Source organism: Dromiciops gliroides, chromosome 2 (assembly GCF_019393635.1).
Source record: "Dromiciops gliroides isolate mDroGli1 chromosome 2, mDroGli1.pri, whole genome shotgun sequence".
NCBI lineage: Eukaryota > Metazoa > Chordata > Mammalia > Microbiotheria > Microbiotheriidae > Dromiciops > Dromiciops gliroides.
In genome coordinates this window covers 449,758,120-449,830,208 of record NC_057862.1, presented here as the reverse complement: position 1 = coordinate 449,830,208, position 72,089 = coordinate 449,758,120, and the positions used below count along the sequence as shown (strand labels likewise).

Here is a 72,089-nt window from a genome sequence, read left to right as displayed (position 1 = left end):
TGTCTGGTAAGCTGAATTTCCCATCTTTAATAATTCTCTTTGGCCCAGCATTCTCTCCCCTAGTAACTTTTGGTAATAGGCCTTGTCTTAGGTTTTATCTTGTATCCCCCTTTGTAACTTAAAAGTCCTGTATTTCTGTTGTCCCAATGGCTGTTTGCAGGATGAGAAGTGGAGTGGATTCGTTTGTCCTGTGTACTTCTCTGTTACAAAGAACAAATCAACTTACATTAAATCTTCTTCAGGATCTTTCCCATGTGCCACCCTGAACCACAGAGCAACTAGGTGACACAGTGAATGGAGGACTTGGCCTAGGGTTAGGAAGACCTGAGTTCAAATCCAGCCTCAGATACTTACTAGCTTTGTGACCCTGAGCAAGTCACTCAACTTCTGTCTGCCTCAGTTTCCTCATCTTTTTGTTGTTGTTGTTTTGTTTTGTTTTGTTTTATTTGGTGAGACAATTGGGGTTAAGTGACTTGCCCAGGGTCACGCAGCTAGTAAGTGTTAAGTGTCTGAGGTCGGATTTGAACTCAGGTCCTCCTGAATCCAGGGCCGGTGCTCTATCCACTGTGCCACCTAGCTGCCCCAGTTTCCTCATCTTTAAAATGGGGATAATAATAGCACCTACTTCCCAGGGTTGTTGTGAGAATCAAATGACATAATATGTGTAAAGTGGTTAGTGGCTGGCATATAGTAGGCATTATATAAATGCTAGCTGGGATTAAATGCTAGTAATGATGATCATGATGTTATCTGAGGATAAGCCTAAGTTTGGAGAAACTCATCACCAGTTTGGCTTCAGCTGGTGCTGATTTTTTTCTTTTTGCTTTTTTTGAGGGATGGGGGCACGTTTTGGAGGTCACAGCAATTCTGAAAGACCAGTAATACATTGGAGAGGGCCTGAGATCTTTACTGGTGGGAGGATCAGCCAGACCAACAACATTGGAGAGTCTTAAAATTCTGAAATAAGGCTCAGCACCGTGACTGCCCATATATACTCTTTCTGCATTGATAAGACCCTATGAGTTCCTATCACATACTTTAGAAGAAAGAGCACTATCACAAATCGGAAAAAATATAAAAGTGGGGGAGACATTTGAACTAGAGAGAAGTCAGGCTGCACCATCATCAAAGCAGTCCCGGGCATTGATGGATTGTGTGATCCTCAAAGCTACTAGTTTTAGAAGGAGGTTGTGGCACAATGGAAAGAGAACAAATGCTGGAGTCATGGGGCCTGGGTGTAATCTTAGGCAAATCACCACCTCCCTGGGTCTCAGTTTTCTCAATTACATTTTTTTAGGGGTAATGAGGGTTAAGTGACTTACCCAGGGTCACACAGCTAATAAGTATCAAGTGTCTGAAGCTGGATTTGAACTCAGGTCCTCCTGAATCCAAGGCCAGTGCTTTATCCACTGTGCCACCTAGCCACCCTCAGTTTTCTCAAATGAAAAATGAGGGGGTTGGACTAGATGTCCTTTGAGATCCCTTCTAGCCCTAGAAATGTGATCCTATGACCTGGTGAAGGTTAAGTCCCTGCCCTTCGGAAGCCAGTGATGATGATCCCATCTTTCCTTCCATTGTTTTTTTTCTTCAAAACATGCTCATATTTTATATTCCCATCTCATCCCGCCTTCTCCAGATGCATTGGGTTCTTTTGTGACAGGCTTCATGAGAGTTTGTTGAAATCTTCCTTCCAGGCTTGGCTCTGGCTTCACCTTCTCCATGAAGCCTCTCCAGATTCCCCAGCTAAATGTGATCTCCCCCTCCTCAGCTTCCCCTGGAGCTCTCTGTCTGGACCTCTCCTTTCCCTCCATCACATCTGACCTCATAGCATCACACTTATCTGTAGACAGGCTGTACTTTCCCCTGTGAGACTGCAGGCTTATTGAGGGCAAGTCTGGGTCCCTTTTTCATCTCTGGTTCTCCAGTGTCTTGAGCCTTTTATATACTTAATAAATGTTTATTTTTAGGTTCCTAGGATCTAGAGCTGGGAGGAATCTTTGAGGTCCATTGATACACTTTCCTCATGTTATGGACAAGGAAACTGAGCCCCAGACAGGTGGGCTGATTCTCTTAAGATTAAGCAGACATGGGGCAGCTAGGTGGCGCAGTGGATAGAGCACCGGCCCTGGAGTCAAGAGTTCCTGAGTTCAAATCTGGCCTCAGACACTTAACAGTTACTAGCTGTGTGACCCTGACCAAGTCACTTAACCCCAATTGCCTCACTTAAAAAAAAAAAAAAGATTAAGCAGACATTACAAAGCAGTTATTTGAGTTGAACTAAAATGTTTGCTTCTGTGAAGCAGGGAGAAAAGGCATGAAATCTGCATTTTACATATGTGAGAGTCAGCATGGTGAGCTGCAGAAAGAGCTGGCCTTCCGATCCAGAAGACCTGACTTCCAGTCACATCTCTGACTCATACCAGCCTGTATGTGTGACCCTGGGCAAGTCTCAACCTCTTAGTGCTATAGGAAAGTCTCTCAGACTATAAGTTGCAAAGAAGGCTCTCACCTGAGTCACCTCACCTGAGTTTCTTCTCCTGGGAGTTCTCCATAAGCAGTGACATCACTAGTCTGGTCAGCATTCCTTTTCAGATGTGGAAACTGAGGCAGAGATAACTGAAATGACTTCTCCTAGGTCACAAAATGAGGTAGTCCTTGGGACTAGCACCCAGGACTCTTTCCATAACACTACAGTCTGGTTTCATAAGCCACACTTCTCAAACCCATACCTTGGCCGGTCTGTTCAGCCACAGTGGTTCCTCACAATGGTTAACTCCATAGAAGACACATTCCTGCCAGGAAAATGAATGTGAAAAAAGTGATGCATCCCATTTCTGTGGGTTGATGCTCATATTTTTTCTCAATTTATCAACAAAACAAGCTTTTTAAAATGGAATGCAAGGCCCTGTTCTTACATCTTTACCCATCATAAACAAGAAAGAACTTGGATTCCCAACTTGGATGACAATCCAGTGGATCACACAGGAGATGGAATAGAAGCCGACTTTTCTCATCAACAGCTCCCCTGGAGAACTAGTTGCTGGCTTGTGGCACGGTATTCAGCAAGAGGGAGCATGGTGAGTGTAATGGGAAAAGCACTTGATTTAGGGCCAGAGAACTTCAGTTTTAATCCTGGCTCTTTTACTTACTAGTGTCAAAAGAGTGTCTCATACTCCCAATCCCAAATAATGTATCTACCATGATACTTTATGTTCAGATATGTTGTTGTTGTTCAGTCATGTTCAACCCCATTTGGGGTTTTCTTGGTAGAGATATTGGAGGGGTTTGCTGTTTCCTTCTCTAGATCATTTTGTAGATGAAGAACTAAGGCCAACAGGGTTAAGTGACTCACCTACGGTCACACAGCCAGCAAGTGTCTGAGGCCAGATTTGAACTCAGGAGCATGAGTCTTCCTGACTCCAGCCCTGTTACTCTAACCGCTGTGCCACCTAACTTCCCCTATGATATCTTCATCAGATCAAAATCTTGTGTGATTGAGTTAGAGAATAAACTATCCCATCTCTGGTTAGAGAATCAATCAAAAGTACAAAACAGGTGTGAACAATTTCTAGAAACCCCTATTCAATCAATCAAAGTGATAAGGGTAGGTGTGAACACCCTAAGTCAACAATTCTGGGAATGAGTGAGGTGCTCTCAGTCATTGGATGAAATCAGATGATGCAATGGATTAGTATTGGTTGACAGAATTAACCACACTGGGGCTTACATATTATCAGAGAAGGAGATTCCAGCAATAGTATTTCAGCTACTACTTTGAAAGTCAAGCTTTGGGAAGGCTTTGAGGAGCCAGGCAAGGGTGGGCAAGGGGGAGGAGGGCCAAGGGCAATGAGCCCAGAGGGAAGTGTCACACTCCTCTCTCCCCTTCCCCTGTCCCCTTGACTATGCCACTGGAGAGCCTGGACCAGTAATAAACAGGGCAACAGGCTGGGAGCTGACAAACTGGACACACGAGGAAGTCAGCTTTAGTGGACATAACCTCTTTGGGAGAGGGAGAAATATAGTTTGAGGTCTCTATTTGGTCCCTACCCATTGGGCCTAGCAGAGAGCTTTACACACCTCAGGGGAATTCAAGAGGACTCCAGGATTGAATGAATAAAAGGACTTCTTCTGTCCAACCAGGAGGATAAATTCCTCTTTTGCTACACAGACTCCCTAAGCTTGAGCTCACTTTCCCTTGGCTCTGTGTGCACTTGTGGAAGCATGTGTCCCAGACTTCTGAGGGGAGGGGGTTGCCATATTTTTGTACCATTTGTTCTTACTATAGCATCTCAGGAAATATCCCTTTTCTTAAAAAGCTAATTAATTCTTTCTGGTTAATTGTTATTGGAGAGCACACCAGATTGGGATTTGTGAGCCACTGTAATAGAAACCTCCGCCCTCTGGCTCAGCTCTATAACCCTCAGAGAAGCTATCAAGCACTCTGTGGGAACCTGACCCACCAATGGGGAGTGAAGGTGGGAGTGCTGGGCTAGCTCTGAGTTAACCCACGGCTCACTTAATGTCTCTGGATCTCAGATCTTCCATCTCTCAGCTGGGTGTGTTAATGTTCACACTACCTACTTCACAGGGTTGCCCCAAGGAAAGCGCATGGAGGACCCGAGGGATAAGAACAAATACAGAAGACTTCTGTGTGGCCTTTACTACCACTTTACTACCACTTTACAAGCTGCTTCTACCCTTCTCTTTCCCAGGGTGACTTCTCATCACTCTTCCTCATGTCCGCTTTGCTCTAGACAAACCAGATATTCTCTCTGTGTGACGAGCTACCTTTCTCCTCTGTGCCACAGGCACAGACTGTAGCCCTAGCCAGGAATGCCATCCCTCCTCACAGCTTTCTTGTAGAACCTCTCACTTCCTTTAAGGCTCTGCTTCAGCTCCACCTCCTCCAAGAGACTGTTCCTGGTTCTCCCAGTTTGTAGCTGAGCTCCCTGGAAAGAATACAAACCACAAAGGCCAACAGCTTTGTAATTATTGTGCATTTACTTCAATGTGTGTATGCTGTTTCCCCCCAGTAGAAGATAAGCCCCCTGAAGGCAGGTAGGTACTGGTTTCATTTTTGTCTTTGGGCACAACACTAGGCACATGTTATTGTTAGTCATTTTTCAGTCATGCCTGACTCTTCATGACCCAATTTGGGTTTTTTTTTGGGCAGAGATAATGGAGTGGTTTGTCATTTTCCTTATCCTGTTTTTGTTTTGTTTTGTTGGTTTTTTTACAGATGAGGAAACTGAGGTCAACAGGGTTAAATGACTTTCCCAGGGTCACACAGATAGTAACTAAGGCTGGATTTGAACTAATGAAGATGAGTCTTCCTGACTCCAGGCCTGGTACTCTATCTACTGTGGCACCCAGCTGCCTTCCAGGCACATGATAGGTATTCAATTAATGCTTGTTTAAGTCCATTGAATAGAAAAAATGAGAGCTAGTCACTAATTTGGGGAGGAAATTCAGTAGATGTAACTTGTCTAACATAGCTGAGCTGAGGACAAGGAAGAGAAAAGATGCCATTTTTGACCTTTCCCAGCTAGATGAATAATTCTGAAGTGAAAAAAAAAAAAAGGTGACTGAAAACCAAACAAGCACCAAGCTGTTCTCTCCAGCTGGTTGGAAGCTGAAGGTATTTCCACTGTAAGGTTACTGGAGTCATTCTGCGTATGTTCCCTTGGGTTTTATAGAGCTGGAATTAGTGACAGCAATCATGATAAATCGGTGAGGCGAGCAGGGCTGACGTAGTGGAGTCCTCTGAAGTGTCGTCCTGTTGAGGCGCTCCTCCCGCAGAGGATGCCTGTTTGGCCCAGACAGATGTCTTACTATCTGTTTATTTTTATGAATCAAAAATGAATCAGCCATTTCAGCCAAGAACATTCTGTCGCTTTATTCACTGGCCTGAGCCCCCACTCCTGAGTTGGCATTGAGAGCAGACAACCTCAGGCAAACATGGGTGCAGACACCCAGTGAGAAAAGGCACCATGACTGGGTGCGGGTCTTCACAGCACCTGGCAGCCTAGAGGCAGTGGAATGGACTTAATGACTTCTAGGGGGCCTTTCTATCCAGGAAATACTGTGTATCCGGGATGAAGGCAGTAATGGAAAGAATTCAACCCAGAAGTTTGGAGACTTGGGTTCAGTTTCAGTTTAGCTGCTTATCACCTATGTGACCTTGGGTAAAGTAATTTTCCTTCTTCAGGCCTCAGTTTCTCAAATTGTAAAGTAAAGTTGAGTGTATTAAATAATCTCAGAGGTCTCTTATAGTTCTTAAATTCTGAGTTAGAGATTGCCCCTGGAATGTCTCAGTCAAATGGCTGTGAATTTCCCAAATATGGATGGAAGTGGTGAGAATAGCAGGAACTTGGCCTCATGCAGGAACTCAAAGCCAGAATCCATTATGCAAATTTGCTGAACAAAAAAAACCCAGATGCAACTATTAATTTTTCACTGAACTGTATATCAGACCAAAGGTGTTTTTGGTTTTGTTTTGTTTTCTAAGTTGTTTAAGCCAGTATGAATTGGAACACAATACACATTTTCTAAAACTATTGCCCTGGAGTATCCTAATATTCCTCAGACTGAGCTTGAACCCAATCAGTGTCTCCTTCAGCTTGAGACTCCAGAGGGAACTCCCTACTTCATTTCTGAAGATGCAGGAGCCTGCTAGGCCAGGCCTGGGAAATTTAATGGAGAAGAAAACAAGGGCCCAGACTAAATGGAAATCATCATTCTGGGACCAGGTGGGGGCAGTTTGTATTTCTGTTTCGGGTAGAAAATGGTTCTCTCTTCATCAGTGTGACACTAAGCTTCATATACCAAATCATAGACTCTTGACAAAAATATTCTCCTCCCCCTTTCTTCTACCTACCCCTCTGCCTTTCTCATTCTCAAATGCTCAGGCTTTGAGTAGCTCCTCTGTGACCTCCAGTGGGACCCCTAACCTTCTCCTTGGTGGTAACTGTTACATTCAGCTTCCATCCAAGAGAGTGATAACTTCAGAGAGAGAAAAATGGTTCAACAGAGTCCAAAAGTCATAAGAATTGCAATTCAGACACCACCACTAGATTAGTTCATTTACAGAGTCATCAAGTCAGTTCAACTCATTTATTCAATCCACATGTATAAAGGACCTCAGGGGAGATACTAAATTGGGATAAGACCTAGGTCTCTGCCTTCATGGAGTTTACAGTCTGGTAGTGAGAGATTTTTTTGTTGTTGTTCAGTCATTTTTCAACTGTGTCTGACTCTTCGTAACCCCTTTTGGGGTTTTCTTGGCAAAGATACTGGACTGGTTTGCCATTTCCTTCTCCAGCTCATTTTATAGATGAGGAAACTGAGGTCAGCAGGTTAAGTGACTTGCCCAGGGTTACACAGACAGTAAGTGTCTGAGGCCAGATTAGAACTCACCAAGAGGAGTCTTCTTGACTCCAAGGCTGACTCTCTAGGCGCGGTGCCACCTAGGAGATAAAATTCCAACACATAATAATCATAAAACCCAATGTGACTTGATAGATATATTCAGAATTGTAGTTAGTGATTTTGTTGCTTGGTGTCACTCATTTGAGGATTGGAGAGCAGGGGGAAAAGTCATAGGCATACTCATTAAAAAGCATTATTGGGGAGCTAAGTGGCACAGTGGATAGTGCACCAGCCCTGGATTCAGAAGGACCTGAGTTCAAAACTAGCCTCAGATATTTACTAGCTATCTGGCCCTGGGCAAGTCATTTAACCCCCAATTGCCTTCCTTCCCACACAAAAAAGTATTATTCAGGGGGAAAGAGCATTGGACTCAGGCTCTAAGGTTTTGGGTTCAAAGCCCACCTGTGTGACCTTGGGTAAGTCACTTCAACTCTGTCAGTCTCAAATTCCTCATCTGTAAAATGAAAAGGTTGTAGTAGATGGCCTCTAAGGGCCTTTCCAGCTAAAAATCTATGATCCTATCAGCTTGGGAGGCAGCTGACCCTAAACAGGGCATCTGGTACCTTCCTCTTTTAATTAATTCTTCTTACTAACTAGCTATTAATCTCAGCCGTTTGTACTTTTCAGAAGGTAATGCATGTGCTGTCAGTGCCCCCTAAATTCCAGCACCCTGAGGCCAAGCCTTCAGTGCCTCACCCTAATTAAATACTCTGAGAGTATTTGAGAAAGCTATGAAGTCAAATTCTATGTGAGGTCCAAAGGGCGAGGTCATTACGGGGTACAGGGGTGGGGGAAGGGAAGCATCCCTCCAGCCCACCCAAAGGAAGGGAGACTTTCATTGACACCGCTCTCCAGCCTAACCAGGACACAGGGGAGAGGCAGGGCAAAGAAGGGCCTTCACTTGGACTTGGATGGACAGCAAACTGGTAGCCGGCATACTATAGCCTCTGCACAGGTTGTACCCTAGAGGAAAATGCTCAGAACATCACATCCACATGTCTCTTTGGCTTCCTGGCAAGATAGCTCTCTGGGTGGTGGTTTTATTGCTGTTTTCCTCGTACAAGGGTCTCTGCTCCATGGAGTTCTCAATAGCATTTTGTTTTAAGGAGATATTGTTCTCTTCTAGCAGACGCTCTGTCTCCAAAAGAAAAATAAAAAATGAAAGGAAAGGGCCGAGAAGAATGCCGCCTTTCTAAGTGTTCTTGGCGGCTCTGAATCCTAGAGTACACCGCACATTTTTGTGCTCGGCCTCTAAAGAACTTGCAAATCCGGGTGGGCAAGGAGAGCCAAGATCCGCTTCTGTCTGCTCCACCTCCCTGCCCTCTCCCTCTGCCCAGGGCCTGACTTCCCTGAGTGTCTACAACCTTACTTCAGTGAAAAGTCTGGTCACTGTGACCCTGAGGGGAAGGGGAGAAGGGGGACCGGTAGAAAAAGCAACAGCAACTAATAAACAACTTTGGACTGAGCTCTATTCTTTCCCAATGGTTTGTAAAATGAAGCCATCAATGATAATTACTGGAGGCCAAATGAAATCAGGTCCCTGGCAATGGGGAAAAATCATCAGTATTCATATTTCTATATGGCATTCCAAGATTCACCATGTTCTCATGACAAGTACTTATGGTGGATAAAGACAAATATTATCCCCCTTTGGATGGATGAGGACATTGAGACTGAGCAGAAGAGACTTATCTAAGATCACACAGACAGTGTTTGATCTGGTATTTATAGCCAGTTCTTCAGAGCAGTTCAGTGCAGTGGATAGAGAACTAAGCTTTAGATAGGGAGGTCTTGTTCAAATCCAGTCCTAGACATTTATGAGCTGGGAAATTTGTAAATTGGGAATAATAATAATAATAGCACTTACCACCCCTGGTTGTTGTGAACATCAAATAAGATAATATAATTCCTCTGCTCTGGCCCATTGGCTTTACACACACACACACACACACACACACACACACACACACACACACACACGATCAGAAGTATGTGTCATTTCTTATAGCACAATAATATTCCATTATAATCATATACCACAGCTTGTTTAGTCATTCCCCATTTGATGGACATTCCTTCGATTTCCAATTCTTAGCTACCACAAAGAGTTGCTATCAGCATTTTTATACAATTTTCCCCCTTTTCTCCACAATCAGAAGTATGGATGCAAAGGAGAGTATCTATTTGACACCTTTGGTGGACCCAGCACTGACTGGTTGAGGGACAAAAGAATTAGTCAATAAGCACTTATTAAACTCCTACTACGTGCCAGGCATTGTGCTAAGAGCTGGGGATACAAAGAAAGGCAAAAGACAGTGCCTGCCCTCAAGGGGTTCCCAGTCTAATGGGGAAAACAACATGCAAATAACTATGTACAAACAAAATATATTATAGGAAAAATTGGAAGATAATCAACAGAGGAACAAAAGCAGAATAATTGAATGGTAGAGCTGAAAGAAGTAACTTAAACAACTGGACAGGAGGAGAATTGCATTTGGCTTGTGGTTTAGACATTTTTCAGTTGAGTCTGACTCTTCATGATCCCTTTTGGTGTTTTCTTGGCAAAGATACTGGACCGGTTTGCCATTTTCTTCTCCAGCTTATTTTTTTACAGATGAGGAAACTGAGGCAAATGGAGGTAAGTCACTTGCCCAGGGTCACACAGCTAGTAAGTACCTGAGGACAAATTTGAACTCAGGTCTTCTTGACTCTAGGCTGGTACTCTAATCCACTGCACCATCTAGCTGCCCTTGGCCCCTATTGCTACTTATATATGTTGCCTTGGACACCTTGGACAAGTCATTCTCTAGGCCTGTTTCCTTTTCTTTAAAATACATACATACATACATATACATATACATATACCCTCTCCCTACCTCCCAGGTATGGTGTGAGGATTAATTAGATTAATTTTTTAAAACGCTGTAAAGCTACAGTGCTCTAGGCACTAAATAAGCATAAAGTATTATTAAAATATTATATAGAGTATGCTATAATTATTATTTCACCTCTGTGAAATCCCCAACAGTTTTAATCTTCCTGCCCTGCAGTAACCTAGGCCAAAAGCAGTTGAATATTAGCAATAAGAACAATCCCTTCTTCCTGGGGAAGTTTTTTTTTTCAGACTGAACAGGTATTTGTCAAACACCCTCTTCTTGCAGAATCTCTCTAATTCCCCATTTTCTGAGCACCTCCTATTTGCTTGGTCCTGTGAGGGGAGTGGTGGTAGAACCCTTTGAGGTCTATTTTTCATCTCTCTCAAGTAGCATAGTAGACAAGGCTAATTTTATAGATCTAGGCCAACCAAGAACCTCAGAGTCCATCATGTGCAACCCCCTCAGTTTACAAATATGGAAACTGAGGCCCTCAGAGATCAGGTGACTTGTCCAAGGTCACAGAGGTAGTAAATCTCAGAGCTGGGATTTGATCCCAGGGCTTCTGGCTCTAGAACTTGTTGTGCTCCTTCCACTGTACACATCAGACAGAATTCAAACCTAGGTCCTTCAATAGGTTTAGGACTAGAAAGGAGGCTAAAGGTGATCTAATCTCATACCACATTTTACAGAGGAAACTGAGGCTCAGAAACAGAATACTTTGCTCAAAGTCTCATAGCAATTAAATAGCAAAGCCTGGATTTATTTGCCCCTACTTCCTCTGAAGGCAGCTAAGGTGCAAAAGTGGATAGAATACAGGGCCTGGAATCAGGAAGACTCATGTTCCTGAGTCCAAATCTAGCCTCAGACACTTACTAGCTTTGTGACCCTGGGCAAGTCACTTAACCCTGTTGACCTCAGTTTCCTCACCTATAAAAAATAAGCTGGAGAAGAAAATGGCAAACCATTCCAGGATCTTTGTCTAGAAAACACCAAAGGGGCCATGAAGAGTAAGACATGACTGATATAACTCAAAAACAACAAAATGGGGATGATAATAACACCTGAAGTATCCGGTACAAAGGGTTGTTTTGAAGATCAGATGGTACAATTCACATAGAGCTCTTTCTCAAACTTAAATCTGTTCTGTCCATTTCAACTGCCTTTGTTATTCTAGCTTGGCTATTTGCTACTTGTGTGACCTTGGAAAAGTCCCTAAATCTCGGTTTCCATCTCCTCATTTGTAAAATTTGGGGTTTGGATTAGGCTAGCTAGATCAACTTTAAATCCTGTGATCTCTGCTGGATTCTCTCCAACAGAGAAATCTTCCATTTTCTTAGGAAAAGGTGGCTTAGCTTCAAGCCTTTCCCCCAATGCCTTACTCCTTACGCCTTGCTGAATTTTCTCTGGGGATTTTCCTGAACTTGCTGAGACAAACCCAGGGAAACTTGTGATGTGGTGCCCAATCTGACTCTCTTTTGCTGGCGGTCCCACAAGGAATAGTTAACTGGGAGCACTGTGTGGGAGGCAGACCTGTAGGGTGGCAAGAGCCCTGGGGGAAGAATTAGGACAGACACCAGGGTTCTGGCCTGACTCTGTCACTGGTTCTCTCTGTGATCTTGGACAAATCCCACCCCTAATAACCTCCTGAGGTCAATATGGGTGAAGATCAAATGACATCACAATGAAAGGCCCTCATAGGAACCCAGGCTTTAGTCCAACATCCTCATTTCATTTCATTATTTACTGCTTTTTTAAAACTTATATTTACTTTTTCAACTAACAACAATCTATTTTCTCTTCCTCTCCCCCTTTGAAAAAGAAAGAAAAACAAAACTCTTGTAACAAATATTCATAGTCAAGCAAAAAAAAAATCCTGCTTTGACCATGTCCAAAAAATCTGTCTCATTCTGCACTCTGAATCCATCGCTCCTGTGTCAGGAGGTGAGCAATGTATTTCATAAAGCGTCCTCTGGGATCATCGTGGCTCATTGTGTTGATCAGAGTTCTTAAGTTCTTCAAAGTTCCAGACCTTTCTTTTTACAAATGAAAAACCTGAGGCTCTAATTATGGAAGCAACTCGCCCAGGGTAATAGCTAGTAAGCAGTTCTGACTCTGGACTGAGGAAATTGAGGGGATTAGGAGATCAAGTGGTTAATTGTGGGAACCGAGTGACCTACACTGACTCCATCTCATGATTCAATTCTGGAGCTAGCTCAGTTCCCTTTCTATTCAATTATGGGTCTAGTCCAACTTCTGTCTTGTGAGAAAACTTGATTCAATTGTGGGAATTGGGAGAAAATTTTATTGAATCATTTGAACCTAGCCCTGCATAGCTGGGAAACTAGAACACCACTACCTGCTGTTTAGAGACCTGTAACTAAGGATCAGGGGCAGCTAGGTGGTACAGTGGATAGAGTGATAGACCTGAAGTCAGGAAGACTCTTCATGAATTCAAATCTGGCCTCAGACAGTTACTAGCTGTGTGACTCTGGGCAAGTCACTTAACCCTGTTGGCCTCAGTTCCCATCTGTAAAATGAGCTGGAGCAGGAAATGGTAAAACACTCCACTATCTCTGACAAGAAAACCCCAAATGGGGTCATGAAAAGTTGGACCCAACTGAAAAGCTACCGAACTACCACAAGGACCTAGGTTATGCTGACCAGAAACTCAGTCAGATCCAAAGATTGATACATAGAGGTTTCTCCCAATTGTACATCTCAAGAAACCACTATGTCTTATCTGAAAACTGGTCCCATATTAATCAGTCAATTATTGTTTCCATGTTCCTTTGATTGTTCACACTTGGGCGGAGTGGGACATCTCTTTTTCTGAATTTGGGGAATTGTACCTGTTCACTCTCCCCCTTCCAACTTGGAAATCTTTCATCCAATTAGAAATCAGATTGCCTACTATTGTATTGTTTCCTTTTAATTAATTGGCCTTAATTGATTAATTATTTGATTACTGTATACAAGCCTGTCTCTCCCTATATTAAGGGTCCAGCCCTAAGCTGAGGAGGGGGCCTGGTACTGGTTTGTTGGGCAATTGCCAAGTGTTACTTAATAAATTGATATGCTTGGAAGAGCAAACCTTTGTTTCCTCAGTCATTTCATCTTTTACCTGCCACGGGACTCAGTGCAGTATGAAAGAAGGCAAAAATGTCACAAGTTTTACAGAAGTAGGATTTGAAAGGATGTTTAGTTTGGAGAAGAAGAGGGCTTGTCATGGAGAAGAGGGAGTAGACTTCATTCTTTGTGACTCCATAGGAATATGGAGGCAGAATCACTGGGTTTGAAGGTATTAGAATGTGGGTTTGAATCCACATTCTCTGCTGTTTCCCAGCTAACTGTATGACCTTGAGCAAGCTACACAAACTCTGTGACCTTCAGTTTTCCTAATCTGTGAAATGAGACAGTTGGTACAGAAGGTTTCTTTCCATTTGAAATCCTAAGGTCCTAACTAGAATCAATAGGTAGAAGTCATGTCAAGGTAGAGAACCCCGTCTCTCCTACCCTGCCCACATAAGTGTGCTGGTAAATATTTAATGATTGACTCTCCAAAAAATAAAAAAAGTACCTGTGATGCACTTTTTTTTTTTTTTTTTGGTAAGGCAATTGGGGTTAAGTGACTTGCCCAGGGTCACACAGCTAGTAAGTGTTAAATGTCTGAGGCTGGATTTGAACTCAGGTACTCCTGAATCCAGGGCCGGTGCTTTATCCACTGCGCCACCTAGCTGCCCCTGTGATGCACTTTTAAGTTGAATCTGCGTCATTAACATTTTCTCCATCACTTTCTTAAGTCCAGCCAATCAGCAAAACAGTAAGTCAAACCCTGCTTTGTATCATTTGCCAATTTCCAAGTTGCAAATGCCACCACTGAAAATTTAACACTTGGTACTTAAGAGCCGAATTGAGCCAGCTCTCATATACCCCTGCTCTTAAATATTAAAAAAATAAATTTAAAAACTTTCAATTAACTATTTTCTCTTCCTTGAATTTGCCTCAACACCATCCCTTCATTGAATAAAAAGCAAAACAAAACCCTTATAATAAGTATTCGTGGTCAAAAAATAAATTCCCACATTGACCATGTCCAAACAACTGATGTCTCATTTGGTACCTTGAATCTATCATCAAGGATAGTCAGGAGGAAGGTAATATGATTGGTTCTCTGGAATTGTGTTGAGTTCTTGAGTCTCTCAAGTTGCTTGTTTTTATGATGTTTTTGCTATGGCTAAAATGTTCTCCTAGTTCTGTTCACTTCATATAAATCTTCCCAGGCTTTTCTGAAATTATCCTATTCATCATTTCTTATAGCACAATAGCATCCCATTATATTATTGTACTACTATTAACCCATCCCCCAGCTGTTAGGTGCTCCTTTAGTTTCCAGTTTTTGGCCACTACAAAGAGCTACTATGAATAATTTTGTACATATGGGTCTTCCTAAATTTCTTCTCTTCCTCCCTTTCTTCTCCCCACCCCTTCCATTCCTTTCCTCCTTAGGAGGGATCTATCCAGTTCAACTAACTACCTTATTTTCTTTTTGGTTTAGGTTTTCGCTTCCATAAGTGTTGGGAACTTCCAATGTAGAAAACACAATTTCCCTTCAGTAACCCCTCTATAATTTACAGTTCTAGAAAGCCATCTTGGGCACTGGGGGTTAAAGCGATTTGCCCTCAGTCACCTAGTCACTATGTGCTAGAACTAGGATCTGAATAGATATGAATCTATCCCCTGTATATGCTGCTTCCCACACCCCCTAACAGATGAGAAAACTAAGGCTGAGGAGAGAAGTATCTTGCCCATCTAGGGTGCAAAGTGCATCATATACTCTGTTTGGCCCCTTTGCTGGGGCCCTGCTCCCTGGAAAGGTAGCAATCCCCCACCCCACCCCCATATCTAGGGTGGGAGCAGGAGGAAGGCCATCCAGTGACAAATAGGTCTGGCTAAAGAGAGCCTCTGGAGGAGAGGACTTGTTTCCCTGTGCAGAATGAGAGAGGAGAAGACCCAGCCTCACACAGAGCCATAGGAAAAGGGCCTACAGCCATGTATTGGGGTGGGGGTAAGGGATGGAATGGTGGTGAATCAACCCATCTTTCTCAGTCAAGGGAGGGAGCCACTAATGAGGGGATGATTATGCTGTGGGAGGAGCAGCTCCTTTTGTGTAAAGGATCTGGAGGGCTTTAATTCCAGGGCTTTGGGGTTAAATAGCCATGTTGGTATCCAGTCGTGTGCCAAGAGGGGCCATACCTGGGGCTCCCCTGGCCCTGACAATTGGTCTCTTTTCCCTCCCAGAAGGAGGTGGGGGGGCTACAATTCCAGCCTGAGGGCTGGGGGAGAATAAAGGTCCCCTTTGCCCAGACTGGGCAATTGTGGCAGGCAATGGGAATCCCACCCCCATGCTGTCCCTCAGCTTTGTGAATCATCCCTTCTTCCTCTTTTCAATTTCCCGGGGCAGTGTGCATCCCAGCTCAGGCATAAAACACTATCTGGCCAGCCTATAGGCTGGGATTAAAGGCAGCCCTCCTGCAGGTCTTCTTGACTAGGATAATCCTGCTGCACTCTTTGTCCAGGCCCCAGGCAAGGCAGGTAGCTAGACCGCCCACCAACCGGTCCCTCCTCTTTCACCTCCAACGACTTGAATGGGATGAGCTAATGATGTGCCCACATAATACTGTATTCCAGTCCTGGAAGTCAAGCTGAGTGTGAAAGCCCAGACTGGGTCAAATGGTCATAGCTTCCCTTTCATAGGCCCTACCAAATAGCTTCCAGGCCTCAGGCTGCCCAGCCCGATGGATTAGAGGCAAGCATCAATGAGAGAGAGAGAGAGAGAGAGAGAGAGGCCTGTAGTCTTCTCAGAGGAGGTATTTTCTCTACACGTGCAGGTTGCAGCCCTTCCTTGTCTTTTCATCCCATAAGATCCCAGTCAGTCAGTATCACTAGATCTATCAGCAAGAATTTACTAATTCATAGTGCTAAGTGATGGCAGCTGCAAAGACAAAAATGAAACAGCCCCTGCCCTGAGGCAGCTTAGATCCAATAGAGGAAATAACATGGACATATAGAGAAAATATACATAAATCTTTGTGGACTATCTATGTATGTGATTTGGCACAGGGCATTCCCACCAGAGCAGGCCTGTACCTGTTCTGCAATTTATAGTCTTAGAGAATTGTCTGATGCACCTTAAGAGCAAGGGACTTGCTTATGATCACAGGCAGGATTTAAACCCAAGTCAAACTGATTCCAAGGCCAGATTTCTACCCACTATACAACACTGCCTGCCATGAAAAATATATGCAAGTACACACAATATTGGGGCAGCTAATGATGCAGTGGATAGAATGCTAGGTTTGGAGTCAGGAAGACTCATCTTCTGGAGTTCAAATCTGGCCTCAGACACTTACTATCTGTGTGACCCTGGGCAAGTCACTTAACCCTGTTTACGGAAACTACCTCAGTTTCCCCATTTGTTAAATGAGCTGGAGAAGGAAATGGCATACTACTCCAGTATCCTTGCTAAGAAAACCAGAATGGTGTCAAGAGGATTCAATTGAAAAAATGAATGAATGGGGGGCAGTTAGGTGGCACAGTGGATAAAGCACTGGCCCTGGATTCAGAAGGACCTGAGTTCAAATCCAGTTTCAGAGGCTTAATAGCTGTGTGACCCTGGGAAAAGTCATTTAACCTCTGCCTGCCTCAGTTTCCTCATCTATAAAATGGGGCTATTAACAGCCCAGGTATTGTGAGGATCAAATGCTTACTGTTATTACAGTGACTCCTCCAGAGAGGTTTTAGTTGTCAGCTTCTAGTTCTTGTAACACCTCAAGGGACCAAGGGAGTGTTGACATTCTCCTTCTCTCCTAGCTCTTCAGACTACATGACTAGTTTTCTACTCCTTTTTCTGATCATCTAGTGCTTCAGTACATCAATGGATCTGTAATCTAATTGACCTGGATATTTCTTCCAGTGATAACCATCTAGCCCATACAACTCTTGTCCATGCTTTGATGCTCCAAGAGAGCTGTGATCTTTCTGATGTGGTTATTTTCTACCATCATGCCAATTGTAAATAAGCAGTGAGTCAAGTCAAGTCAATAAGCATTTATGAAGCACCTACAATGTACCAGGCACTGTGCTAAGTGTTCAGAAAGAAAGGCAAAAACCAGGACCTGATCTAATGGGGGAAATAACATGCAAACAACTATGTAAAAACCAGACATACAGGAAACATTGGAGATCATTTTTAAAGGGAAAGCACTAGCATTAAAGGGAAATGGAAAAGGCTTCTTTTTAAAATAAAAGTATTTTTATTATTTTTCAGTTACATGTAAGGATAGTTTTCAACATTTGTTTTCATAGGATTTTTAGTTTCAAATTTTTCTCCCACCCTTCCTTCCCTCCCTCCTCCCCAAGACAGAAAGCAATCTGATATAAGTTATATATGTACAATCACATTAAACATATTTCTGCATTAGTCATATTATGAAAGAAGAATCAGAACACAAGGGAAACCTCAAAAAGGAAGGGAAAAAACAGCCCCAAAGTAGAAACAGTATGGCTCAATCTGTATTCATAATCCACAGTTCTTTTTTCTGGATGTTGAGAACATTTTCTATCATGTGTTCTTTGAAATTGTTTCAGATCATTCCACTGCTGAGCAGAGCCAAGTCTATCACCATTGTTCATCACACAATGTTGCTGTTACTGTGTACAATGTTCTTCTGGTTCTGCTCCTCTCAGTCAGCATCAGTTCATGTAAGTCCTTCCAGGTGTCTCTGAACTCCTCCTGCTCATCGTTTCTTACAGCGCAGTAGTATTCCATTACATTCATATATCACACTTGTTTAACCATTTCCCAATTAATGGGCTTTTCCTCGATTTCCAATTCTTTGCCACCACAAAGAGAGCTGCTATAAATATTTTTGTACATGTAGGTTTTTTTCCCCTCTTCTATGATCTCTTTGGGATACAGACCTAGCAGTGGTACCACTGGGTCAAAGGGTATGAACAGAACCATAGCCCTTTGTGCATAAATATGAAAAAGGCTTCTTACAGAAGGTGGAATTTTTAGGCAAGACTCGAAGGAAGCCAAGGCATCCAGGAGGCAAGGTGAGAAGACCAAGCCAACTAGAGAATTAACCCATAAAATGGTGCTATACTTGAGCCATGGCTTAGCGATCTCATCGGAGTCTCTCTGGCATATGAATGAGGTCCTCTCTAATGCACAAATATGAACCAGACAACTCCAAATGGCTGAGCAAGAAACCTTTTAGAATGAGTTCTGACTTCTAGTTGAGGGAGTGACATAAAACACTCTTCAAAAATACAAAGATTAGAGAAATCTCTATGATTGCACATCTGCTCCACACAGGGGCAATCTCTTAGCTCAATCTCAATTCAACATATTGATTTTACATAGGCAATCAACTTTCCATAGCCATACAATGTTTCTAACATTGAAAATACAAGATGACCATTTCAGTGTGCCTTCACATGTGTTCTAAGTAACCAGATCTCTGAACCTCCTTCTGAAGATGCAAGCAAGGGAAAGGAAATGGGGCGGGGGTGGCAGCGAGGAAAGGGCTTAATCCTGCTGTCCAGTACCCAGCTCCGGGTCTTTGACTTCTGGGGGACAAAACCTTTGCTCACTCCTCCCTCTGTTTATCTATTATAGAAGTTTCAAATCGGGTCTACTCCCCCCTTCCCAATCTTTTTCGTTTTTTTTTTACTTGTTTAGATTTCAGGGGAGGCAGGGGCAGGATTGAGAGACATTTTTCATTTTTTTTCTCACAGTATTTTCTTTCATTGTGTTTTGACCTCTTCTGAATTTCTCTCTTTTTTTCTTTCTTTCTTTCTTTTTTTTTGGAGGGCAGTGAGGGTTAAGTGACTTGCCCAGGGTCACACAGCTAGTGTCAAATGTCTGAGGCAGGCCAGATTTGAACTCAGGTCCTTCTGAATCCAGGGCCAGTGCTTTATCCACTGCGCCACCTAGCTGCCCCTTCTTCTGAGTTTGGTACTTATTTTCCCCTTTATTTGTGAGTCTTTGTGCTCCTTTTTCTGCTTGGGAGTTAAACTTCTGAACAACTTTTCTCTGCCAATGTTCTTGACATCAGTCTTTTCCCTTTAGATCAAGTAGTATTGTATCAGGCCTCTGCACTGTTTGGACCCTTCTATGGTCACTACTGTGGTATTTCCTTATGCCCACACTGCCAGGGAAGGATGTTTTCAGAGCTACCATTCCTCCAGTGTAGAGAGGTAGGAGCATCCTTCCCCTGGGAGCCATAAGACTTGATTAAATCTTTATACACACATGTATATATATCTATATCTATCTATCTATCTATCTATCTATCTATCTATCTATCTATCTATCTATCTATCTATCATCTATCTATCTATCTATATGTGTATGTATATATGTGTGTATGTATACACAGGCATGCATGCATACATAGACACATACATACACATACATATATCCCTTCCCTCAGCATGGAACATCAGCTCTACATTTCTGGCTCTTCTCCCACTTGTTCACCATCTCTAGTCACAGGGCTAGATGGGTATAATGTCCTCTCTCTCATTAAGAAGTGGGTAAGGGGGTAGCTAGGTGGCGCAGTGGATAGAGCACCGGCCCTGGATTCAGGAAGACCTGAGTTCAAATCTGGCCTCAGACACTTGACAATTACTAGCTGTGTGACCCTGGGCAAGTCACTTAACCCCAACTGCCTCACCAAAAAAAAAAGAAAGAAAGAAAGGAAGGAAGGAAGGAAGGAAGAAAGAAAGAAAGAAAGAAAGAAAGAAAGAAAGAAAAGAAGTGGGTAAGGGGGTATTCAGTGTATATTGTTGCTGAGAAGGGAGTAAAAGAAGCCACCATTGCAAAAGTTCAAGATGGGAGACTTATATGGTTGGTTGTATAGGTGTGCTATGACCTGGTAGAGGTGGGAGATTGGACTTTTCAGTTAGCCTTCCACTATTATTTCTTTTTTGTTTGTTTGTTTGTTTTTTGCAGGGCCATGAGGGTTAAGTGACTTGCCCAGGGTTACACAGCTATTAAGTGTCAAGTGTCTGAGGTCAGATTTGAACTCAGGTCCTCCTGAATTCAGGGCTGGCACTTTATCCACTGTGCCACCTAGCTGCCCCCTCCACTATTATTTCTTCTTGTAGAGGGTTATTGAGGGCAGTACTTTATCAATTCAATAAGGTATAGGGAGGTGAGCCATTATTTAGCATTTTGATTATATCTTTCAGTGGAGAATGTGGACATGCCCATTAACACGTCACTGACATGTTTGGGGACACCTCTTGGGTTTGGGTACTTGTCAACCCACTGATACCTGGATAAATGATTGAGTGAGCATCTTGGTGAGGGATGCCTCCCAAGAAGCAGATCAATTGCCCTCCACTACTACCTACCATGAGTTATTTGGATGGTTTAGATTCAATGCAGGGGGGAGGGGAAGGGCTGCCCATAGCAATCCCAAATTTGTTTCCCTTTTGGCAGAATCTAAATGCTTTTAGGTAATGCTATAAGGCTTGAGTTCTATCAACTTGGGTTGAAAGTGGGATTTACTGGAATGTCAGAGGGATTATTCTTTCTTTCTTTCTTTTTTTTTTTTTTTTTTTTTTTGCGGGGCAATGAGGGTTAAGTGACTTGCCCACGGTCACACAGCTTGTGTCAAGTGTCTGAGGCTGGCTTTGAACTCAGGTCCTCCTGAATCCAGGGCCGGTGCTTTATCCACTGCATCACCTAGCCACCCGGGATTATTCTTTAGGCAGCCTCTAATTCATCTCTCTTCTGAATGGGGTCTAAGTCCCAAAGTGATACTATTAGCCTGGAAATCTATGTAAGTCTCTGGGATGGGAGAACTGTATTAATTGTTCACAAATTTCCTGTAAGTCCCTTATGATGTTATATTTTATGCAAGATTAAAGTCTGTCCTAGACCTTCTATGTGTTTTTAGATTAATTGCTTACATGAGACCTAGGGATCCTTTAAACTACATCTCTGGAGAGATGTATCCTGGATGTATCTCTGGAGATGTATATCCTAGCTATATCCTAAGATTTTCAGAAGAAATGATGAGTTAGGGTAAATGGTCCAAAGAGATATGGTTTGGGGTCAGCTCTCAAGATCAAAGCTGATCTATGTCAGCCTAGAGTTTTGGGGTTCTGGGATATGATTTTCTTTTCTTTTTGCAACTAGAATTACTATAATCTGGTATGCCATTTGATTAGAAGTGGTGGGGTTTGGGAGTTAAGCAGAGAACTGGCTTCCCCTTCTATCCTCCAAGTATTTCAAGAGGAGACTATGGAGACAAAAGAAGACTGGCATTCAGAGGAATCTCTAAGGGTGAAAGGAGTCTTTGGTGGCAAGAGGAGAGTCTTACATTGAAGACAAAAAGAGGAGATCACCCATGTATAACTGCTAAGTCAGATACAGTTAGGAGTATCAGGTTCAATATACAAAGAGAAATACAATAAGGAGGATCAGTAGTTCACAGAAGAGAATACCTAAGAAATGAGCCAGTAATAAAAGTCCCATGGTCTCAGATGTCTATGCACAAATGCATAGTGTGGGCAATAAACAAGGTGAACTAAAGATCCTAATTCAGAGATAAATTTGACCTCATCACTGAGATCTAGCAATATGGAACTCATAATGAAAATATGGGTCTGAAAGAGTATGCCTTATTTAAATGGAGCAGAATTTATAAAAGGGGGAGGAAGAATAGCTTGATGTAGTATGAATATGTGTTCATGTGAGGAAATTAATAAACCAAAAGGGAGAAATATGGTGGAAAGCATTTGGGTGAGTATCAATAGAGGGAGAATCAGAAGTGATATTGTTATAAGAATATATTACAGACTACCTTGTCATAGGGAGGAAATAGGAGTTCAGAAAAAAACGATTAGAAACCTGGCATGGGGGATTGATATTTTAGTGATGGGAGACTTCAAATATCTGAACATAGGCTGGAGCTTCTTTCCTTCCTTCCCTTCCCTTCCTCCTTTCCTTCCTTCCTTCCTTCCTTCCTTCCTTCCTTCCTTCCTTCCTTCCTTCCTTCCTTCCTTCCTTCCTTCCTTCCTTCCTTCCTTCCTTCCTTCCTTCCTTCCTTCTTTCCTTCCTTCCTTCCTTCCTTCCTTCCTTCCTTCCTTCCTTCCTTCCTTCCTTCCTTCCTTCCTTCCTTCCTTCCTTCCTTCCTTCCTTCCTTCCTTCCTTCCTTCCTTCCCTCCCTCCCTCCCTCCCTCCCTCTGCCCCTCTCAATCAGAGAAGCTGATAAGTTGCCTTAATAATAATTTCATTCTTCAAGAGGTAGAGGAAATGATAAGCAGGATTGCTATTCTGGACCTGATTACAGAACACTGAGGAAATATTCTTGTGGGATTAAAGAGCTTTTTTCCCCTCCCAAACCTGTGATCATAAAAAAGGAACTAGTCACTGAAATAGAAATGTTGGGAATTATGGAGGAAATGACCACTCCATCTTAGAATTTGTGATTGAGGAGATGTTTGACATGCTTCCTGGATTTGGGGAGAGCATATTTCAAAGAGGTTGGAGAAAGGGTAGATAGGAGTTGATAGCTTAAAACTCTATAGGGGAAGTCAGTCTGATATGGCTATGAAGCTTTCAAAAAATGAAATTCTAACAATAAAAAAACCAAGCAATTCCAGGCAGGAAGAAAAGGTGGAACCTTTCCAAAAGACCAAAGTAGATGCACAGTAAATCCATTGAACAACTAACATTTTAGACATTAGAAGATGAAATCAGTGGCAGATAACTCAGGCTGAATAAAAAAGTGTGGCAAGTTTCTGTTAGCTTAGTGTCCGGAGTACTAAAGCTCAGCAATTGCCCGGGTTGTCAATGAAGGCAAAGGACAAAACAAAAGTGTTTTGTTTTGTTTCCCTTTGTTCTTAAAGCTATTTTGAGGACAACAGGAAGATAAAGGGAGGCTAAGACTGCTTCGTTTTGTGCACAGGTCAATGATAAGGGGTGCTAGAGAGAACATGGAACTACTCAACCTTCAGTTTGCTTTTGTTTTATCTGAGAAGGATGACGTTGATCTTTGGACTAAGAAGAATAGATAAAAATGATTTACAAGGAGTTAAATCTCAAGGCAAATGAGAAGATACTCACAGAGCACCAGGCTCCCTCACTGAGTTCAAATCTCCAGGCTCAGATGATCTGCATCCCAAAGTTTTGAAATAATTGGGGGACATTATTGCCAACTTGCTGTCAGTGATCTCTGAAAAATCCTGGTGAATAGGAGAGGTATCCCCAAGGGACTAAAGACAGACAGATATCCTGAATTTCCAAAAAAGAAGATGTTAGGTATGGTCTTCAAACTCTAGCGCCCCAGGGATCTGTGTTGGGCCTTGGGCAGTTCTACCATTTTTCATATTAAATCTCAAGAGGCTTGAATAAAAGCATAGCTGGCACACATCAAATTTACAGATGAGATGAAGTTGGGAGGGATAGAGAACACATTGAATGACAATCAGGATCAAAAAAACCTGCCAACTAGAACAAGGGGCTAAATGTAATAAGATAACATTGAATAGAGGCAGGTTTAAATTCAAGAAATTAACTACAAAGATATGAGGATACAGGGCTGGACAACAATTCATGTAAAAAAGACCTGGTTGGGGGGAGGGGGGATCAGAGGACCATAAGCTTGATGTGAATTAACAGTATATATAACATGGGGGTGAAAAAAGCAAATGTTCAATCTCAGGGATTGGAGAGTTCAGCTCTACTCTGATTGGGGCAGAAGACATCTGAGGTGTTATGGTCGGTGCTGAGAGGCAGAGGTAGGGAAGGACATTAACATGCTGGGGAGCATTCAGAAGAGGGTGACTAGCATTGTGAGGAAACTGGAAAACATGTAATAAAAGGATGGGTAAAAGGAATCGGCACACATTCCATGGAGAAGAGAAGGTTTGGGGGGGGGAAGGGAGAGCTAGGTACCCATCTTGTGAGAAAGGGATGAGACTGTTTTGACTTGGCTCCAGAGTGCAGAGGATGGAAGTTGCAGAAAGACAGATTTAGGTTTTTGATATGGCAAGATATCTTAATGGTTAAAAATTTCAAAAGTAGAGTTAGGTGCTTGAGGAGGTAGTGGATTCTCCTTTGCTGAGAGTTTCCAAGTGAAGGTTGAGTGATCACTTGGAGAAGAGGTTGTAAAGGCAATTTCTTCTCAGGTATGGGCTAGACTAGAGGATTTCTTAGGACCCTTCCAAAGTTCAGATTCTGTGTACCTGTAACAGAAGACTTTGGGGGTGGGACCAGGTTCACAACCTCAGACTGAGCCTTGACTCTTCACAACTTGATCACTCATACCTAATCAGTCACCATGTCTTATAGTGGGATCTATGAACTTAAAAAAAATGTTGATCACTGTATTTTAATATAATTAGTTTCCTTTGCAATTATATGGATTTTATTTTATGTACTAAAAATATTATTCTGGGGGGCGGCTAGGTGGCGCAGGGGATAAAGCACCAGCCCTGGATTCAGGAGTACCTGAGTTCAAATCCGGCCTCAGACACTTGACACTTACTAGCTGTGTGACCCTGGGCAAGTCACTTAACCCCCATTGCACTGCAAAAAAAAAAAAAATTATTCTGAAAAGGGTTTCATAGGTTTCACCTGACTGTCAAAGAAATCCATGACATAAAAAATGTTAGGAACCTCTGATTCGAAATGATACCTAATGATTTTTGGACCTCCAGATCCTAAGTAGGTATGTGTTAGGAAAATACTTTTCTCTCTTCTTTCTTTCCACTGTCTATCAAAAGGGCACCTACCTACAGATCAGGTCTGCAGGCTATAGAGTCCTGGGCAGCTGTAGGCAAAAATATCTTTGGCCAAAGACTGGAGGCAACCCCACACCACACAGGCCCACACAGCGATCATCGTCAGGGAAACAGCTGTTCATTGTGCAGATCAGTCTCCTGAAGGAAATACCTAAATTAAATCAAACACATGAAGACAACAAAGGGATAAGTGCATCTTGGCAAGAGCAAGGCTGAGCAGTTGGGAAGGAAGTGTATTGCAGTTCAGGGTTCAGGACTACAGCCAAGTGGATCAGAGCCAAGAAGAGGGTTATTCATCTTGGATGTCCTTGCATTATTGAGAGCCCCTTTCCCATGAAAACAAGCCCAGAAACGTTTGAGCTCTCCCTTCCTTCCTTCCTTCCTTCCTTCCTTCCTTCCTTCCTTCCTTCCTTCCTTCCTTCCTTCCTTCCTTCCTTCCTTCCTTCCTTCCTTCCTTCCTTCCTTCCTTCCTCCCTCCCTCCCTCCCTCCCTCCCTCCCTCCCTCCCTCCCTCCCTTCCTTCCTTCCTTCCTTCCTTCCTTCCTTCCTTCCTTCCTTCCTTCCTTCCTTCCTTCCTTCCTTCCTTCCTTCCTTCCTTCCCTCCTCCTTCCTTATTTTCTTCCCTCTTTCTTTTGTTATTTTCTTTCTTCCTTTCTTCCCTCCTCCTTCCTTCCCTCCCTCTTTCCTTATGTCCTTCCCTCCTTCTCTCCATCCATCCTTCTTTCCTTCCTTCTCCACCCATAACCTACTCTTCCCATCTACTTCCATCCTGACTCTTGCCTATTTATCTCTCTATTAGTTACCCATGATAGGCAGCTTAGTGTCATGATGGAGGGCCAGTCAGAGTCAGGAAGACCTGTTTTGACTATGTGGTTGTGGGCAAATAATCTGGTTTCTGAGTGCTACAGGCAGCTTTCTAGACTGAAAATTACAGATGAGCTGCTGATACTCATCAAAATAGGAGAACTTTCAATATTAAGAATTTCATGCACTGATGAAATCTTAGGTCTGGACCAAGTCAGTGGAAAGAATACTGAATTCAGAGTCAGAGTTTCTGCATTTGATCCTGGCTCTGCTATTTGTTACTTTTGTGATCCTGGGCAAATCTCTTCATTTCTGAGTCTCCCCCTCAATGATGGAGTTTGGCCAGATGGATCCCAAGACCCTTTTCCAGTCTCAGATTCCATGATCCCATGTTACTATGAATAACTATACTAGGGATGATGATGCACTGAGACTTTAAAAAGTAAATAGACTGAAATGCTTATATTAAAATATATGGTGTCCTTCGAGGCAGATACCATAGGATGCCTTATATTCATTCTGATGATGTTATTCTCACTCTGGAAGTTTCTAGAATTTCTCTGAGGGCAATGATTTCTAAGCTAGGGTAGAAGCCACCAGAGAAAACTAGATGATTCTTTTCAGGATTATTTTACATCAGCATGATATAGTAGAAAGATCATTGGACCAGGAGAGAAGGCTCTGTGTTCATGTACTAGCTTTGTCTATTGCTAGTGTGTGGGGGAGTTAATTATAATAATAGCTAACATTCATATAGCTCTTTAAGGTTTGCAAAGCACTTTACAAATATTATCTAATTTTACCTTCACAACAACCCTGACAGATAGGTGTTATTATCCCCTTTTTACACATGAAGAAATTGAGGCAGACAGAGGTTAAGTGACTTGCCCGGGATCGCATAGCTATAAGTACCCACAGCAAGATTTGAACTCAGATCTTCTTGACTCCAAGTCTAGTGGTCTACCCACCATGCTACCTCACTGCTTAAGCAAGTTTGGGCCTCAGATTCTCATCTATAAAAAAAAATGGGTATTGCAATAATTCACTTATGGGCACTGCAATACTTCACTTACCTACCTCACAGATTGCTGTGAGGAAAACACTCTGCAAATTCTAAAGTACTAAATAAATATGAGTTCCTCTTATCATATTAGGCAGACAAAAATATGTTTTGTTTTGTATCCTGAATTCATAATCTTGCCACTGAGAGGTGAGTAGCATGCTTCATTATCAGTCCTCCAGAATTATGACTAGTCATTTAACTGATCAGAATTTTTATGTCTTTTTCAAAGTTGTCCTTGCCATGTTGTTATTATTGTATTAATTATTCTCTTGGTTCTACTTACTTCACTCTATATCAGTCCATACAACTCTGCCAAAGTTTCTCTTACATGCATATACACATGCATACATATAACATTTTCATGTAGTTGTTTGCATGTTTTAACCCTCATTAGACTGTGAATTCCTTGAGAGAAGGCCTAAGTCATTGGGTTTTTTTTTTTTTTGCATTTTTTGCTTTTCTTTGTATCCTCATTGCTTAGCATAGTGCCTTATACATTAATCAATGCAAGTTGGCTTGACTCCACTGCCTCTCATGGGCTTTTAATAGTCCTCTGACCCAATGTAGGGGTTTCCTATATTTTAGGTTGAACTGTGCTAAGTGGTCTTCAGAGGAACCCTTTCTGCACTTGAATTGGAAGCTATGGCTTCATCTTAGTTTTGCTCTTCAGATTGTACTGGAGTCTTGATGATGTGCTGATTAGGACCATTCAATAATGGGAGGAGAAAAGTTTCCTAGGAAAGTAGAGTTGCATTCCCCACAAGGACCCATCACCAGAAGTGTCAAGAGGGATTCTTAGAATCTGTTGACCAAGTTCCCTCTGCTTTGCTCCTCAGTACCACATGTCTGCTCCCAGAATCCTATCTGTACTTCAAACTCAATGTTCCAAACGGAAGGATAATTTTCACAAAAGTTCCTGGCAAGGCAAGCCTTGCAATTTATTACCCAGAGCAAGCAAGAGAGAATTTGGCATGTCATTTTCCAAATTCATTTATCTACCCATTTCCTTTCTAAAATGAATCTGAACTCAATCTAACTATTTCCATACAAATCCACAAGGCTGTGGATTTAGAAACCAGCTGGAATATGGAAGAGGATGCATGGCCTGTACACAGGATCCTAGGAGAAGGTACCATGGTTCTCTGACCTTAACTTCTGGGTTTTCTGGAGTTCTGTATTTCTCCTTGGCAGGCACCAAATCCCCAGCTACCTTTCTGGAGTCTCTCTGTTTCCCTTTCCCTGACCCCAAGTTGGTAATGACCTTCCCCCCCTCCCCGCCCCCGCTTTCCTTGACACCTCACATAGCACTTGGCTTATGCCCTTCTGATGTCATACTATTGGATAATTGTCTGCGTTGGTGTATTACTCCTCTACTAGACTGTGAGTTCAGAGTGTGTGTGTGTGTGTGTGTGTGTGTGTGTGTGTGTGAAGTGCAGAAGGTACCCTGCAAAAAAATCATACTGAAGAGAAATAAGGAAGATGTGGACATTGAGATGGAAAGCCATATGTAAGGCCATATGGATTATAGCAGCTGCTTGTGGATATAGGTCATAAAATAATGTAATACAGAATTTAAAGTAGTGCTGAGAATATGGCAATAAACATTGACCAAACACCTAACAATGTGCAGAGTACCATGATAGGTACTGGGAGCAGCTCTGCCTTAGAGAAGCTTATAGTCTAATATCTGTAATTCCACATGGTACTATTGGTTCCAACCATAGGCAGAGTCAGCCATATTTTCATGTTGGAGAGGCAGCATAGGGTCATAGATCTAGAGCCTCAGCGAGGGACCACATCTTGTCTGAACTTTGTATTTCTCTCAGTGCTTACTATAGTATATAGCACACATAGGGTGCCTAATAAATGTCTGTTGAGTGAATGAATGAATGAATGAATGAATGAATGAATGAATGAATGGGTAATAAGGCTACTTGACATGATAGAATGAGCACTGATTTGGAGTCAGGAAACCTGAATCAAGCTTTGCTATTTCTTAGCTAGGCAACCCTGAGCAAGTCTTTCAACTCCTCAGACTCATTTTCCACATTTGTAACAGGAGGAAAATAATACTTGCACTACCGACCTTATAAGGTCACAAGGACTTTAGTAACTTGTGCTGTTTTTGTTGTTGTTTTTGCTACCACCACTACCACCACTACCACCACTACCACTGCCTCAGCCACAGCCAGTACTACTAATGACACCACTACTACTACTACTACCACCACCACCACTACCACTACCACTACCACTGCTACAGTCACTGCCAGTACTACTAATGACACCACTATTACCACCACCACCACCACCACCACTACCGCTGCCACAGCCACTGCCAGTACTGCTACTGACACTACTACTAGTATTACTATCACCACCACCATTACTACCACTATCACAGCCACTGCCAGTACTACTGACACCACTACTACTACTACCACCACCACCACCACCACCACCACTACCGCTGCCACAGCCACTGCCAGTACTACTGACACTACTACTACTACTACTACTACTACTACTACTACTACTACTACTACTATCATCACCACTACTACTACTATACTTGAAAGTGCTTTGTAAGCTCTCAAATACTACAGAGGTACAGAATTATAGGTTTAGGACAGAAAGGGACCTATAGAGGTTATATTCCCCATCCCACCCCACTCCTATTTTACAGATGAGAAAACTGTGATCCAGAGATATTTAATGACTCACCCCAGCTCACACAGATAGTAAGAGAGTAAGAGGTATAGCTGGGATTCAAACTCAGATCCACTGGGTCTAAATCTAGGGCTCTTTCTATTGTACTAACTGTCTCCCAGTATATTAGCATGTGTTACCAAAATTCTTCTCTGTTGCCTCATTCTCTCTGTGGAGAGAATCCAGGATTATTGAGAGCCCCACCAGGGTCTACAAGCTCTAGCAGGGCCTCACAGTCTGGAAAGACTTGGAACATGGGCCCAGCAATGGGCTGCATGTTTTTCATGCTAGGGCCAGCCTGGCTAAGTTCAGAGATGCTTGTTCTCAATTGACTATATACAAATTGATGTATTCTTCAGCCACAGCAACTCTTAAAGGCCATCACTGAAGTCATAGAGGGCTTAGAACTGGCAACAGTGGAAGGAGTGGGTCCTCTCTCAGAGAAAACCTCCCAAATTCTTGAAGCAGTGAAATAGATCAGTATTATAGAGAGGGTAACTTTCCTTGATTTTTAGCTACTTCCACAAATCTCCATGACCCTGAGGTATTTTCCTGACTTTCCGAATATAAATTGGCTCCCCTCTCCTTTTCCCATGATATGCTTCTTTCTCCCCTGCTCTCCCACTACTCTAAATTTCAAGGGCAAAGGAGAGTTTGTCTGCCGCAAATCTGAAATTCTTAAGGCAAGCCCAGATAGAAGGGCAAAGTAGGAAGGGATGGAAGAGATTTTTTTTTTTGTGAGGCAATTGGGGTTAAGTGACTTGCCCAGGGTCACACAGCTAGTAAGTGTTAAGTGTCTGAGGTCGGATTTGAACTCAGGTCCTCCTGACTCCAGGGCCGGTGCTCTATCCACTGCACCACCTAGCTGCCCCTGGAAGAGATCTTTGAACAAAGATCCAGGCCCAGGTCTGAGGTGAGTTAGTTGATGGCAAAGCTGAGCAGAAAATGCAGGTATCTTGGCTGCTTGAATGAGAACCAGGGTTCTTTACATCTCGAAGCCAACAGGGGCTTTTGACAATGCTGGGATGACATTTGCATTCCCTTGATTTTATTTCAGATATTTTAATACATGAGCACATGTGCAAAACACAGAATCCTCAGAACACTGGAAGAGGAGGAGGAGAGTGTGGATTTCCACCCTTTCATTTTGGAGACATGGCAGGGTGGACTTGGCAGTTATAGGGACCTGGGTTTGAATGACTCCATAGACACTCACTGACTGTGTGACTGTTAGAGAAGGTTTATCCACAGCTATAAAATGGGGTTAGAGGATAGAGTCAGGGTGGATAGAAGTGGACAGAAGGCTGTCCTAGGAGTCAGGAAGACCTGGGTTGAAGTCCTACCACAGAGGCATGTACCAGTTGTATGACCCTGGGCAAGTAAGTCTCATGACCTCTCAGTGATCCAGGCAACTTTCTAAAACTATGTAAACTTATCAGACACTGAGAGTTGCCTATACTGATGAAATTACATGCCTGAATTTTTTTTTAATGGGAATAATAATAGCATCTATTGCATAGGCTTGCTCTGAGGCTCAAATGAGGTGAAGTGCTCTGTAACAAAAAATGAAATATATATTTTAAAATAAGGACTGGACCTGGGATGAGTATGGAGAACTCCCACATGAAGAAACTCCCTCTTCTAATGACAAGTCAGAACTTTCTCTGCAACTTCCAGTCTCAAAGAGCTGTCTTGATTATGAAGTGGTTAAATGACTTGCTAGGAGTCATATGAGCTAGTTAGAGGAAGGTGTTGAACTGAGGTCTCCTTGGCTTTGAGGTTGACTCTCTAGACTAAAGCTTCTTAAACTGTGGTTTGCAACCCCTCATGGGGTCATGTAACTGAATGTGGAGGTCGCAAAACATTTGGCAACAGTAAAAGGTTATGTATACTTATTTTATATACCAATATGGGGGGTCATGTAAAAATTTCTTGGGCAAAAGAGGGTCAAGAGTGGGAAAAGTTTAAGAAGCCTTGTTCTAGACACTATTCCACACTACCTGTATATAAATGCTAACTGCCATTATTAAGTATTTCTATGTATTATTAAGTATTTTCACATTTAAATGTTAGCTATGATTATTAGGTTTGATTTTTAAGTGAGGAACCAGACACGGAGATCTGAAGCAACATGCATGAGGGCACACAGTCAATAAGTAGCTAAGGTGAGATTTGAATCCCATGGTGGAATGCTTTTTCTAATAACATGACAAGGGAGAAAATGATCAGGGACTATTATAGTCCTCTGCCCCATGTTGGCCAGAGAAAGTTCTGGGAGTTGTCAGTACAAGGATGCTGGGAGAGATTCGAGAGGAATTAAAAATAAATGCATTTATTTAGCATTTCCACAAGCTGTGGTGTCTCCTGAGAGGTAGGACTCATTTTCAAGTGGGTCTCTGGGGAGAGGCGTCTGACAGCTCCCCATTAGCAGCCCAGCACCCCTACTCCCCAGATCAGCAGCTTAAAACAACCCAGGCGTCTGCTGGGGGTAACACTGAGCTAAAAGGAGCCCAAACACTCAGAGTGCAAGATGGTTATATTGAGAAGCAATGAAAATTTATGCAAATTAATCAATAAGACTTATATAATAGGTCAATGGCTTAGCAGGGCTGGCTTCGAAATGTTCTCAATACATAAAACCAGCTGGTTTGCGTCAAAACACCCGGGTCTCAATTCTGATTCTGACACTGCCTGCCTCTGTGACCCTGAGCAGGCTATTTGTGGCTCAAAACTTCAAGTTCTGGGGCTGTAAAATGGTGATAATATTAGCTGAGCCTTTTGTAAGGAAAATACTTTGCCCTTTATTATTATTGAGCCCCCTAGCCAAATTTTGGTTTATTTCCCTGCCCCTCCCACCACCTTAAGAGGCAGGGGCGTGGATGACTGGGAGACTAAGGCAGGTCATTGGCACAGGCCTCAGCAATGAGGCCCTGAAGACATAAACCAGAAGGGAGAGCAAAACTGTAGGTAAATTCATATTTAGGCAAACCCTGCTACCTTCCCGGACTGGGTTGTTTTCTCCTCTTCTTGTGTTCAAAACTAGATGCTCAGCCCTGAAGACGGGACGTTTGCTTTGCCAAAATAGTCCACTGGCCAACCTTGCTTTATGACCACAGAATGTGGGCAGGACAGGGGAAAACCTTCATAGGGAGTCTCACCAAGAACAGTAGCTTCAGGGCAGCGAGGTGGCACAGTGGATAAAGCACCGGCTCTGGATTCAGAAGGACCTGAGTTCAAATCCGGCCTCAGACACTTGACACTTACTAGCTGTGTGACCCTGGGCAAGTTACTTAACCCTCATTGCCCTGCAAAAAAAAAAAAAAAAAAGAACTGAAGCTTCCCCCTACTAGCACAAACACAGTGATGAAGGAAAGAACAGTGGGAAGTCTCCCTTGCCTCATTCTCCTGCCCTGGATCCCCAAGCTCTGAGTAGCTTCAGATGTACAGTCAGTCTCTGGAGCATACCTTGCTCCTGTGCTTGTGAACCTGTGGTCAGCTGGCTGAACACCCCAGTCTTTCCCACACTACATGGCAACATGGTAAACAGCAGGGCTGCTGTTCTGCCTGACTGAATAGAGACAAGAGAAGGTGCTTTTCTCTTTTTCTTTGCATGACTCATGTATTCCTGCAACATAGATTCAAAAATCCCTAGGACTGTTCTCTTCACACTTATCAAAGAATGTCAGTTAGAAGGAGTCCTAAGAGTTCCTATAGTCCAGCTCCTTGATTTTAGAGATTAGTAAACTGAGAACCAGAGAGGGCAAGTGTTTACACAGCAAACAGGTGGTAGAACCAGTCCTTAACCCCTACCTTATGACACCATGTCTGGTTCCCTTCCCACTATGCTACTGTTCCTGGTATTTCTCTTTCTCTGTTTGTCTCTGGCTCTCTCTCCCCACCCTCTCTCCCTTCTCTCTTTCTCCACCTCTCCTTTTCCCTCCCCTCTTCTCCTTCTCTCTCTCTCTCTAATATATATATATATACACACACATCTTTTATCACTCTCAATCTTGATCTTTTCCTGTAGCTCCGTTTTGTCTTTCCGTTTGTCTCTATGTTTCTTGTCACTGTGTCTCTGTTGATCTCTCTCTGTAGTTCTGTCTTTTGTCTTTCTGTCTCTCTATGTCTCCCTCTCTGTCTCTGTTTCTCCCTCATACACACACACACACACACACACACACACACACACACACACACATATGCACAATCTGAGGATTAGGAGTTAGTTTGCTCTCTGGGATCATCTAGTCCAGCCCCTGCCTAGACAAGCAATTCCTCTACAACATACCCTACAGGTAATCATCCAATTTTTCTGTCAAGGCCATTCCCCATTTGGCAAAGACTTGTTTTCAGGACTGCTTAGGAGACAGAGCATCCCTGTCCACAATATGGTGAAAGAGAACTCAGAGTCAGCTATTTATAGAGTCACACACTGACTGCTCTGGCCCTAGAGATGGGCTGGGACTTTTGTGCCTTTTTTGTTTCCTATGATGCTTACATATGGCAAAATGACTTTTGCCTTCCAGGGCAGGCGGCTTTTAGAAGACCTGTCCTCACCTCCTTCGGGCAAAGGTCTCTTCTCCCTTAGGACCATAAACGGCAGCATCTCTATAAGTCTATGGCCACTGGGGGGGATAGTGAGACATTTTGGTTTGTGGCATCCTCGGGAGGCAGATGGTGTCAAGTTCTCTTTCATCAGTGCATCAAGCTCAACCTCAGAGACGTTTGCTTTGCCACTTCCCTGATAAAGTTTGAAATGTGAATGAGACCAAAGATACCTCAGAGTTCAGTTAAGATGAAAATTTTGCCAGCAGGCACAGGATTAGAACTCCACAAGGCCAAACCCTACCAATAATAATCATTTACCTTGATACAGGATGTATTACTGTTCCATATGTATAGATAACACCTAAGCCAGGTGGATTAATAACTCATGTGGCTAGAGCACCTTATGCTTTATTGAGCACCTTCCTCATAACAGCCTGTGAGGGGATTATTGTCCTGATTGGGTCCCAGGTGAAGAAACTGGGACCCAAGGGACTGAACGACTTGGCTATGACTACGAGGCTAGGGAATGTCTGAGCTAGAATCTGAGCTCGGGTTTTATTTAGCAAGCTAAGTCTGAGGCTCTGCTGCCTCTGCTACACTGCCTGTCTTTTAAGGCTCAGCTCTAGTCGATCCACCAATCAACAAGCATGCATTAAGCACCTACTAGGTGCCAGGCACCTCATTAGTGACATAAATACAATAAATGAAACAATCGCTACTCCCAAGGAGCTTACCTCCATATATACAGAACACATTTAAAGAGACTATATATATATATATATATATAAAGCAGTTATGGGCAAGGCAGTCTGAGAAAGAGGGAGGGTCCAAGGAGTTGAGAGGGGCAGGAAAGGCTTCACTTGGAAAGTGGTTCTTGATCTGTGTCTTGAAAGAAAAGAGGGATTCTGTGAGGTGGAGGTGAATAGGGAGGGCATTCCAAGAATGGGGTAGTCAGTGCCAAAGCCTGGAGATGGGGAAATGGAAGGTAGCATGTAAGAAATAGAGAAAGGAGGCCAGTCGGGTAGCTCACAGAGTATAGAGAGTGGGAGTAATGAATAATGAGGCTCACCTTCTCTGGGAAGCCTTCCCAACTTATCCGGCATATACCCTGCATATAGCAGACACTAATAAATGATCATAGACACCTTGGAAATTGTCTAGCCCCTCTCCTCATTTTACAGAGTAGGAAATGGCGGCTCATCAAAGTGAGATGACTTGCCTACATAGTAATAGGATTGGGCTGAAGAGGATCTACAATGACTACTCCATGTCATTCCTCCTATCCCTCAATGACCTCCTCTAGTCTACGATGACTTCTAAATTCCTACAAGACTTCCCATTTTCTTTTTTTTTTGGTGAGGCAATGAGGGTTAAGTGACTTGCCCAGGGTCACACAGCTAGTAAGTGTCAAGCATCTGAGGCCGGATTTGAACTCAGGTACTCCTGAATCCAGGGCTGGTGCTTTATCCACTGCGCCACCTAGCCACCCCTTCCCATTTGCTTTTTTTTTTTTTTTTTTTTAGTGAGGCAATTGGGGTTAAGTGACTTGCCCAGGGTCACACAGCTAGTAAGTGTTGTGTCTGAGGCTGGATTTGAACTCAGGTACTCCCGACTCCAAGGCCAGTGCTCTATCCACTGCGCCACCTCGCTGCCCCTTCCATTTGCTTTTAATTCTATACTGTCTCCTATTGTTATCTAGTTGTTTGAATGTCTGTGAATTTCACATCTTGCTCATTAAACTGTCAGCTTCCTGAGGATGGGGGCTATGCCTCATACTTGCTCGTAAATATCACGGTGCCCAACACAACATTATGGGAACATAGACCTAGAACTGGAAGGGACCTTAGGGGCCATCTATTACAATGTCTCATTTTATAGAAGAGGAAACTGAAATCCTGGGAAGTCGAATGTCTCATCCAAAGATCATGGATTTAGAATTTAGAGGGACCTTAGAGGACAAATCCAACCCATTAAATTGTATAGATAAGGAAAATAAATCTCAGGAAAGTAAAATGATTTGCCCAAGGTCACACAGGTAGTGGGCAAGAAGAGCTGCTAGTGAATCTAGGTCCTTCAAAGTCCATTCTACCATACTAGACACCCAATAGAGTTTCATCACATTGAAGATCTGTTGCATGCGGGTTTATAAATCCATTGAATAATCCTTAAAGCAAAACAAAACACCTGGAGCAAAGATTTGCTTTCAAACTGTCTGAATTTTGTGGCCAAGATCCCTACCTATTCTCTGGTTGACTGAGCTGGTGAATTCCAGGCCCTTGGGCAGACTGGTTCTAGCTGCAGGGATCCCCCCCTCCACCCCATACCACCTTTCCAGCTTCAAGAATTGGCAGCCCTGCCACCTTTTCCTCAGAAATGAGAAAATCGCTGCATTGTCCCCCATTACAAGTCTGACAGGCTTCTCCTTGCCCAGCTCTAACTTTTGCTTTGGGGAATAGCACCCTAAGTTCCTTTCAGCTGAGCCCTAGGTCTTTCCTTGGGGAGGGTTTTCCTTACTCATAGGTTTATAGATTTAGAAAAGAAGGAATTTAAAGTCCAATCTACTCATTTACAGATGAGAAAATCGAGGCCAGTAGAGAGAGACTTACTAGTCACCAGCAAATGTCTGAGGGTAGTATTTGAACCCAGATTCTCCTGCCCTACCCACTGTGGCCACCAATAATAAATACCCACCTTGCTGCTAATCATATGCTTGGGAGACCAGGCAGTTTCCCTGAGGCTTTGGGTGTGAGGACTGCCCCTTTCTTGTAGCCTTTCCACTCACCAGGACTCTCTCTCACATAGTCTGGACAGTTGTAGATGGGCTCCCTGGGGAATCTGAGGATAGGTGGAAGTACCCTTGAAAGCTGTCTCTAGGGGCCTTAACCAACCCCAAGCCCAGGACACAGTCCTTGAAGAGAAAAATGTCCAAATACCCTGCTTTGGGAACCTGGCACTGCAGGGGTTAGGGAGGGGGCATTGTTGAGCCAAAGATTTCCTTTGTATCTATAATTCATGAATGGAGAGGAGACAGTCCCTTTTATGGGGCTTTTAGCAAATTTTGCATTTAACTTTTTTTTTTTTTTTTGGATGACACCCTAGGGAGAGAGGTACCAGGAAGTCTCAAGGGGAGTGAGTGAGTAGAGGACAACATTCATTCATTGGCTGAGCAAATCTGTCGTGTGTGTGTGTGTGTGTGTGTGTGTGTGTGTGTGTGTGTGTGTGTGTGTGTGTGTGTGTGTGTGTGTGTGTGTACACAGATCCTTCCATTTCTCTCTGGGTGGGTTTTAAGGGAAATGGGAGATACTATGGCTGACTGACTCAGACCTTGCTCTTTAGAAAGATTTCCTTTTTAAGGTCTGAGCAGTCTCAGGAACAGTTCACCTGAGCCTTTGTCATTAAAAATGAGATTGTTGACAATCTGAGAACAGAATGTGCCTCCTCCCAGGCCCTTGACCTAGGACCCTCCCAGAAGAGGCATTAGCTAGGGGATTGTCAAAGAGGAGCACTTAGGAAGGCCTTTCAGTAGCTCAGAGCCCTTGGAAAGTCCTCCAGCTCCTTGCAGCCTCTAGGTTGAAGGGCTCCCTCAGGGTGGAAGGGAAGTGTACATAGGAGAAGGTTATAGGAATAATGCAGGCATTCCTTCTAGCTCCATTTTTTCACATGGATAGTGAAGTACCACCATACCTCAGATTTTTTTCTTTTCCCTAAAGACCTAGAAAGGGCTTTTATGTCATAGAGCCCAGACTCTTCGCTTTTCACAGGGGGAGCCCAAGGCCCATGAATGGAATTGATTTGAAACATCTCTGGCATTTTGGGGGGCAGCAAGTTGGTACAACAGATAGAGTGCTGGGCCTGAAGTCAGAAGGACTTGAATTCAAATCTGGTCTCAGACACTTCCTAGCTGTGTGACCCTGGGCAAGTCACTGAACCTTGTTTGCCTCAGTTTCCTCATCTGTAAAATGAGTTGTAGAAGGAAATGGCAAAGCACTCTAATATCTGTGCCAAGAAAACCCCAAATGGGGTCACGAAGTCAGATATGACTAATCAAAAAAAAATCCCTAGCATTTCCCACTGACACTACTCTTGTGTAGGTTCTCATTACCAATCTTCTGGATTATTGCCCACCACTATTCCTTAACAGATGCCTGCCACTCTCTCCCCCACACTGCAATTCAAGCTTCATACTAAAATGATCATATTTATACAGGCTATCTCAAAAGGCTTAGTGTAGCTTGAATTGTGAGCTTCTCTATTGCGATCAATGTCTCTGTCTCATATTGTCCCCTGTCCCCCCTTCTATGTTCCAGCGACATTCCTTCATAGCATCTGTAAACTCCATGAGGGCGAAGACCATGCGCTAGGTAAGCTTTATACATCCCATAGCAATGGGGTGAGCCAGCGGTAGGCACTTCATAAATGTTGGCTGATTAACTGATTGCCCAAGGTCACACAGTCTTCATAACTTAAAACTGCACTGAGACATTTGGGATACTCTCTATATTGATCTGGACATGTTACTACTGTGCTCCACAATCTTCATTAGCTCCCTATCGACTACCTAGTAAAGTGTGAGCTTCTCTATTGCGATCAATGTCTCTGTCTCATATTGCCCCCTGTCCCCCCCTTCTATGTTCCAGCGACATTCCTTCATGATCCCACCCCACTGAACAAATACATGGGCAAATCCTGACCTCTTATGCCCCTGTGCTCTTGTTCACACCATTTCCTATACTTGGATGTTCATTCCTCACCTATTGAATTCCTATCTATTTAATACCTACTTCAGGTCTTTGGACCTTGGTTTACTGTAAAATGATGAGGTTGGATTGGATCAGATGTTCCTGACCTTTTTTGTTTTTGTTTTTGGTCATAGACCCCTTCGGCAGTCTGGTGGAGCCACTCAGAAAAATGTTTTTAAATATAGAAAATAAAATAATCAAGGGAAACCAATTATATTAAAATACAGTTATAAAAATATTTTAAAGAACAAGTTCACAGGTTCCCCCTCTGCCCAGTTAAGAACCCCCAGACTAAGGACTAAGGTAGCTACATGGGCCAGAGGGTAGGTAGATAGAGTAGGATTCAGTCAAGAAGACCTGAGTACAAATCTTGCCAATGATATTTACTAGCTGTGGCACCCTAGGCATACCAGCCTCAGTTTCCTTATCTGTAAAATGGGAATAATATTAGTACCTACCTTACAGGGGTGTTATGTGGATCAAATGAGTTAACATATAGAAAGCATTTTGCAGACCTTAAAACAACATAATTGTTATTGTTTGTTGTTGGTTGATATAGTTGTGGTTATCTGATCTCTAAGGTCCCTTTTAATCGAAATTCTTTCAGTCTATGATTTGAAAGTATAATGTCCTCCCATGACCCTCTCAGTTGGGTAATGACCTTCCCCCATTGGACTTTATAAAACACTTTGTTTTGAAATCTCTTAATGTATTTAAGAGGTATAGTACTGTGTATTAGAGCTATCTGTGTTGTGGTCTTTCCACACTAGTAGTCTGTAAACTCAAGAGGATTTAGATAAGCTGGCACTGGGTAGGGGGGAGGGACTGCCTGCAGCAGGCATTTAATAAATGTTTCCCAACCAATTGCTCAAGGTCACATAGCCAGTTAGTTATCTGGTAAAGTTAAGGCTCAGAGACTTGGAAGTCCTGACTCTCAGTCAATGCTCATTTGCCTCTTCTATCCTTCATCCTGGGCGCACACAAGGAGAGGTGTGGGGGTGGGGGTGGGGGTGAGGAAGCCACAGTCTGCAGTTCATTATCAAATTCTGTGTTTATCCCATTAAGCAGCCGTCAGTCTTAGGTGGCTCTGGGGCACAGTCATGTCACAAAGCCAAGGGCTGCACTGAATGGCCTTTGCTTAATTGGTAGTACTCTTTCGGGTTAGCTAAGATAAAAAAGCATTTGAGTTTAAAAGGAAGTAAAACTAAACTCCCACATATATAAAATGCTTTAAGGTTTATGAAGTATTTTTTCCCCCTACAACAGTTCTGGAGGCAGATTTTTTTTTTTAATTACCGTTTCACAAATAAGGAAAACAAAGCCCAGAGAGAAGTGACTTGCCCATTGTCACACAGCTAGTCGGTGTCAGAGGTAGGATTTGAATGCGAGTCCCCTGACTCAAAGCCCAGAGCTCTCTCCCCTGGAAAATATGTCAGTATAACAAGTACAACAAATGAGGCCTAAACCTCAATCAATCTAAATATGATCCCTGGTCAGAGTCACATAAGTTGTTCTATTACATGACCTCTTCCTGGTTTCAAGCCAACAATCATTTATTAAACACTTACCATTTACCAGGTGTTGTGCTAAGCAGAAATATACAGGCAGAAAGAACAGTCCCAGTCCTTAGAATGATTCCATTCTAACAGGGAAGATGGCACATAAAAGAGAGCTGAAAATCAGAGCGGGTAGGGGAGATGGAAAGGTGAAGGGACCATGCTTGAGAGAGTCTGGGAGAGTCAGAGGTATAACCTAGAAATGGATGAAGGCATGGCTGTTCAGGGCTTCCTTAAGATGGAGGGTCTGTAAGGAACCAGCTAATCAGAAGGAGAGTATGAAGGGGCAGAGGGTACTTCTAGTGTGTGAAGTCCCCGAGTGGAGTGAGCTTCCAGTGAAGAAATCTCTGGAATTCTGGAGAGAAAGACATGGAAACTCAGGAGTGCAGCCTGGAGCAATTGAGGAACAATCTACCGCTGAAGGATTAGTACAGAGTGTACAGCTAGGCCCCTGGGCCCACTGGGCCCTTGTCTATACAAATTCCTCTGTCTCTGTGTGTCTCTGTCTCTCTCTCCATCTCTCTCTGTCTCTGTCTCTCTGTGTGTCTGTCTCTGTCTGTCTCTGTCTGTCTGTGTGTCTCTGTCTCTTTCTGTTTCTCTGTCTTTCTTGCTGTCAGCTTACCTGGTCCCTGCTTTATGTCTACCTATGTATGCACTTTCTAACTATATATGACCTTGGATAAGTCACCTCTCTCGGCCTGTATGCTCATCTATAAAATGAAAGTTTGAGCTAGTTGTTTGTTACCTGAAGTCCAGGCACTTCTCACAATCTATGAATCATATTATTTTGGATTATGGATATCTCTGTATGAGTCATGTCCCTTTAGCAGACTGAAAGTTTCATGAAGGTGAGAATGGGGGATTTTCTAAACTTCCTATTTCTTCCAGAGCCTAGCACAAGAATCTTCAAACAGTAGGCTCTTAATAAAATAAATGTTTACTGAATGGAATTGAATTCTATGCAGGGATGTGTGTGCTAGAGCCAGTTCTCCTTGGTGCTCGAGAGCTGATTGTCAGATTTCTGTGTGAGCATTTATACCTTGAAAATCAGCAAAGGCTACAAATCAGAGCTTAATTTGTTGTTTTGTTGATTGTCTAGACTTAATCAAGTGATGGAGAAAATGTTAATAATGCAGATTAAACTGAAAAGTTTGGCCTGCCTCCATTTTTTCCCCTAGAGCTTTTTGTTAAATATTTACTAGCACCCCCTCCCCCTATTATATGTGTCACCTCAACAGGACAGCTTACCAAGGGCAGGGGCTGTGCCCCACACTTCTCTGTGATTTCCATAGTTTAGCATACCAGGAACTTGGTGGCAATCAGTAAGTGCTTATTAATTGCTTAACCACAAGTGGGTTTAGTAGGTGTACACAGTCAGTGTGGATCAAAATAGGGTTATTTCTGCCGGAGTTGGCTGGCTTCATTTTGCATTACAAAATTGCACACTGAATAGTGGCTTCTCTAGCACCAGGCCTGCATTTGTTCTTCATCCACCCCAGACAGGAGAGAAGAAATAAGGTCAGTGACCTTAGTGTGGGGGCCTATGGGATGGGCCTGTCCCACACAGGAGATCCTAGCTGTGCTGCCTATGAGAATTATAAACTCTGACTACAAGAAGCCAGATTATAAATCCCTTCATAGCAGGGACAGTGCCTTTTGCCCCAATTTGTACTGTGTTCAGTGCAGGACCGAACAAACATGAATGAATTATGTAATACCAGCTCACATTTCCCAAGGCTTTAAGGTTCACAAAGCACTTTCTTGATAATGCCTCTTAAAGGAGGGAGTATAAGTATTATTATTCCCAATACGCAGATGGGGGAATCTGAAGTTCAGAGAGGCCAAATGTCCTACAACCACACAGCTGATTAACAGCTTTTGTTCAATAAACATTAACTAATAATATTTCATAGTTTCATACCTTTAGAGCAAGAAGGGACTCCTGAGGTGTTTATATCTATGTATATGTGTGTATGTGTATACATATTTATATTTTTATAAATATATTCACACAATATGAATGAATGTTTATGTGTATGTGTATATATACATGTGTATATACACATACATATATACATACACATATCTATATATCTCCCTCATCAGTCTATATGTGTTTGATTGAGGTACAGAGAATTTCAGTGACTTGCCCCAAAGTTTCATAAATTTTACAATTCTTCTGCCTCCCAAATATAGCTCTTTTTGGGGTTACTACTGATAAAAAGAAATTCTCATATTTATACAGTACTTTAAGGTTGATAAACTGTTTCCTCCAAAACAACTTTGTGAAATAGACATTGAAATAGACCCATTTTACAGGTGAAAAAAAATGAGACAATAGTTACACAACTAGAAAGGTCAGTGACATTGGCCTCCTGGTAGTTCCAGGAACAAGAGACCCCATCTCAGCCCTGGGCCTTTTCTTTGGCTGTCCCCCATGCCTGAAATTCTCTCCCTCTTCTGCTTGGACTATTGACCTCCCTGGCTTCCAGAGGAAAATCCCACCTTCTGTAGGAAGCTTTCTCCAACCCCTCTTAATACCATTTCCTTCCCTCTGTTAATTATTTCCCATTTATACCGCATCTAACTTGTCTTGTATATATTTGTATGTTTGTTTCTCTCCCCTCACCCCGCCCCCCCCCACTTCCCACCATTAGATTGTAAGTTCTTGGAAGGCAGCAATTGTTTTTGAACTCTTGTTTGTATCCCCGGGGCTTAGCAGAGTGTCTGTGACATAGTAGGCACTTAGTCAATGTTGATTGATGGATTGCAAGTGCTGATTGTCACTTCTGGAGGAAGTACTTCATGCCAGTGAAATTATAGGTCTGGTTCAAAAAATATATTCACTTTGCGCTCTCTCTCTCTCTCTCTCTCTCTCTCTCTCTGTCCCCTCGACTGACTGATTGATAGATATGTGCTATATCCAGGTTTCCAGACTCCAGGTCAAGGGCAATTCCTATCATACAGGGAATGTGAAGCTTTTAAAGCTTAAAACTGAACTAAGACTTTTGGGACATCTTTTTTTCTTTTAAACACTCTCTCCCTGCTGTGCTTGTGCTAGGTCTTGGGATCCATTCTGGGAGAGTTATAAAGAAAAGTAAGAGCTGGTTCCTATCCTTAACAAACTATAATCAAGCAGGGAATCTGATGCCAATAATGGTGGCAGGTAAAGGGAAATGATAGTTTCTTAGCCTGGAGGGCACTGCTGCACCCAAAATATTGGACAGAGGCCCATGCCAGGACTTTTGGCATATGCTCCATGAACCATCAGCAGAGATAGCAGCTCAGTGGCTGGCATCAAGTGAACCACCCCAGCTTTCGCCACCCATCTCCCTTTTAGATGTCTGACTGTCTAGCTTCCTGAGGATTGTCAGACTGAACACACATAATAGCCCCAAACCAGCACAGACCCCCCCCCAAGTTCTCTGAGGGGTAATGGGGAAACCAAGATGAAGCTCTCTATAATTCAGGTTACTCTTTGAGTGAAAACAGTGTGATTAGTAAAGATCAGACACAGTGTGTGAGGAAAAAGAGGGCTCAGTAGATTTGGATTCAGTGGACTGAGGTTGGACCCTCACCTCTGCTACCAGTTACATGACCTCAATCCTCATTCTCCTTGACCTCTCTGTAGCCTTTGACACTTGATAATTTTTTCTTCCTTGATACTCTCATTTTTCTGGGTTTTCAGGACACCATTCTCTCCTGGATTTCCTCCTACCTATCTTTTCTCTCCTCAGTCTCCTTTGCTGGATCCTCACCCAGATCAAGTCCTCCAACCAGAGGTATCCCTCAACGTTCTGACCTGAGTCCTCTTCTCTTCTCCCTCTATACCACTTCACTTGGTGACTTCATCAGCTCCCATGGATTTAATTACCATCTCTATGCGGATGATTTTCAAATATACCTTTCCTCCCCCATTCTTTCTTCTGACCTCCAATCTCATTTATCCAGTTGCTTTTCAGAAATTGAGCTGAATGTCCAGTAGCCATCTTAAGCTCAAAAATAGATTATCTTTCCCCCTAACACACCCACCCTTCCCTGTTATTTTAGAGGACAGCATCATCCTCCCAGTCCACAGGCTCAAAATCTAGGAGTCATCCTGGACTCCTCACTATCTCTCACTCCGTATATCCAAGCTGTTACCAAGGCCTGTCCATTTCACCTTTCCAACATCTCTCAAATAAGCCGACTTCTCTATCTGACACTGCCACCACTCTAGTGCAGACCCTCATTACCTCACACCTTGATTACTGCAATACCTGCCTCAAGTCTCCCCACTTTAATACAATCCCCATTCAGCAACTGAAGTCATTTTCCTAAAGTGTAGTGCCAATCATGTCACACACCACAGGCCCTCCAACTCAATACACTCTTATTACCTCTAGGAACAAATACAAAATGTTGTGTTTGGTATTCAAAGCCCTTCTTAGACTAATGTCCTTTCCATTCTTACACCTTACTCCCTACCACAGAGTCTTTGATCCAGTGATACTGGCCTCTTGACTGGTTCCCAAACATGTCCCTCCATCTCTCAGATCTGGGTAGTTTCTCTGGCTGCCCTCCATAGCTAGCTCTGACAATTGACCTCCCTGGCTTTTAAGTCACAGTAAAACCCCACATTCTACAGGAATCCTTCCCTAACCCCTAAAAATTCCAGTGCTTTTCCTCCTTTGTTTCCTGTTTATCCTGTACATAGCTTACTTTGTATATATCTGTTTGCATGTTGTCTTTCCTTCTAGATTGTAAGTTCCTTGAGTGCAGGGACTATCTTTTGCCTCTTTTTTTATCTCCTGTTCTTAGTACAGTGCCTGACATGCTTTGTTGTTCAGTCGTGTCTGACCCCGCCCCCCCCCCCCATTCAGGGTTTTCTTGGCAAAGATATTGGAGTAGTTCACCATTTCCTTCTCCAGCTGAGGTAAACAGGGTTAAGTGACTTGCTCAGGATCACACAGCTAGTCGGCATCTAAGGCTAGATTTGGACTCATGAAGATGAATCTTCCTGAATCCAAGCCCAATGCTCTATCCACTGTGACTCCTAGCTGTACCAACTGGCAATTCATATATGTTTATTGATTGATTGATGGGGATGTTTCTCTGCAGTTAATCTCATCAGAGCATCAGAGCACCTTGGGACTGTTGGTCTCCAAGATAGAAGAGGTCTCTTTCAAGACAGAATTGTTATCCCAGTGTTGAATAAAATATCCACTAAGGGCATATTTACACAACCCTGTAACTCTCTTTCTTTGACTTCTAAGGTTACTTTTTCTAGGGAGAAGATGAGTGTCTAAAGCTTGCAGCCCAGATTTTATCCAAAATGGAATGTAAGGAGCATGGTTCCTGAAACAGATGACCTAGGTTCAAGTCTTGTATGACTTTTGGTGTCATTTCTCTCTATGTCCTCAGTTTCTTCCTCTGTAAATTTTTTAAACAGAGAATTCTCTTTTTTCCTTCTAAGATCTCTGCTAGTTCTGAATCCATTGATTTATTTTTATTAATCCAATGATTTATTTTTTGTTTGTTTTTTGTAGGGCAATGAGGGTTAAGTGACTTGCCCAGGGCCACACAGCTAGTAAGTGTCAAGTGTCTGAGGCCAGATTTGAACTCAGGTCCTCCTGAATCCAGGGCCACTGTGCCACCTAGATGCCCCCCACTGATTTTTTATAATTTTGTTATCATCTCAATGTAAGGGTCTGCTTTGGCCAAAAGAAGATTCAAGCAGTATAGCTGTTTCCTACACAGATATTCGTAGCCACCCTCTCTCCCCACCTTTTTTAGGGGAATGGTCTGACACTAGTATTTTAGGGTTTTTTTTTTTTGTACTACGAACTTAAACATCAACAAACATGAATGTTCTAATAGACAAAGAAAAACAGAAATAGGGCATCTTATCTGAAACAGTCCATTTTTCAAAGAAGGGTGAACCATCTCTTGGGGAATGGCTTATCATATTGTGGTATATGGATGAAATGGAATATTATTGTGCCATAAAAATGATGAATATGAGGAATTTGGAGAAATATGGTACGGTTTTTATGAACCTATCCAGAGTGAAGCAGACAGAATCAAGAAACTCAGACAGGAAATCACCCTGACAATATTAAGGAAAACACTAAATGACATCCTGATGCAGATCAAGGTGATGATCAACTTTGACCCCAGAGGACTGATGATGAAAGATACACTCCTTTTCTTGGCAGAGAGATGGTGACCACAGGCTTTGAATAGGCGTATGTGGTCAGGCACGGTCAATGTGACAATTTGGTTTGCTTAATTCTCCTCCTTTGTTACAAAGGAGGGTTTGGCTTGGGGCTGGCTGTTGTTGGGAAAAAGTTATATTTTTTAAAAAGCACAAGAAAAGAACTGATAAAACTTTTTTTTTTAAAGAAAGAAATGTGTTGGGAGTTTGCGAGCAACTGGACCCTTGTTAAAAATTTCCATGCCCTCCAGGGCTCAGTTGAGCTTAGATCCATGTCTTTCTCCCTCCATAGGCTTTACAATCCTCAATGCCTCACTTCACCTACAAACGCCCACCCGGCATTTTGTTAGGCAAACATTCCCCAGATCCAATATAATAAGCACCCTTTCTTTCTCGGCCCACCTCCCTGGCTTCAGAAACCAAGGACTGTGGGGCTCAGTCCCTGGAGTTCTAAGGAATTCAGACCCTGGGGGTTGGGATTAAGCCTGGGCCAGCTTGGTTTCCTGTTGCCCCTCCACTTGCTATAATGCAGACAACACAATGACTGGGGCCAAGAACTCTCTCTCCAGACGTCTCAGTCTCTTCCTCCGAGGTGGCAGTGCCCTTACAATATGCTGTCTGTTCGTCTGGTCCAATTTTACACAAAGCCAGTATCTTTATTTAGTGGGCAGACTCTACTCTATTGATTGATGCTGTCAGCAGTGAGAACAAGTCGGGGAGTAATTCTGTAACTGCACATACAAAAAGTCTAATTTCCCCTGCGTTCCCCGCTCTTTTCCCTTCTCCTTTATCCCACCTTCTCCTCGCCACTTTAAATAAAAATTCTAGCACATCCTCACCCCCAGCCCCTTGGCCCACATCCCTGCCCCCACAGACAACTGGCCAAACACTTCAGCTCAGTCCTGCTGCAATTGTCAGCTATGAGCTTTTGGGTCCAGGGGAATGGAGATGGCGTATTGTGCTTAGTTCACATATTAAATCAGCCCTCTGGCTCTGTTGGAGGACACAGTTATCAACTCCAACTGCAGAGAGAACAGTGACACCATTTGTCTGGTGTGGCAGGGAACAGGAAGGAGAGTGGGAGCAAGAGATAGGAAAAAGGAAAGCTGATAGCCAAGACTTCCAGAGGCCCAGCCTGTGCTGTCCTATCCTCTGGGTCAAGATGAGGTCATGAGTCATGGACATCTTCATTCTGTATTGTTTGAGCCACCCTCTCCACCCCTTAGCTCTAGCCACTGTCCTCATCCTCTCCCACTTGAACCTGGGGCTTAGATGCTGGGGTGCCTGGGTCTGGTAGGATTGCTTTCATCTTTTCTTGCCTAGAATGGGGCCTCCACTGTGCCTTCTTAGCCATCTCCAAACCATGCAGCTAGACTTGCTTGTGTCTGTATCCTTAAGCACACAGTGTTTGGCACATAATAAGTAAATGCTTAACAAATGATCTGTCTCAGTCTGCCTCTGTTTCTTCTCCTTTCCTTCTCTGTCTCTGTCTCTCTCCTTTTTTTTCCCTCTCCTTCCTCTTTCTCCTTTTCTGCCCCTCTTCTTTCTCTGTCTCTATCTCCCTCTCCCCTTCTCCCCCCTCTTCCACCCCCCTCCTTTTCTCCATCGTGCTCTCTCTCTGTCTATCCCCCTCTCTGTCTCTTTCTTATTCTCTATCTCTCTCCCTCCTTCCCTCTCTCTTTGTCTCTGTTTTTCTCTTTTTCTCTGTCTCTGTCTCTCTTTTTTCCCTTTCTCTTTCTCTGTCTCTGTCTCTGTATCCATCTGTCTGGATCCCCTTAAGGATACCATCAGCCAAAAAAAAAAATTGTTTAGTGGGGTAGAAACTCTAAAAGCTTTGCAAACAAACAATGCCCCTCTAAGATGTTTATGTATGTATGTAGCATTGGTAAGATTTTCTGTTGGGTCACAGAACCACAGGGCACTAAAGCTGAGAGGAACTTTGGGCCACAATAACACAGGATGTTAAAGTTACCAAGAGACCTTAGAGACCAGCTGGTTCAGTTCTCTCTTTTGATTGGCTAGAACTTGTTGCCACCACTCCCTTCTCAAGAATATGGCTTCTCGGGGGCAGCTAGGTGGCGCAGTGGATAGAGCACCGGCTCTGCAGTCAGGAGGTCCTGAGTTCAAATCCGGCCTCAGACATTTAACACTTACTAGCTGTGTGACCCTGGGCAAGTCACTTAACCCCAATTGCCTCAAAAAAAAAAAAAGAATATGGCTTCTCTGAGCTCATGCCTATGATTGAGACCTTTTCAGTGGCATAACAGAGTAACACAAAGATCAACTCGAGTCAAGGCAATTTAGGAAACATTTATTAGGCACTGGTTATGTGTGAGGCTCTGTGCTAAGTGATGGGGATGCAAAGAAAGGCAAAAATAGCCCTGCCCTCAAGGAGCTTACAGTTTAATAGGGGAATCAACATGTACAGAAAAGTTACATGGAATAGAGGAAAGGTGATCTACGAGAAGGCACTGGAGGAGGGGATAAACAGGAAAGGTGACCTAGACTTGAGATTTAGGGCTGAGTCTAGAAGGAGCTCAGGAACACTGAGAAATGGAGATGAGGAAGAGGAACAATCTGGGTGTGGGGACCAGTTGGTACAAAGGCATGGATGGAGATGAGAGATTTATGAGGAACCTCAGGGAGGTCAGTGTTTTTGGAACATATAATGCATAGAGGAGGGGAAGGAGAAGAAGGACAAAAGGTTAGGAAGAGGGTTTTAAATGCAGAACAAATCAGTTTCTATTTCATCCCAGAGATAACAGGAAGCCAGGGGAATTCACTGAAATAGAGAGAGGGTAGAGATGTGTGACATAGTCAGACCCTGTGACTTAGAAAAATTGCCTTGGCATCTGCATGGAGGATGGATTGGAGTGGGGAGAGACTTGAGTCAGGCAGACCACTTAGAAGGCTATTGCAGTAGTCCTGGTGAAGGGTAAGGGTGGTCACTAGTAGGGTGATTGGCTGTGTTTGGTTACCAACTACTTGGATGACTTGCCCTCTCTGGCCTTCAGTTCCTTTATCCATAAAATGAAGAGGTTAGGGTAACCAATCTCTAAGGTCCCTTCTTGCCCAGTGTTTTGAATAATAATGAGAGCTGGTTTTATACATGGTGCTTTAAAGTTTGCAATATGCTTTCCATACTCATTTGATTCTCACAACAACAATGAGGTAGGAACCATTGTCAATTTCATTTTACATATGTGGAAACTGAGGCCCAAAGAGGTTAACTGACTTGCCCACAGCTAGTAAGCTGTGGAGGCAGGATTTTCACTCAGGTCTTCCTGACTCTTGCGTCCCATACTCCATCCACTTCACTATCTAATTGCCCTGTTAATCTGCTCCATTAATCAGTCTATTCTAAGGGTACAATGTTGGTAGTTTACTGACCTTCAAGAAGACTAATGAGTCTAGTCTATAGCCAAGCTACTCTCATTAAATTGGGGCAGGGGGAACCCTACAAGCTGCAAACACAGTAATTCTTGCCAAATCACTCTCTAGTTTCCATTCACGAGTTGGGAACTCAGAGACTAAAATTTGCATACTAATGTCTGGAATTGACACTGTTCTTCAGGATTCTCCAAGTGAATGAATCATTCAAGAGACGTGGTGGACCTGAGTGTTTCTCTTCCCGGTTTCTGTGCATGCATGATTGTTTTTATGGGAAATCCACAAGCCAGAGAATAAGAAACAAGACTACAGGTTTTCTGTTAGATGTAAAGGGGACAGACTTGATCCTGGACAGAAGGAGAGCCAGAAATGGGTCAAAGGAAATGGCTTTTGGGTTAAGTGCCAGGAGCTAGGGGACTAGACCTGAAGTCAGAGAAACCTGTGTTTGAATCCTGCCTCTGATCTTTACTAGCTGAGTGACCCTGGGCTGGTGTCTGAGCTTCCATTTCCTCATCTGTAAAATATGAATAATAATATTTGCCCTGGCTACCTTGCAGGATCACTGTGATGTTAAAATAACTTAATGTATGTGAAGGGGTAAAGATGGGACCTAGGTAGCACAGTGGATAGAGCACTACCCTAGAGGACCTTACATTCTATAGGGAGAGATGTTTAAATAAAGGTATATAAAAAATGCTGGGGGATCAGGAAACACTTCATGTAGAAGCTAGTACTTGAACTGTGTCTTGAAAAAAGCCAGGGAAACAATAAATTTTTTAAAAAGAAAAAAGCTAGGCATTCTATGATTTGGTGGTAAGAATGGAGTGAAGGCCCGGCACAAGGAATACCCAGGGAAGGGACGGCCGGGATGGCAGAACCAGCAACAATGAGTAAAAGTTATTGGGAGGGCAGTTAGGTGGTGCAGTGGATAAAGCACTGGCCCTGGATTCAGGAGTACCTGAGTTCAAATCCGGCCTCAGACACTTGACACTTACTAGCTGTGTGACCCTGGGCAGGTCGCTTAACCCTCATTGCCCCACCAAAAAAAACCCAAAAAACAAAACCAGAAAGAAGTTACTGGGAGGTAAGGAGCTCAACTTAAGAAAAAACTTTCTAACAAATTAGAGCTCTCTGAAAGTAGAGTGAGCTGCCTGGGGAGGTTGTAAATTATCCCTTTACTAGATGACTTCCAGGCCTGTTTTGGGTATGTAGCAGAAGAGATACCTGCTGTGGGTTAGACTAGATGACTGCTAAGGTCCCTTCTAACTCTGAAATTCTATAATAACAATAACAATAACATAATATAGTAATAGATAACAATAAAAATATAATGATGATGATGATGGCTGGTGTTTATTATATTACAGCTATATTATAGGCTTGTAAAGCACTTTACAAACATTAACTCATTTGATCCTCACAACAAAACCAGGAGGTAGGTGCTGTTCTTATTATAGGGATAATATTCAGGCTTTCCTGATTCCAGGTCCATAGTTCTATCCATTATGTAATCTGGGTCCAGTCCTTATCCTTTCATGTACATTAATTAACTTGTTTCTCTAATCACAGAGTCTATGTTGTTTTTTTCCCTTTTTTGGGGGGAGGGGGCGCATTGAGGGTTAAGTGACTTGCCCAGGGTCACACAGCTAGTAAGTATCAAGTGTCTGAGGCTGGATTTGAACTCAGGTCCTCCTGACTCCAGGGCTGGTGCTTTATCCAGTGCACTACCTAGCTTCCCCAGATTCTATGTTTCAATTAGGCCATGGACTCTATTTTCTATTTGCTTCTCTGTATCCCATAGCATAGCACTGGGCTCATAGTAGATGCTCAATAAATACATGTTTATTGAATTGAATGGGACCATTTAAAAATTTCGATTGGAGTGGGAGGGAGAGGACCTGGATTGAAGTCCTTCCTCTACCTTGTGTTACTTTGGGCCAGTCGATTACTCTTTCTGTGCCTCAGTTTCCTCATCTATAAAATGAAGGGGTTGAATTAGATTTTCCTCAAGGGTGCTTCCAGCTTTAAATCTATAATCTTATAAACTGTCCTTTAGGAAAAGAATTCCTATCTTCCAGTTGAGTACCATCTTTGCTCCACCTGGCTTTAGAAGGCATTGTTTCATGACCTTTGAGTTGCAATCGTCTTTCTCCTTTACTCATCTCCAACACTGAGCCCACACCAAGATGGGGAGTGTGTTTTCTATGCACTGAGGCTCATAGAAAGCTGCCTTCTCTCACCATATGCAAATGACTCCCTTTAACCTTTCTCCTTTTCAATTGGGTATATATTTCCCAGAAAACATCACTAACATCCAATAAAAGGAAATGATTACAGGATCCATTCAGGAAGAGCATACAGTGTAAGCCAGTTAGCAATTGGAGATGATTAAATAGTGATTGTTCAGGAGCTCCTACTTGTAACACTGGACATTTTTTGCATATCCTTGCTTGAAATGTTGCCCTTTATAAGTCAGAGGTCAGTATAGCTTGTACTGTGGACCAATAGGTTGGAATAAAATAATCCCAACTGAAGACAAAGCAAAAGAATAATAAGGAAGTGGAGTAGGGTCCATAAAGCATTTTATTGATTTCTTATCAGCTGGAAAGGCCCATAAATATCCAACTCACTCACTATAGACATGAATGATCGTTAAGGGTTTCAAGACAGACACTGTCACGAGTCTTCCTGTCCACCAGGCTCTTTGTGAACACTTCAACCCCTGTGGGGCTCTTGGGACAAATGGAGGCCCATCAGCATAACATTTGTGTCCTAGAAGAAAATCGAGCATTCTTCAAATTTTAGAAAAAAGCTGGTGTTTCTCAAAAATGTGTATTGACAGAGAGAAAGAGTTTGCAAGGCATTGCCATCTGTTCTTTTGATTTGCTCCATTTTTTAGACTTCTTGTGACCAAGACGATCGGATTAAATAGAAACATGGCGGCTTCTTTTGGTTTCTTGCCCTCTTCCTCAAATATTTGGTCAGTATCAAGTTAGTCCTCAGTTGAAAGTATTCCCTCAAGGCTAAATGATGAAGCCCTGAGAAGTTGGGGAAAACAAAAGTAAACAAGGGAGAGACTTACTCAAATACTTCCCTTTTTTTTCCTCCCCAGCTTGAAGAGTCTATGTTGGTTTAGTAAAGTTGGTGTCTCTGGTGGGATCCCTAATTCTGGAGCATATGGGCTTATTTCATACTACTTTTCTGCACACATTCTCCATTCCAGCCAAATCAGTCAACTAGGTACACATCACTTCCATCTCCTGCCCCTTTGCATAATTCTTCCCCATTTGTGGAATGTACTCCTTTTTCATTTCTGCCAAGTAGAATTAGTAGCTCAGGTGCTATCTCTTACTGGAAGACTTTCCTAATTCTCTTCTCAGCCCCTTCTTCCCTATTATACTTACTCCCTCTTGAAATGATTATAAACTTTGTATTTATATACTTGTATACATTTTATATCCTACCCCCACCTCACTTCCCCACTCTCCAGAAAATAAGGTCCTTGAGGGCATGGTCTGTTTCATTTTTTTGTTTTTGCATTCTCCGCTCTCCCCCATCATGCCGTACAGAGACCCACAGAGAGGAAGCACTTAAGAAATGTTTGCTGAATTGAAAATATAATAACTTGCTCTGGGCTGCCCACCTGTGTACTGTCTGCCCATCGATTTGAGCAATCCAAGACCAGGCGCTGCTTGAATCCTTCAAGGATCGGTGATTTCATCTGTGTGTGCGTCATACAACTGTCCCAGCCGCACACACCCTGTGCCCTGGGTCACTCTGTACCCAAACCAGACTAGGAGGAGCTCAGCTCCATGATTTACATAAGTGATGTCGACCAGATTAACAGCCTCTCAACCCCTGATCTCTCCTGCTGTTCTAATGGCTGAGGGAGCTGGGGCAAGAGGCCCCAGGTCACTTTCACAGCCAGGGCTCAAGTGGGACATGCACTAGGACTCACCATTAATTTCTCTCTCCTCCACCTAGAATCCTTTCTTGACCCATTCATTTTGACTCTCTTTTTCCCAAGCTCCCTGTTACAGTATGGAAGAATCTCTGCTGTTTTGCTTTTGTTCGTTTGTTTTTTTCCTGATCTAGTCTTTTTTTTTCTGTCTAACTGGCTATTCCCTAACCATGTCCTCTCTTCCTGCCTGATCCCCCTTTCTCCTATACTGCTTCTTCTTCTTTTTTAAAACAGCCTCTCTTGCCTTCCCTGCTCTCTTTTCACCAATCCCATTTCTGGATTTTTAATATCTGGAAACTTTAAGGTCCATAGGCTCATAATTTTGAGCTAGAAAGGACCTTAAGAGGTCATTAAATCCAACTCCCTCATTTGACAAATGAGGCCCAGGGAGGTGAATGCATTTGCCCAAGATCACTTAGCTAGTATGTATCTGAAGTAGGAATTGAACCCAGGTCTTCCTAATTCCAAGTTCAGCACTCTAGCCATAGCATCCCAATACTATCTGGTGCTTCCCCACTCTGTTCTAAACTGAACAGATTTACTTGAGAGGAATGCTTCCTTTTCTATGAAACACTGGAGGAAGTCTGATTCAGAAGTTCCCATGACCCCTGAGCTGAGCAAGCTGCTCTAACCCAGGAACTTCCCTGAAACATGACCCCAGGAGTCCCTTTAGGGCTTGATATAGACATAGGCCAAGTCCTGGGAGCAGATCCTCCTTGGGCCATCAGGGAATTCTTCATGCTGTGGCATGAAGACCATCATTCTAGAGGCTTCCTGAGGGCATCCCTGTTTGTAGCACTTCCCTTCATCTTTCCAGCTCCACTTTGGAAGTGTCCATCCCAGAACTAGTGGGAGTTGGTTGGCAGGCTACCTAAATTTGGAGGTATTAGTCTTGGCTTCACTGTCAAAGGCAGATGTCAGTGGGCTACCTTAATACACTTTCTTTGTTGTCATAGAATTATATAGGTTTAAGTTTGGAAGGGGCTTTTGAGATTATCAAATCCAACTTTTCATTTTAGAGATGAGAAAACTGAGGTCTGAAGAGGATAAAGGATTTGTCTAGGGTCATAGCCTGGATTTGAATCCAGGTGCTCTGACTCTAATGTATTTTTTTTAAGCAATATCACATTGTGTCCCTGACACAGGCTCCCTTGGGTATTTCCTGTTAAACTTCATGACTTTCCCTTTGTGGCTTTCCCTTAAACACCCCAAACAAAAGGGCCTATTGCTTCCAGCACTGACAGGCTGTCCTTATTGTGCTGCAAAGCTCCTGACACTCCCAGTCAGATCTCTCCGGAAGGACACGTGGACTCCAGCCTCTTGCAGAACCACTGAGTCACAGCTCCCTTTCCCTCTCCTCCTCTACTTCACAAACTAGCTGTTGAGAGCAATACTTCCTGGACCACACCCAGTCAGTTTCCATCCTCTGAAATCACCATCACCAGGCAGAAGTCTTTTTCCTGACACCCTCATCTAGGTCCAGGGAGGAGCTGACAAGTTGCCCCAGGGAATGGTCTTCTACCACTAGGACAGTGTGCATCCTTCCTCCACCTGCGCAGATTCCAACTCTGTCTTAGACTGACTAAGGGTTTCTGTGGCTAAAAAATAGATCACCCTGTGCCCAGTTTGGTGATGAGTCTTCTTGAAAATAGCTAGGCTGATCCTCAGATGACAGACTAGGTGGGGTTATCCTTGGGTAGAAGCCTTTATAATTTGCCAGAGCTTGTGTTCTCCTGGCAGAGTCTTTAGCTTTTAAAAAGTTTATTTATTTATTTATTAGCATTTTGAGTTCCAGATTCTCTCCCTCCCCCTCCCCTTTCCCCATCAATTATATATGTGAAATCATGTAAAAATATTTCTATGTTAGTCATGTTGCAAAAAATAAAATTATACTCTATTTAAACTCAGAGTTCATCAGTCTCTCTCCAAGGTGGATAGCATTTTTTCATCATGAGTTCTTTGGAATTGTCTTGGATCTTTATATTGATCAGAGTAGCTAAGTCTTTCACATTTTCACAATGATCATCATTATAGTTTTGCTGCTACTGTGTCCAATGATCTCCAAGTTCTTCTCACTTCACTTTGCATCTGTTCATATAGTTCTTGCCATGTTCTTCTAAAACCACCACCATTCCTCATTTCTTTATAGCAAAGTAGTGCCTCCATCAAAATCATGTGTTACAAGGGGCAGCTAGATGGCGTAGTGGATAGAGCACCAGCCCTGGAGTCAGGAGGACCTGAGTTCAAATCCGGCCTCAGACACTTAATACTCACTAGCTGTGTGACCCTGGGCAAGTCACTTAACCCCAACTGCCTCACTATAAAAACAAACAAACCCAAAAAAGGGGGCAGCTAGGTGGCACAGTGGATAGAGCACTGGCCCTGGATTCAGGAGTACCTGAGTTCAAATCCGGCCTCACACCCTTGACACTTACTAACTGTGTGACCCTGGGCAAGTCACTTAACCCCAATTGCCTCACAAAAAAAAGGAAGAAAATCATGTGTTACAGCTTGTTCAGCCATTTCCCAATTGATGAGCATCCCCTCAATTTCCAATTCTTTGCCACCACAAAAAAGCTTCTATAAATATTTTGTTCGCATATCTCCTTTCCCTTTTCCTTTGATCTCTGTGGAGTACAGACTTGGTTAGTGGTATTTCTGGGTCAAAGGGTATGCACAATTTTAAGGCCCTTCAGGCATAGTTCCAAATTGTTCTCCAGAATGTTTGGACCAGTTCAGAACTCTACCAACAGTCCATTAGTTTATCTATTTCCCCTCCAGTATTTGTCATTTCTGATAGGTGTGAGGCAGTCCCTCAGAGTTGTTTTAATTTACCTTTCTCTAATCAATAGTGACTTAGAGCATTTTGTCATATAACTATGGATAGCTTTGATTTCTTCTTCTGAAAGCTGCCTGTTCATATCATTTGACCATTTATCAATTGGAGAATGGCTATTATTTTTATAAATTTGATTGAGTTCTCTATATATCTGAGAAATGAGGCCTTTATCAAGAAATTTATTATATTTTATTTGATATTACTTCATTGTCTATGGTACCTTTTCACAAAATGCAATTTCCCTGATTATCTCTTTCAATTAGGTCTATTTTTGCTTTTGCCTTGTCTGAGATCATGATTGCTACTCCCTGGCAGAATCTTTAAGAAAGCAGTATCACCTCCATACCACAATGAAGTAGCAGAAGGACTTCAGTGGAGAAAGGCAATTCACTTAGTAGGCTTCTTTTATACCTATCCTAGTGGGTTTGACAACATGGGCCATCTCCATCCTTCTGTTATCCTTTAATTTGGAAAGGTCTAAATTAAAGGCAGGTGCCAAGGCTCTCTGGGCTTTAATTTGGACCAGCTGGGCAGAGACTGTACTCTTGAGGGTTTGGACACATCTATTACCCTTTGAATAGCCCATAATCTCTCAATCTCCACCCCCCCTTTCCTTCTTTCCTGTGCATCTGGAATTCATTAATCTGAGCCTGATAGAGTAGAAAGAACATTGAACTTGGAGTCATAACCAAGGACCTGGGTTTAACCTTTGACCTTTGCTGCTTTTTAGCTGTGTGACCTTGGGAAGACCTTCCATTCAGTGTGCCTCAATTCCCTCATATGTAAAATGAAAGGTTGGTCTACATCACTGGTTATTAAACCAGAGTCCATGAACTTTATTTTTTTTATAATGACATTTCAATATAATTGATTTCCTATGTAGTCCTATGTGTTTTTATTATTTTGCATTTAAAAATAGACTGGATATAACTTCAGACTTTACCAATATTGTTAAACTACCCCTCCCCCCTTTATTCTTTATTAAGGGATGAATCTCTGGGAGGGGGTGAAGGAGGGATATAGTTGAAAATGTAGATAGGGACTTGTAGTCACTATATTTGGATAGTTAACTCCTGGGTGAGGAAACTCAATTCAATCCCAACTCAATCCAAACTCTACCAATGCAGGTCGGTACCTTCTCTACAATTTATAGTTTCAAAGAATTGCCTAGAGAAGTAGTGTCAAACTCAAGCAGAAATGTAATTCACTGGACTACATATAAAGATCCCTGCTGCTGCATGTTGACTTAGAAAACCACATAGTAACATTATCTATATTCTATTATATTTTGATTCATTTTGTTAAACATTTCCCAATTACATTTTAATCTGCTTGGTTTACACTCGGGAGTGTGCAGGCTGCATGTCTGACACCTTTGACCCAGAGCATTGAGAGGTTAAGTGACTTGCCCTGGATCACTCAGCCAGTGTGTGTGTGTCAGAGGTAGGGCTTAAACCCAGGTCATTCTGGCTTTGAGGCCAGCTCTTTATCCACTAGACACTCTGAAAAAAGGAAATCAATAAAAATTTATTTAAAAAAAATAAAATGGGCCTGAAAAGATACTTCCAGCCTAGCTTTTTCTGCATGAAAGAATACAAAGCCAAACCTGCTGGTTTTAGGCTTCACCACCACCACCACCATCATCAAACATTTGCTTTCCTTTCTTCCTTTCTTCTGCTGTAGGTGGCTGTGTGATTTGCAGTTATTTTTCAGTCCAGCTGTGAGTTTTCTGCCCAGGTGGCCTGTCAAATCTCTCCATTTCTGCTTTACCTCCCTGGCCTCAGACCATAATGACAAAGCTCTGCTGCCCTACTGGAGTTCCCCTATTCTCTCAGACCCATAAATCTTTTCCTAACATCTCCCCGAAGAGGGATGTGATGTTTTCTTAGGTTTAAGGCAGCTGCCACCCTTCCTTATGAGGTAATAGACAGGAGGAGAGTTCTGAGGGGAGAGCATGAAGAGGCCCGAAGGGAGGCCTGAGGCCTGAGTTAACTTCCAGTCTAATGAGGTTGACAGGGTTAAGGCCTCAGTTACAGGGCTCCACCTCAAGCTTCTTCCTGGGTCCTCTGTCAGGAAGGACTGACTCAGGAGCCAGGCAATTGCTTTATGCTAGCCCTTTGACAGGTTTGGGGAAGTCATTCATTACTTTCTCCCTTAAATCCACTTGAACATAAAACCAGAAGGCAGAAGGTACTGGTCTTCTTTATTGTCCATAGAGGTAACTTCAGGTTAAGTATTCCCTTCCTACATCTTCCCTAACCCTCATCAGTCCAAATGAGAATAATATTTGTACAACCTCTCTAGCCTCAGTTTCCTTATCTATACAAATGAGGAGAGTGAACTAGAAGCCTATGAAGTATCTTCCTTTTCTAACATTCTATCTTTGAAGTTCCCTCTGTTTTAGATATACCTGTGTCCTGGGGTCCCCCCAATTTTAACATTCTATGCACTGAGATCCCTTCTAGCTCTGATAGTCTGTAATGTAGTTGAAAAGAGGCCCGTGGTTATACACACACACACACACACACACACACACACACACACAGAGGCATCCCACACTACGTTCAGTTTAGCACAGTGCCCAGCACATAGTAAGTGCTTAATAAATGTTTATTTTATTTTGTTTTGACTATAGAGATTGCTCAAAGATTATTAGACTCAGAGATTCAGTTTCTCCATGGTCACCATTCCCTCACCCCCTGAACAGCTGGCCCAGAAGCACTACTAGCCAGGCACTTTCCCTTTCTGCCCCTTATACCAGTCTCTCTGTGCCTTGACACCGACAGAATACAAGGCGAGTGGCTCGATTTAACAAGCTAAGCAGAAGGTCTCAATCAACAGACATAATCTCATATTTGCCCCATTGCTTTAAGGTCTCCAAAGGGTTTCCCTCATAACACTTCTGTAAAGTGAGTGGTGCATGTATTATCATCTTCATTTTATAGACAAGCAGACCAACGCCATGAGGGTTCAGCCATTTGCCTGTGGTCACATGAGATTGTAAGTGTGTGAGGTGGCACCTGACGGCAGGTCTCCAGCCTCCCAGGTCCAGCACATTCATCATGGGATACTGCCTCTCTATCTATATATTGTGACTCCTGGGTATGAAGAACTGTGTTGTGCTGGATTAGACTGTATTATAGGTGATCTTGGACTTTAAGGAGCTAATAATTTAGTCGGCGAGACAGGACACATATATGCGAACATGTGAATAATAAGACAAGCCTCAAATACCAACACAATACAAGAGCTGACACAAGGCAGTGTGTGACTAATCACCAAATTAGAGGTGTTGACAATAAGGGCTCTGAGGTCAGCAGAGGACGAGATCATAGATAGAATTCTACCTCTAGGCCTGGAAGACACCTTGGAAGCTATCTTGTCCAACCCTTTCATTTTACAGATGAGGATATTAAAGTCCAGAGAGCTCTAGGTCACAAAGCTGGTAAATGGTAGACTCAGGAGTCAAACTCAGGTCTTCTGACTCCAAATCCAATAATGCTCTTTCCATAGTATCACATCGGTCATAAAACTTTAGAGCTAGAAAGGATCAGAGACTTAGAGCTCAGAGGAATCTTGGAGCCTATTGAGGCCAACCACCACACTTTACAAATGAGGAAACTGAGACACAGAGAGGTTGTTGAATAACAGAGCTGAGATTTGAGACAGGTTATTCTCCAGTGATTTTTTGACGCTTCAGGGGTTCTTAATCGGGTATGTGAACTTAAAAATGTATTTTTGTAACTATATTTTAACATAATTGATTGTAATCCTATGTATTTTGTTTTATGCATTTAAAAAACATTATTCCAAGAAGGGGTCCCTAGGTTTCACCAGCCTGCCAAAGGGGTCCATGACTCATACAAAAAGATAAGAATATCGTGCTGCCTCCAGGCCAAGACACTATGAGCTAAAGAGACACAGGAAGGCTTCATGTAGAAGCTTCCAGATTAGTCCTTTCAGAACAGGTAGAAGAGGGTGAGCTGGTATAAGGAAGGTAGGAATGAAATCCCTGGCAAGACGAACCATTTCTTCAAAGGAACTGAGGCAGGAAAACACAAGGCCTGTTGATGGAAGTTTTTGGTATGATTCAGGCAGTTGACCTGCTTTCCTCTAAAGGTCCTTGGGGCCACCTCAGTTCATTTTGCCTGGGGGTGGCAGAACTCCATGAGTGTCCCTTCTGGGCCCCATCTCGAGCACTGGGTGAAGTCCAGAGGTCTAGGCTAAGAGCTATTTTGCTTGAAGGCTGTGGTGGAGCTGAGACACTCTAGAATCCTACCATTATTATGCTTTGTTATTTCAAGATGTATATTTGTCTAGCTAACAAGGGCCTAAGGCCCACAAGATTTCAGGTGGGGTCTATAATCAGGGCAAAGTGTGGACCACAGCAAAGCTATGGTTCATCCAATCACGTAGTTATGGTTTTTTTATTTTTCACACATCCCTAACCCAAAGTTTTTCATAGAAAAACTCAGAGCTCTTTGTCTCCCCACAATAGCTGATCATAGAAACTGGACTGTAGGTAGTCTAGTGTTGGGAGGGAACTAAGAGTTTATCTAGTTCAACTCCCTTTGTTTACCGAATTGGAAACTGATGCCCAGGGAGGGTGAGTATATTGCCCAAGGTCACCCAGTTAGCAAGGAGGAAGAACTGAACCTGGACCCTTTGCATCCAGCATTCTTTTCAATATTCCATGATTTCATTGGATGGATAGGTGGCATGGCGGTGAGTTGCACAGCCCAAATTACCTTGTATTCTTTTTTTTTTTAGTGAGGCAATTGGGGTTAAATGACTTGCCCAGGGTCACACAGCTAGTAAGTGTTAAGTGTCTGAGGTCAGATTTGAACTCAGGTTCTCCTGAATCCAGGGCTGGTGCTCTATCCATTGTGCCACCTAGCTGCCCCCTCCCCTTGCATTCTTTTTATGTGTTTACATGCATATACACACATGTATGAATACACACATATATAAATGGATATGTATAATTATATACAGACAAGATCCCTAGGAATGGCAGCACCCCTAAACCACCAGCTTTACTTCTTTTTTTCCTTTTTTTTGGTGGGGAAATGAGTGTTAAGTGACTTGCCCAGGGTCACTCAGCTAGTAAGTGTCAAGTGTCTGAGGCCAGATTTGAACTCAGGTACTCCTGAATCCAGGGCTGGTGCTTTATCCACTGCGCCACCTAGCTGTCCCCAGCTTAACTTCTAACCCAGTCCTCAAAGTCATTATCATCTGAGGAAGTAATTCCTCTGAAGAGGGAGCTAGCCATCCTCAGTTGTCAGCCAACTCCTGCCCATGGGGCAGGCACTTTAGCCTGGATGAAGCAGCTGGGCACCTTTGGGGAGAGATGGCCATCATCCTGGGAAACACCCTCCCCCCCCCCCCCCCCCCCCGTGGAGATTCCACCTGGCAATAATAGGTCCTTCAGATGCTTGGGCCATAACTACTGAAAACCTGGAAAAGAGAGTTCTTGCCCCCAAAGTCCTTGGTGCTTTCAAATAGTTCAACATCAGAAACTGATATAATTTTTATCAGTAGAGATGGCAGTAAAGAAGAGGTATTAGCATTTACTTTGCCACTACACCCTAAGGACCATGGGACCTTTCCATCTGACTTACAGGTAAAACCTTCCATATGTGTTGTCTTCCCCATTAGAATGTGAGCTCCTTGAGAGCAAGGACTGTCTTACTTCACTCTTTGTAACCCTAGCACTTAGTCCAGAGCTTTTTCACATAGTAAGCACTTAATAATAGCCTTTTCATTTGTGTATACATATATATGTGTGTGTATGTATGCATGCATGCACATATAGGTATACATAGTATATGCACATATTATGGGTCTGAAAATATACAGTATATATAAAACACACACACACAGATGTGTGCATGTGTGTGTGTGTGTGTCTTCCCCTGATAGAAGGTAAGCTCCCTGAGGGGAAGAGCTGTTTTAGTCTTTGTCTCCCTGGTGCCCAGCATGGTCCTTGCCACACAGAAGCTATTTACTAATTGCTTCTTGATTGAGTCGTTGTTTGACTAGAGCACCATTTGATTGTTACCTTTAGTAACAATCCTCCTGGATTTAAGAGAGACCCCTGAGGAATGACCTCATTGGATGATATGCAGCAAGATGGTATTTATGGAACCCAAATGGCAAAAAGGTAACCAAGAGTCAGCTATCTATTGCTTGAAGCAAAGAATGATTTTAGGTCAAATTAATTTACTGTGTTATTGTGATATCTCCTGGAGTAAGAGCTGATGGCAAAGAAAGCTCAGTGGGTTGACTGCTTTCATCTATTTTTAAAAATGTATGTAAAGCGTAGATCACAGAATATCAGAACTTGAAGGAGCTTAAAGATCAACGATCTCAAACCCTTCATTTTACAGATGGAAGAACTGAGGCAGGGGGAGGAACATGACTTGTACCAGGTTATATGGCAAATTAGTGCCTTGACCTGGGAACCCAACCCAGGCTCCTGACTCCCGGTTCAGTTCTCCATCCATCACACCAAATCTTCACTGTATGTATACTTTTGCTTTATCAAAAATACCACCATCCTCACCACTATCACTAATTCTGACAGGGTAGAGACCGTTATATTCACCTTTATATCTAATAGCCTCCTTCTTCAACCACCCACTCTATCACCAAGCATAGTACATAGAGATGAAGCACATACATTTTTGTTTTGTGTTGTTGAATTATAGAAGAGGTCCATTGGCACAGGAAAAAGAACAATGGATTCAGAGGGGTCAGAGGATCTGGTACCACTACCATTTCTGTGACCTTGGGCAAGTCACTTAACCCTCATTGCTCTGCCCTCCCCCCAAAAATAGTGATGGAGAAAATGTAATACATATTAATCTTCAAAGTATGTTGAACATAACTCCCCTGCCCCAGTGAATCAATTGTTAAAGATTTATCAGCACAACCTTGCTTAGTTTCTTCATCAATGAAAATGGAGGTGGTTGATTAAATGCCTCTGAGGTCTCTTCTACAAGATCTGTAATCCGACCAAACGATGAAGGATAATGGACATGGTGCTGAATTTGGAATCACTTAACCTGGGTTGAAATCTCAGTTCTGTCACTAACTACCTGTGTAATGCTGGGCAAGTCACCTGACACTTTTGGGCCTCAGCCTCCTCGTCTGGGAAAGTGGGATGAGAACGGAGAGAGGAATTGTACTAGATGTTCTCTTCAGTCCTGGCCCGTTCTAAATCTATGGTCCCATTTGACCCTATGACATTGGCAACTTGGTGTATTAACTTCCACTGGATAAATCTTAGGGGGCTGAGTAAAGTCCCCAAGTGATAAAGCCCATAAAATACACTAAGATACACTAAGTGATGTTGACTGCCTTAAACCCCAGGGAACCCTCAAATATAAACTATTTATATTCAGCTTCAGATGAAATATGTCTAAGACAAGGAATCAGGAAACCTGGGTTCTAATCATAGTTCTGCTACTAACTAGGTTGGACAAGTCACTTAGCCACTTTGGCCTTTGGTTTCCTCATCTGCAAAATGGGAATACTTGTTCAGTCAAAATATTACTACTACTGTGTACCTAACACAGAGGGGTGTATATGACAGGTGCTCAAGAAAAAATTGTTTATTAAATGATTCATGTTCATTGGAAGGTAGTCTTGGGTTTAGTTTGTCCAGAATACTGACACTTGTCTGAACATACTAATTTCTTGCCCCCAAGACATTCATTCATTCATTGTTTAATTCTTTTTTTTTTTTCCGGGGCAATGAGGGTTAAGTGACTTGCCCAGGGTCACACAGCTAGTAAGTGTTAAGTGTCTGAGGCCGGATTTGAACTCAGGTACTCCTAAATCCAGGGCTAGTGCTTTATCCACTGTGCTACCTACCTGCCCCTGTTTAATTCTTAATATGTACACAGTTCTATGCTAGGAACAGTCTAAATGTAGTTGGGTGTGGGGTGGGGGAAAGTATGTTTCATCAGACATTGAAGTCAGAGGTACCAAGTGTTCTTAGTATTGCTTCAAAATATGTGCCTAGGTTACTTCCAACACTCATCAGATTAAAAATAGTTGTGCCATAGCTAGTTGTTTGTTTTTTCTAAGGACAAAGTGAGGGTTGATGTTGTCCAATGAGAAGAGCCTTAATTTTAAGTCTATAGTCTTGGGTTTTTGTTATGGGTCATGTGACTTCCATTCTGTGGTTAGCCTCAATGTTCTGATCTGTGAAATGAAAAGGTTTGGCTGGATGAGCTCTAAGGTCCCTTCCAATCCAAACATGTTATGTTCTAGGGCCTCTTCCAGGTCTAACATTCTAGGATTTTATGATCTAAGTCCCTTCCTCTGAGGCCAAAGTTCTCTCCATGTCCAAAATTATTAGCAATACTTGCCAAGATCCTAGTATGAAGTTGAAGGGCCCAGAAGCCCCTGAAGGAGGAAAGGACTACAAATCTGAGGTGTTACTCTTTTAAAAAAAATCTTCCCATGCATCTGGCACTTTCCCTGAGGACTGATTAATTTCTCTTTCATCCCAGGGACTAGGTCAGCTGGGAGCATTATAGGTTAAAGGTCAGAGCTGAGGTGATAGATGTTGGTATAACCTCTGTCCAGAGCCTGGTCTCTGAGTCTTGCCCAACCAGTACACAGTGAATGGCTTTTCAACCTGTCCTCCGAAGAGGAATTGCATTGCATTTGGAGTGAGACGATCTAGGTTCAAATCCAGGCTCTGCCACTTGTTACTTGTGTGACCTTATGTGAGCTATTCATCCTTTCTGGGCCTCAGTTTTCTCATCTGTAAAATAAGGCGATTGAACTAGAGGTAGCTAGGAGGGTAGTGGTCAGAGTATTAGGTTCAAAATTCAGTAAGACCCGGATTCAAATAATGCTTCAGATACCAACTTTATGAACTTGGGAAAGTCACTTAATTGCTATTACCTCAATTTCCCCAGCTGTACGATGGAGATAATGATAACACCTACTTTCCAGGGTTGTTGTGAGGCTTAAGTGAAATAATATGTGTAAAATGTCTTATAAATCTGTATGTGCTATACAAATTATTATTATAATTATATAATTATATTGTCTTTGTGGTCTATCTTGAAACCTGTGATCCTAAGACCCTGAATCATAAGGGCAAATGAAACAGACCTGGTTTAACACAACCCAATTCTTTCCTCTTCTGTAAATTCAGGGGGATGGAGAGCGCTGGACTGGAGTCAGGAAAACAGGAGTCCAAATCCTCCCTCAGAAACTTACTAGAGTTTGACAAATCACTTAAACTTTTAAGTGACTCAGTTTCCTCATCTATAAGATGGCAGACTAGAGTGTTCTTGTTTTACAAGGTTACTGTGAAGGTCAAATGAGATAACAGGTAAAGGGTATGTTATGCCAACCTTATATCATCATCATCATCATGATGGTTACCTCTAAGACCCTTCCACCTCTAAATCCCAAGATCCTATTTGGAGGGAGGAAAAAAACCCCAAACACTCCACCCTAGAGGAACTGAACAGAGCTCCAGATAAAAGCGAGTAAATCAATTACAGGGGAAAAGAAAAAAGAAAAATGGGACGTGGTCTCTCTCTGTGTTGGCAAACACTCCTCCCCCTTCCCAACCCCTTTCTCCCCCTCTTCCTAGTCCCCCCCCCACTGCCGCCCTCCCTCAAGATGCTGATGAATTGATGATTCTGAGCTGAAATCAAAGGTGCCCTGGCCTTAAAGAAAGGGGAACAATTAGGCATTTAATTTGGCCTGGCCCTGTCCAGCATCATGGTCCTTGTGTTTTCCCCTCATGCCTGTTCTGACCCTCAGCCCCCGCCCCTTGAGGGCTGGGAGCCCCCCAGTGTGGTTCGGAACAGCTCAGCTCAAACGGATACTGTTTTCCAACAATCCCATGAGTGTCGAATTTTAATGTAACCTTCCTCTATTGTTCCCCGCTGCCCGCAGCCCGCAGCCCCCCAGCCAGCCCCCGGCTTGGCCCTCTCTGAGGTCCCCGCTCCCTCTGCGTCCCCCCCCTCCAACCCCGGCTCATTTGCACAAAAAGAACACAGAGTACCCACTCAGCAGCCCACCTTGAACAAAACACTCCAGGCCTCTAGAAAGCGGCAGAAGGGCTAATCAGGCAGGCACTGCGCTGCGCTAGTGCATCGGTTGTTTGGCATAGAAATAGGCTGTCTGGCCACAGCTATGAGGTAACGTCTGGCTTTTTTGCCAAGCTGCAGAACTAGTCAGACACTCCCTGGGACAACATTTCTTCAGGAAAAAAAAAAGAAGAAGAGGGTGATGAAGAAGAGGAAAAGAAAAGTTAGGCGACAAGCAAAGGTCTAACAGAAGCTTCTTCCTCACCTCCCTCCTGACATCCAAGCGCCCAGCACTGAATAGCTCCAGAGATTGTGAATTTCAGCATTGATTTCCAATGGGGGAGGGGAGATGCGGGTGATGGTGGCAGCGGTGGCGGTGGTGGTGGGGAGAATAATCTTTGGAAATAGAAATAGGTTCCTTGACACTTCTCTTCCTGTTTCCCCCTCCCAACCTCCAGCTTCCACATACCAGCTTTTTTTTCCCCTTTCAAAATTCAACTTTAGCCTTAGTTGATAGAAATGGAGTAATAAAAATAGCAATATAGGGACCCACCTGAGTCTGTGGTACCTTGTCTGCAGCTACATTCGAAGTCCACTTAGCTTCCCAGGAAGAGCTGGTGAGGGCCACGCTTTCAAAAGAGGGAAATGAAACAGAAGTTAAATTATAATACAGACATGAAATCCCTGAAGTAAAATTTGCTTTGGTTTCTAGCCATTTGTTTGTTTTAATTCAGTCTAATTACCAACTCTAAATGAGAATAGTAATCCTGCAAAATGAAGGAGCTAGACTGAGACCCTTTTCCACTTGAACATGCTAAACTTATATAACATGAATATTAAACATGAATATTAAAGGTCATGCCATTAAAAAATTAGTAGAGAATTAGATCAAATACTTCTGACACCTATTACTAGGGAGTGAATTCTTAACCAAATAAGGGATAGAGGTGATTAAAGAGGATAAAATAATTTAAAATACAGCAAATTAAAAATATTTTGCATGAACAAAATTGATGCAACTAGAATAAGAAAGGAAGTGGTCGACTGGGAAAAATATATCAAATATCTCAGATAGGGGTCTGATACCTAACATATATAGGCAACTTAAAGAAATATATAATGAAAGTTATTTGTAATAAGTGGTTCAAAGATATGATGAACAATTTTCAAAAGTTGCAAATTATTAACAAGCATATTAAAGAATGAGCCAGATCATTAATAATGAGCGCAAGTCAAAACAACTCCGAGCTTTGACCTCACACCAGAAAATTAGTATAGCTGACAAAAGAGGAGAATAGTTAATGTTGGCAAGGTTGTGAAAAGATAGGCATCAAAATGCTCTTTGGTGGTACTGTGAATTCATCCAACCATTCTGGAATTATTCAAAGAAAGTGATTGAAATGTCCATATTTTTACCCAGAAACTCCCTTGTTGATCATATTCCCCAAAGAGGTTAATAATAAAAAGAAAAGTCTTATATGCATGTGATAACACTTTTCCTTTGTAGTCTCAAAAAATTGGAAACAAAATAGATACCTGTTGTTAGGTAACAAATTATATTTGTGTATAAGAAATTATGAATATTATGAATACAGAAAAGCATGGGAAAACTTGTATTAAATGATACAAAGTGAAGTGAGCCAGATCTTGAAAACAGCCATACAACAATTTTTTTTGGGGGGTGGGGCAATTGGGGTTAAGTGACTTGCCCAGGGTCACACAGCTAATAAGTGTTAAGTGTCTGAGGTCAGGATTTGAACTCAGGTCGTCCTGAATACAGGGCCTGTGCTCTATCCACTGTGCCACCTAGCTGCCCCCAACAATTTTTAATAATATAAATGGAAACAATAACACAACTGAAACAGAATGTTTCAAATTATAATGACTGTGATTGACCCCAAAGAGATCTGCAAAGATACCTCCCTCCCTTCATTAGGGAATAGGGTAGGGACTATGGAGTAGGTAATAACAGTAAAGATAACATCAGACTTTTCCCCCTTTTATTAAGGTTTTCTGTATCTTAAATCACCATAGCACCCCATGTATCCCTCCCCCTTGCACTTCCCCTTCCAGAGAGCCATGTCATATGACAAATTGAATTTTTTGAGAGAAAAATAATTTAGCACATCTGATCAATACATTGAAAAAGTCCAAAAACATGTGCAGTGTGTAACATCGGTGGCCTTCCCACCTCCATGAAGAGGGAGATTAGGGATATCTCCTTATATCTCTTAATTTGAGTACTTTATAATTTTGTTACATTTACTTTTGATTTTTTAGAATGTCATTGTTGTTTCCATTTAACTTTTTATAGTTGCTGTGTCTATAGTTTTCTTAGCTCTGCTCACTCCACTATATTATTTCATAAAGGTAGGTCTTTCCGTGCTTCTCTGTATTCATCACATCCATCATTTTTTACACTACAGTATTCCTTTACATTCATGTACCACAATTTACTTAGCTATTCCCCAATTGGGGATGATGGTTTGTTTCCAATTCTTAGCTATCACTGAAAGTACTGCTTTTTAGAATATATTTTGGAATATATAGAGACTTTGTTTTCCCCTCATGATGGCTTCTTTGGGAGATAAGCCCAGTAATGAAGTCTCTGGTTCAAAGGGTATAGACAATTTGGTCACTTTTTTTCACATAATTCCAAATTGCTTTCCAAAATATTTGTACCATTTCACAGCTCCACCAACAATGTAATAGCATGCCTATTTTCCCACAACCCTTCCAACATTTGACTGTTGACATTTTTTTTGTCATTTTTGCCAATTTGCAGGATATAAGATAAAACCTCAGGGTTGTTTCAATTTATATTTCTCTTAACATCAGACTTTTTGGATAAATTTTTCTTGAGTTTCTCTTTTTTATTTTTTGTTGTAAAGGGATGGCTCCTTAGAAGGAGAAGAGAAGGGGATACATTGGAAAATATAGGTGATATAAACAAAAAATAATAATTTTTAAAGGTTAGAAAAAATTAATGGTTAAACATTTTTTAAAGCTCTTGCAATCCCCTCTGTCTTCTCTTCCCTCTTTTTATCACCTAAGTCATTTCCTGTCTCTGGGTTTCAGTTTCCTTTGGAAAATGAATGGGTTTGGGATTAGGCTAATTCTAAGAACCTACATTTTTATGTCCGAAGTCCTCACATTTTAAGAGGAGACCTAAACTCAGCTCTCTGAATGCTGTTCCATAGCAACTGCTAAAAGGAGAGAAATATGCAAACTACATTCATTCATTCATTTATTAAGCACTTACTATGTGCCAGTCTGTGCTAAGCATTTACAATGACTATTTCATTTGATCCTCACAACAACCTTGGGAAGCAGGTACTATTCCTATTTTGTAAAATTTTGTTGAGGAAGCTTTGGCAAACTGAGGTTAAGTGACTTACTCAGGGTCCCACAGATAGGAGGTGTCTGAGGCTAGAGATATTAGAATTCAATTCAAAAACCAAATCCATCTACCTTATGGCTATAAAGAACCCTGATCTGCCTTTCTTACGATGTCTTTGAGGCCTAAATTCTTTTCCTTTTAATACTCGATGCTACAGCTTCAAGCAATTTTGTGGGGAGGACTTGCTGTCTGCTTCTTGGGTCTTCATTGACCATTCAGTCAGCACAGAAGATAGATATTTTTCTCTCTAAATAGTTTTCCCTTAGAATGAAGATTTAAAGGTAGATGCTCAAGCACTCTAAGAGTAAAGGTTCTTTTTATTTGAGGAGTGGTTCTGGCACCATTGACTTCCTGGTCAATTTAGGTCCAAGCCTATTACTACTAGGAACTTCCAGTGATGGACCACAAATCTACAATTTCTAGGTGCTCTGCAGAAATCACAGAGGAGGAAGCTGAAACTTCTTTGTAGTTTTCTGAAAGGTGTGCTAGATTGACTTTGCTCCCTTTATTGACTGACTGGCCATAGAGAGGCCCATAGCAGGAGGTGTTCTGAATAGTGGCTGTCATTCCTTCAATGGGATGTCAGAACTAGAAGAAATGTTAGGACAAAGAACACTGAATATTAGAATTGGAAAGGTGTGCGTGTGTGTGTGTGTGCTTGCGTGCGCGTGCGCTTGAGCACGCACACAAGGGTGTATGTGGGTATGTAGAAGCACCAGACCTTGACTTCTTTGTTACTTTCAGGGAGGAAACACCTTCTGATGCTTGGCTCATCACCTTATAGTCTTAGAGAGGTGTCCGAGGCACTGAACTATCAAATGACTTGTCCAGGGTAACAGAGCCAGCATGTGACTGTCAATTTAGGATTAAGACTTGAATTCAGGTCTTCCTCACTTTGAGGCCAAGTGTCTATCCACTATTTAATTCTGGAAAGATTCTAATTCTAATTCTAATTCTGAATTGTAAAGGAACTTAGATCTAGCTAGTCTAATTTCCTCATTTTACATATGGAGATCCTGAGAGAGGGACCCTCCAGAATCTTACAGTATCTCTAGAGTCAGAGAACTGAAGTTCATATATTATTTTTGACTCCTTGTATGAACTTGGGCAAATCACTTTTTTTTCTCTGAGCCTCCATTCCCTCATCTGTCAAATGGGGAGTTCTACTAGATGGCCACTCTGGTCCCTTCCAGCTCTAAATGTATGATTCCCCGAGCTAGTTTAATCCTCTTATTTTATAGGAAAGGAAACTAGGGCCCAGAAAGGGGCAGTTACTGGCTTAATGTTACATAGTGAGTTAGTGATAGAGACCTCTCATGCCTCTCATTTCCAGGCACTTTCCACTAGGGCGAAGTCTATATACAGTCTTGCTCAATGGCTTTCAGTCCTCAGTCAAAGTATCAAAAGAATCAATGGATCTCTTCCCAGGAGTAAATAACCCCGCCCAGCACCCAAAGATGGGGGTTCAGTTTGAAGCCCCAAATCAGCTGCTGACAAGGCTTTGGTCCTTACTTATTTCAATTTAGTCAGCTTCACTTTTGGGATCTCTCACACTTTTATTGTGGCCATTAAAGGCAGGACCTTTGTGCCCCCTTACTTGGTCAAAAAGATACGGTGTGTGCCACTGTACTGGCTCTGAAATGAAACAGAGTTTCTCTTTCTTAAAAAAAAAAAAGCCTTCAGGCTGGAGG

General features: G+C 42.6%; 1 long non-coding RNA gene across 1 annotated transcript; it reads right to left on the bottom strand.

The window, feature by feature from the left end:
• Nucleotides 1–52,715: 52,715 nt before the first annotated feature.
• LOC122739777 lies at nucleotides 52,716–67,373 on the bottom strand. The gene is made up of 3 exons (XR_006354677.1): nucleotides 67,264–67,373; nucleotides 66,990–67,170; nucleotides 52,716–53,169 (listed from the first exon to the last, which is right to left on the bottom strand). It is a non-coding gene; the product is annotated as an uncharacterized LOC122739777 (long non-coding RNA).
• Between the last annotated feature and the right edge of the window lie 4,716 nt (nucleotides 67,374–72,089).